This window comes from Pseudophryne corroboree, chromosome 2 (assembly GCF_028390025.1).
Source record: "Pseudophryne corroboree isolate aPseCor3 chromosome 2, aPseCor3.hap2, whole genome shotgun sequence".
NCBI classification, from domain to species: domain Eukaryota; kingdom Metazoa; phylum Chordata; class Amphibia; order Anura; family Myobatrachidae; genus Pseudophryne; species Pseudophryne corroboree.
The window spans coordinates 608385328-608457416 of NC_086445.1; the positions used below are offsets into that span (position 1 = coordinate 608385328).

Consider the following 72089-nt stretch of genomic DNA (forward strand, 5'->3'; position numbering starts at 1 on the left):
TCACGCAGGATGGCCCTTCAAAAAAATACTCCCCAAACAGCACATGACGCAAAGAAAAATTAAAGAAAAAAGAGGTGCAAGATGGAATTGTCCTTGGGCCCTCCCACCCACCCTTATGTTGTATAAACAGGACATGCACACTTTAACCAACCCATCATTTCAGTGACAGGGTCTGCCACACGACTGTGACTGAAATGACGGGTTGGTTTGGACCCCCACCAAAAAAGAAGCAATTAATCTCTCCTTGCACAAACTGGCTCTACAGAGGCAAGATGTCCACCTCATCATCATCCTCCGATATATCACCGTGTACATCCCCCTCCTCACAGATTATCAATTCGTCCCCACTGGAATCCACCATCTCAGCTCCCTGTGTACTTTGTGGAGGCAATTGCTGCTGGTCAATGTCTCCACGGAGGAATTGATTATAATTCATTTTAATGAACATCATCTTTTCCACATTTTCTGGAAGTAACCTCGTACGCCGATTGCTGACAAGGTGAGCGGCGGCACTAAACACTCTTTCGGAGTACACACTTGTGGGAGGGCAACTTAGGTAGAATAAAGCCAGTTTGTGCAAGGGCCTCCAAATTGCCTCTTTTTCCTGCCAGTATAAGTACGGACTGTCTGACGTGCCTACTTGGATGCGGTCACTCATATAATCCTCCACCATTCTTTCAATGGGGAGAGAATCATATGCAGTGACAGTAGACGACATGTCCGTAATCGTTGGCAGGTCCTTCAGTCCGGTCCAGATGTCAGCATCAGCAGTCGCTCCAGACTGCCCTGCATCACCGCCAGCGGGTGGGCTCGGAATTCTGAGCCTTTTCCTCGCACCCCCAGTTGCGGGAGAATGTGAAGGAGGAGATGTTGACAGGTCGCGTTCCGCTTGACTTGACAATTTTCTCACCAGCAGGTCTTTGAACCCCAGCAGACTTGTGTCTGCCGGAAAGAGAGATCCAAGGTAGGTTTTAAATCTAGGATCGAGCACGGTGGCCAAAATGTAGTGATCTGATTTCAACAGATTGACCACCCGTGAATCCTTGTTAAGCGAATTAAGGGCTCCATCCACAAGTCCCACATGCCTAGCGGAATCGCTCCGTGTTAGCTCCTCCTTTAATGTCTCCAGCTTCTTCTGCAAAAGCCTAATGAGGGGAATGACCTGACTCAGGCTGGCAGTGTCTGAACTGACTTCACGTGTGGCAAGTTCAAAGGGCAGCAGAACCTTGCACAACGTTGAAATCATTCTCCACTGCACTTGAGACAGGTGCATTCCACCTCCTATATCGTGCTCAATTGTATAGGCTTGAATGGCCTTTTGCTGCTCCTCCAACCTCTGAAGCATATATAGGGTTGAATTCCACCTCGTTACCACTTCTTGCTTCAGATGATGGCAGGGCAGGTTCAGGCGTTTTTGGTGGTGCTCCAGTCTTCTGTACGTGGTGCCTGTACGCCGAAAGTGTCCCGCAATTCTTCTGGCCACCGACAGCATCTCTTGCACGCCCCTCTCGTTTTTAAAAAAATTCTGCACCACCAAATTCAAGGTATGTGCAAAACATGGGACGTGCTGGAATTTGCCCATATTTAATGCACACACAATATTGCTGGCGTTGTCCGATGCCACAAATCCACAGGAGAGTCCAATTGTGGTAAGCCATTCCGCGATGATCTTCCTCAGTTGCCGTAAGAGGATTCCAGCTGTGTGGATATTCTGGAAACCGGTGATACAAAGCGTAGCCTGCCTAGGAAAGAGTTGGCGTTTGCAAGATGCTGCTACTGGTGCCGCCGCTGCTGTTCTTGCGACGGGAGTCCATACATCTACCCAGTGGGCTGTCACAGTCATATAGTCCTGACCCTGCCCTGCTCCACTTGTCCACATGTCCGTGGTTAAGTGGACATTGGGTACAGCTGCATTTTTTAGGACACTGGTGAGTCTTTTTCTGACGTCCGTGTACATTTTCGGTATCGCCTGCCTAGAGAAGTGGAACCTAGATGGTATTTGGTAACGGGGGCACACTACCTCAAGAAATTGTCTAGTTCCCTGTGAACTAACGGCGGATACCGGACGCACGTCTAACACCAACATAGTTGTCAAGGCCTCAGTTATCCGCTTTGCAACAGGATGACTGCTGTGATATTTCATCTTCCTCGCAAAGGACTGTTGGACAGTCAATTGCTTACTGGAAGTAGTACAAGTGGTCTTCCGACTTCCCCTCTGGGATGACCATCGACTCCCAGCAGCAACAACAGCAGCGCCAGCAGCAGTAGGCGTTACACGCAAGGATGCATCGGAGGAATCCCAGGCAGGATAGGACTCGTCAGAATTGCCAGTGACATGGCCTGCAGGACTATTGGCATTCCTGGGGAAGGAGGAAATTGACACTGAGGGAGTTGGTGGGGTGGTTTGCGTGAGCTTGGTTACAAGAGGATGGGATTTACTGGTCAGTGGACTGCTTCCGCAGTCGCCCAAAGTTTTTGAAATTGTCACTGACTTATTATGAATGCGCTGCAGGTGACGTATAAGGGAGGATGTTCCGAGGTGGTTAACGTCCTTACCCCTACTTATTACAGCTTGACAAAGGCAACACACGGCTTGACAAATGTTGTCCGCATTTCTGTTGAAATACTTCCACACCGAAGAGCTGATTTTTTTGGTATTTTGACCAGGCATGTCAATGGCCATATTCCTCCCACGGACAACAGGTGTCTCCCCGGGTGCCTGACTTAAACAAACCACCTCACCATCAGAATCCTCCTTGTCAATTTCCTCCCCAGCGCCAGCAACACCCATATCCTCCTCATCCTGGTGTACTTCAACACTGACATCTTCAATCTGACTATCAGGAACTGGACTGCGGGTGCTCCTTCCAGCACTTGCAGGGGGCGTGCAAATGGTGGAAGGCGCATGCTCTTCACGTCCAGTGTTGGGAAGGTCAGGCATCGCAACCGACACAATTGGACTCTCCTTGTGGATTTGGGATTTCGAAGAACGCACAGTTCTTTGCTGTGCTTTTGCCAGCTTGAGTCTTTTCATTTTTCTAGCGAGAGGCTGAGTGCTTCCATCCTCATGTGAAGCTGAACCACTAGCCATGAACATAGGCCAGGGCCTCAGCCGTTCCTTGCCACTCAGTGTGGTAAATGGCATATTGGCAAGTTTACGCTTCTCCTCCGACAATTTTATTTTAGATTTTTGAGTCCTTTTTTTACTGATATTTGGTGTTTTGGATTTTACATGCTCTGTACTATGACATTGGGCATCGGCCTTGGCAGACGACGTTGCTGGCATTTCATCGTCTCGGCCATGACTAGTGGCAGCAGCTTCAGCACGAGGTGGAAGTCGATCTTGATCTTTCCCTATTTTTGGAACCTCAACATTTTTGTTCTCCATATTTTAATAGGCACTACTAAAAGGCACCTCAGGTAAACAATGGAGATGGATGGATACTAGTATACTTATGGATGGACGAGCGACTGCCGACACAGAGGTAGCTACAGCCGTGGACTACCGTACTGTGTCTGCTGCTAATATAGACTGGATGATAATGAGATAAAATTAAAATATATATATATATATCACACTAGTACTGCAGCCGGACAGGTATATATTATGTAATGACGGACCTGCTGGACACTGTCTGTCAGCACTGCAGACTCCTAAAGTAAGCTACTAGTATCAAGAAGATAGAAAAAAAAACACGGGTAGGTGGTATACAATTATGGATGGACCAGCGACTGGTGCCGACACAGAGGTAGCTACAGCCGTGGACTACCGTACTGTGTCTGCTGCTAATATAGACTGGATGATAATGAGATAAAAATAAAATATATATATATACACATGTATTTATATCATATGTGTGTGTGTTTATATGTATGTATGTATGTATATATACATGTGTATATATGTATGCACAAATTGCACATGGATATATATGTACTATAATTAAAATAAAGTAAACTTTTATTAAGCACTTACAAGTGCCATCAGGAAGAAAGCAGGCTGTAGAGGACGCTAGACAGCCATTAATAATACTCTTGCAGCAACAAAAAAAATATATATATATATATATATATATTTTTTTTGGTGGAGGGGGGTTTCTGGGTGCTCGGAAACCCCCCCCTGGGTGTGCCACTGGAACTGCATGCTGCCCCTGGCATGGAACTCTCTGCAGCCCCATTAAGGCATCATCCCTCTGACTTGTATAACGGTGCAGTCTTCCTGATCACTACTGTTGCTGCCTGGAGCCAGGAGGGTGACGGGGATCCAGGAGGAGATAATACTGGACTCTGGAGGGTAAGATTTCCCCCTCACTACACGTCAGAGTAGCTGAGTGAGTCAGGCTGGAGGCTGCTCTCCAGATCCCTTCCCAACTATTTCCACAGACACAGGGCTGGCAGTGTACCCCCTCCATTAAACACCCTGCACCCCCAGTCTGTCAAAGGCCCCTCTCAACTCTATGGCCAGTAACCTCAGGCCCCTCCCTAGCCCTGTAATCCCAAGAGACCTGGCATCCTACTCACATACTCTTCTGCTTCAAGTACATGGAACCCCACTCCCCCCTCCCTCCCACACACACACACACACACACACACACACACACACACACACACACACACACACACACACACTCTGTGTGACACAATCCCTGTGGACTCCTATTTTCTAGAGATGAGCGCCTGAAATTTTTCGGGTTTTGTGTTTTGGTTTTGGGTTCGGTTCCGCGGCCGTGTTTTGGGTTCGAACGCGTTTTGGCAAAACCTCACCGAATTTTTTTTGTCGGATTCGGGTGTGTTTTGGATTCGGGTGTTTTTTTCAAAAAACACTAAAAAACAGCTTAAATCATAGAATTTGGGGGTCATTTTGATCCCAAAGTATTATTAACCTCAAAAACCATAATTTACACTCATTTTCAGTCTATTCTGAATACCTCACACCTCACAATATTATTTTTAGTCCTAAAATTTGCACCGAGGTCGCTGTGTGAGTAAGATAAGCGACCCTAGTGGCCGACACAAACACCGGGCCCATCTAGGAGTGGCACTGCAGTGTCACGCAGGATGTCCCTTCCAAAAAACCCTCCCCAAACAGCACATGACGCAAAGAAAAAAAGAGGCGCAATGAGGTAGCTGTGTGAGTAAGATTAGCGACCCTAGTGGCCGACACAAACACCGGGCCCATCTAGGAGTGGCACTGCAGTGTCACGCAGGATGTCCCTTCCAAAAAACCCTCCCCAAACAGCACATGACGCAAAGAAAAAAAGAGGCGCAATGAGGTAGCTGTGTGAGTAAGATTAGCGACCCTAGTGGCCGACACAAACACCGGGCCCATCTAGGAGTGGCACTGCAGTGTCACGCAGGATGTCCCTTCCAAAAAACCCTCCCCAAACAGCACATGACGCAAAGAAAAAAAGAGGCGCAATGAGGTAGCTGTGTGAGTAAGATTAGCGACCCTAGTGGCCGACACAAACACCGGGCCCATCTAGGAGTGGCACTGCAGTGTCACGCAGGATGTCCCTTCCAAAAAACCCTCCCCAAACAGCACATGACGCAAAGAAAAAAAGAGGCGCAATGAGGTAGCTGACTGTGTGAGTAAGATTAGCGACCCTAGTGGCCGACACAAACACCGGGCCCATCTAGGAGTGGCACTGCAGTGTCACGCAGGATGTCCCTTCCAAAAAACCCTCCCCAATCAGCACATGATGCAAAGAAAAAGAAAAAAGAGGTGCAAGATGGAATTGTCCTTGAGCCCTCCCACCCACCCTTATGTTGTATAAACAAAACAGGACATGCACACTTTAACCAACCCATCATTTCAGTGACAGGGTCTGCCACACGACTGTGACTGATATGACGGGTTGGTTTGGACCCCCCCCAAAAAAGAAGCAATTAATCTCTCCTTGCACAAACTGGCTCTACAGAGGCAAGATGTCCACCTCATCTTCACCCTCCGATATATCACCGTGTACATCCCCCTCCTCACAGATTATCAATTCGTCCCCACTGGAATCCACCATCTCAGCTCCCTGTGTACTTTGTGGAGGCAATTGCTGCTGGTCAATGTCTCCGCGGAGGAATTGATTATAATTCATTTTAATGAACATCATCTTCTCCACATTTTCTGGATGTAACCTCGTACGCCGATTGCTGACAAGGTGAGCGGCGGCACTAAACACTCTTTCGGAGTACACACTTGTGGGAGGGCAACTTAGGTAGAATAAAGCCAGTTTGCGCAAGGGCCTCCAAATTGCCTCTTTTTCCTGCCAGTATAAGTACGGACTGTGTGACGTGCCTACTTGGATGCGGTCACTCATATAATCCTCCACCATTCTATCAATGTTGAGAGAATCATATGCAGTGACAGTAGACGACATGTCCGTAATCGTTGTCAGGTCCTTCAGTCCGGACCAGATGTCAGCATCAGCAGTCGCTCCAGACTGCCCTGCATCACCGCCAGCGGGTGGGCTCGGAATTCTGAGCCTTTTCCTCGCACCCCCAGTTGCGGGAGAATGTGAAGGAGGAGATGTTGACAGGTCGCGTTCCGCTTGACTTGACAATTTTGTCACCAGCAGGTCTTTCAACCCCAGCAGACCTGTGTCTGCCGGAAAGAGAGATCCAAGGTAGGCTTTAAATCTAGGATCGAGCACGGTGGCCAAAATGTAGTGCTCTGATTTCAACAGATTGACCACCCGTGAATCCTTGTTAAGCGAATTAAGGGCTGCATCCACAAGTCCCACATGCCTAGCGGAATCGCTCCCTTTTAGCTCCTTCTTCAATGCCTCCAGCTTCTTCTGCAAAAGCCTGATGAGGGGAATGACCTGACTCAGGCTGGCAGTGTCTGAACTGACTTCACGTGTGGCAAGTTCAAAGGGCATCAGAACCTTGCACAACGTTGAAATCATTCTCCACTGCACTTGAGACAGGTGCATTCCACCTACTATATCGTGCTCAATTGTATAGGCTTGAATGGCCTTTTGCTGCTCCTCCAACCTCTGAAGCATATAGAGGGTTGAATTCCACCTCGTTACCACTTCTTGCTTCAGATGATGGCAGGGCAGGTTCAGTAGTTTTTGGTGGTGCTCCAGTCTTCTGTACGTGGTGCCTGTACGCCGAAAGTGTCCCGCAATTTTTCTGGCCACCGACAGCATCTCTTGCACGCCCCTGTCGTTTTTTAAAAAATTCTGCACCACCAAATTCAAGGTATGTGCAAAACATGGGACGTGCTGGAATTTGCCCATATTTAATGCACACACAATATTGCTGGCGTTGTCCGATGCCACAAATCCACAGGAGAGTCCAATTGGGGTAAGCCATTCCGCGATGATCTTCCTCAGTTGCCGTAAGAGGTTTTCAGCTGTGTGCGTATTCTGGAAAGCGGTGATACAAAGCGTAGCCTGCCTAGGAAAGAGTTGGCGTTTGCGAGATGCTGCTACTGGTGCCGCCGCTGCTGTTCTTGCGGCGGGAGTCCATACATCTACCCAGTGGGCTGTCACAGTCATATAGTCCTGACCCTGCCCTGCTCCACTTGTCCACATGTCCGTGGTTAAGTGGACATTGGGTACAACTGCATTTTTTTGGACACTGGTGAGTCTTTTTCTGACGTCCGTGTACATTCTCGGTATCGCCTGCCTAGAGAAGTGGAACCTAGATGGTATTTGGTAACGGGGGCACACTGCCTCAATAAATTGTCTAGTTCCCTGTGAACTAACGGCGGATACCGGACGCACGTCTAACACCAACATAGTTGTCAAGGACTCAGTTATCCGCTTTGCAGTAGGATGACTGCTGTGATATTTCATCTTCCTCGCAAAGGACTGTTGAACAGTCAATTGCTTACTGGAAGTAGTACAAGTGGGCTTACGACTTCCCCTCTGGGATGACCATCGACTCCCAGCGGCAACAACAGCAGCGCCAGCAGCAGTAGGCGTTACACGCAAGGATGCATCGGAGGAATCCCAGGCAGGAGAGGACTCGTCAGAATTGCCAGTGACATGGCCTGCAGGACTATTGGCATTCCTGGGGAAGGAGGAAATTGACACTGAGGGAGTTGGTGGGGTGGTTTGCGTGAGCTTGGTTACAAGAGGAAGGGATTTACTGGTCAGTGGACTGCTTCCGCTGTCACCCAAAGTTTTTGAACTTGTCACTGACTTATTATGAATGCGCTGCAGGTGACGTATAAGGGAGGATGTTCCGAGGTGGTTAACGTCCTTACCCCTACTTATTACAGCTTGACAAAGGGAACACACGGCTTGACACCTGTTGTCCGCATTTCTGGTGAAATACCTCCACACCGAAGAGCTGATTTTTTTGGTATTTTCACCTGGCATGTCAACGGCCATATTCCTCCCACGGACAACAGGTGTCTCCCCGGGTGCCTGACTTAAACAAACCACCTCACCATCAGAATCCTCCTGGTCAATTTCCTCCCCAGCGCCAGCAACACCCATATCCTCCTCATCCTGGTGTACTTCAACACTGACATCTTCAATCTGACTATCAGGAACTGGACTGCGGGTGCTCCTTCCAGCACTTGCAGGGGGCGTGCAAATGGTGGAAGGCGCATGCTCTTCACGTCCAGTGTTGGGAAGGTCAGGCATCGCAACCGACACAATTGGACTCTCCTTGTGGATTTGGGATTTCGAAGAATGCACAGTTCTTTGCTGTGCTGCTTTTGCCAGCTTGAGTCTTTTCATTTTTCTAGCGAGAGGCTGAGTGCTTCCATCCTCATGTGAAGCTGAACCACTAGCCATGAACATAGGCCAGGGCCTCAGCCGTTCCTTGCCACTCCGTGTGGTAAATGGCATATTGGCAAGTTTACGCTTCTCCTCCGACAATTTTATTTTAGGTTTTGGAGTCCTTTTTTTACTGATATTTGGTGTTTTGGATTTGACATGCTCTGTACTATGACATTGGGCATCGGCCTTGGCAGACGACGTTGCTGGCATTTCATCGTCTCGGCCATGACTAGTGGCAGCAGCTTCAGCACGAGGTGGAAGTGGATCTTGATCTTTCCCTAATTTTGGAACCTCAACATTTTTGTTCTCCATATTTTAATAGGCACAACTAAAAGGCACCTCAGGTAAACAATGGAGATGGATGGATTGGATACTAGTATACAATTATGGACGGGCTGCCGAGTGCCGACACAGAGGTAGCCACAGCCGTGAACTACCGCACTGTACTGTGTCTGCTGCTAATATATAGACTGGTTGATAAAGAGATAGTATACTCGTAACTAGTATGTATGTATAAAGAAAGAAAAAAAAACCACGGTTAGGTGGTATATACAATTATGGACGGGCTGCCGAGTCCCGACACAGAGGTAGCCACAGCCGTGAACTACCGCACTGTACTGTGTCTGCTGCTAATATAGACTGGTTGATAAAGAGATAGTATACTCGTAACTAGTATGTATGTATAAAGAAAGAAAAAAAAACCACGGTTAGGTGGTATATACAATTATGGACGGGCTGCCGAGTGCCGACACAGAGGTAGCCACAGCCGTGAACTACCGCACTGTACTGTGTCTGCTGCTAATATATAGACTGGTTGATAAAGAGATAGTATACTCGTAACTAGTATGTATGTATAAAGAAAGAAAAAAAAACCACGGTTAGGTGGTATATACAATTATGGACGGGCTGCCGAGTGCCGACACAGAGGTAGCCACAGCCGTGAACTACCGCACTGTACTGTGTCTGCTGCTAATATAGACTGGTTGATAAAGAGATAGTATACTCGTAACTAGTATGTATGTATAAAGAAAGAAAAAAAAACCACGGTTAGGTGGTATATACAATTATGGACGGGCTGCCGAGTGCCGACACAGAGGTAGCCACAGCCGTGAACTACCGCACTGTACTGTGTCTGCTGCTAATATATAGACTGGTTGATAAAGAGATAGTATACTCGTAACTAGTATGTATGTATAAAGAAAGAAAAAAAAACCACGGTTAGGTGGTATATACAATTATGGACGGGCTGCCGAGTGCCGACACAGAGGTAGCCACAGCCGTGAACTACCGCACTGTACTGTGTCTGCTGCTAATATATAGACTGGTTGATAAAGAGATAGTATACTCGTAACTAGTATGTATGTATGTATAAAGAAAGAAAAAAAAACCACGGTTAGGTGGTATATACAATTATGGACGGGCTGCCGAGTGCCGACACAGAGGTAGCCACAGCCGTGAACTACCGCACTGTACTGTGTCTGCTGCTAATATATAGACTGGTTGATAAAGAGATAGTATACTCGTAACTAGTATGTATGTATAAAGAAAGAAAAAAAAACCACGGTTAGGTGGTATATACAATTATGGACGGGCTGCCGAGTGCCGACACAGAGGTAGCCACAGCCGTGAACTACCGCACTGTACTGTGTCTGCTGCTAATATAGACTGGTTGATAAAGAAATAGTATACTCGTAACTAGTATGTATGTATAAAGAAAGAAAAAAAAACCACGGTTAGGTGGTATATACAATTATGGACGGGCTGCCGAGTGCCGACACAGAGGTAGCCACAGCCGTGAACTACCGCACTGTACTGTGTCTGCTGCTAATATATAGACTGGTTGATAAAGAGATAGTATACTCGTTACTAGTATGTATGTATAAAGAAAGAAAAAAAAACCACGGTTAGGTGGTATATACAATTATGGACGGGCTGCCGAGTGCCGACACAGAGGTAGCCACAGCCGTGAACTACCGCACTGTACTGTGTCTGCTGCTAATATATAGACTGGTTGATAAAGAGATAGTATACTCGTAACTAGTATGTATGTATAAAGAAAGAAAAAAAAACCACGGTTAGGTGGTATATACAATTATGGACGGGCTGCCGAGTGCCGACACAGAGGTAGCCACAGCCGTGAACTACCGCACTGTACTGTGTCTGCTGCTAATATATAGACTGGTTGATAAAGAGATAGTATACTCGTAACTAGTATGTATGTATAAAGAAAGAAAAAAAAACCACGGTTAGGTGGTATATACAATTATGGACGGGCTGCCGAGTGCCGACACAGAGGTAGCCACAGCCGTGAACTACCGCACTGTACTGTGTCTGCTGCTAATATATAGACTGGTTGATAAAGAGATAGTATACTCGTAACTAGTATGTATGTATAAAGAAAGAAAAAAAAACCACGGTTAGGTGGTAATACAATTATGGACGGGCTGCCGAGTGCCGACACAGAGGTAGCCACAGCCGTGAACTACCGCACTGTACTGTGTCTGCTGCTAATATAGACTGGTTGATAAAGAGATAGTATACTACTAATATTATATATACTGGTGGTCAGGTCACTGGTCACTAGTCACACTGGCAGTGGCACTCCTGCAGCAAAAGTGTGCACTGTTTAATTTTAATATAATATTATGTACTCCTGGCTCCTGCTATAACCTATAACTGGCACTGCAGTAGTGCTCCCCAGTCTCCCCCACAATTATAAGCTGTGTGAGCTGAGCAGTCAGACAGATATATAATATATATAGATGATGCAGCACACTGGCCTGAGCCTGAGCAGTGCACACAGATATGGTATGTGACTGACTGAGTCACTGTGTGTATCGCTTTTTTCAGGCAGAGAACGGATATATTAAATAAACTGCACTGTGTGTCTGGTGGTCACTCACTATATAATATATTATGTACTCCTGGCTCCTGCTATAACCTATAACTGGCACTGCAGTAGTGCTCCCCAGTCTCCCCCACAATTATAAGCTGTGTGAGCTGAGCAGTCAGACAGATATATATAATATTATATATAGATAATAGATGATGCAGCACACTGGCCTGAGCCTGAGCAGTGCACACAGATATGGTATGTGACTGAGTCACTGTGTGCTGTGTATCGCTTTTTTCAGGCAGAGAACGGATTATAAATAAAACTGGTGGTCACTGGTCACTATCAGCAAAACTCTGCACTGTACTGAGTACTCCTAATGCTCCCCAAAATTAGTAAATCAAGTGTCTCTCTAATCTATTCTAAACGGAGAGGACGCCAGCCACGTCCTCTCCCTATCAATCTCAATGCACGTGTGAAAATGGCGGCGACGCGCGGCTCCTTATATAGAATCCGAGTCTCGCGATAGAATCCGAGCCTCGCGAGAATCCGACAGCGTCATGATGACGTTCGGGCGCGCTCGGGTTAACCGAGCAAGGCGGGAAGATCCGAGTCGCTCGGACCCGTGAAAAAAAACATGAAGTTCTGGCGGGTTCGGATTCAGAGAAACCGAACCCGCTCATCTCTACTATTTTCCCCTACATGAATCCCTGAGAAGCTCCCAGCGCTACCCCTCCAGTACATGCAGCCAGTGCCGATCTGACCCCCTCTCCCCTCACACCACGCAATTTACCCGGGTCGGTTGAGGACATCCCCAAAGCTGAGCAGGCAGCAAGTTCTCCAGCTCTGCCTAATGGGGCAGATGCCTGGAGAAGTGATAAAGCAGTGATAAGTGCAAGGTGATAACGCACCAGCCAATCAGCTCCAATATGTAAATTTACAGTTAGGAACTGATTGGCTGGTGTGTTACCACCTTGCACTTATCACTGCTTTATCACTTCTCAAGGCTTAAAACATCTGCCCCAATGTCTGGCGGCTGCTAGCAGGGCCGAGTTAACAATGGGGTGGGTGGAGCTGCAGCTCCAGGCTACCCATAAAAATAGGCCCAGGCGGGGCTAGTAGACTTTGGTGACAAGAAAAATAATATATATTTTTTTGTCACCATCAGTGGCAGCTGAAAACCCCACCCACTCACTCCCTCAACCCTCCAACCCACCTTGCACTCATACACTGTGACCTTACTAGTGCAGCGCAGTGGTGCGCACTCCCTGCGCCTCTGTGCGGATGCAGTGCTAAGAGGCTGGCTGCTGGTCAAGGCGGTCCAGCCCCTCCACTCCACTCCACTCCACTCCACTCCACTCCACTCACAGTTCCTCCCCTTCCTCTCACTGCCTTCCCTCAGGATGCTGCTGTTGTAGGGGGTCAATGGCATGAAATCCAAATGATGGGGACCCCGCTGATGACATATCTAAAGACGGGGACCCACTGATGCTGAAGCTAATGACTGGGACCTGCTGCTGCCAGCGCTAATGATGGGGACCCACTGCTGAGGAAGGTACAAAGTGCCGCCTGTCCTGGGGGGGGAGAGGAGATACATGCCACATGTATGTGGGGGAGGGGATTTAGGGGATGGCTGTCTCAATCCTTTCACTGTCTACCCCCTTTTCTCTCTCTTTCTCTCTCTCTCTGTCTCCCCCCTTCTTTCTCTCTCTCTCTTATCTCACTCCTCTTGCTCTCTCTCCCTTTTCTCTCCCCGGTCTCTCTCTGTCTCCCCCTCCTCTCTCTGTCGCTCCCCCTTCTCTCTCTCTCACCCCCTTCTCCCTCTCTCTGTCTCTCTCTCTCTGTCGCTCCCCTTTCTCTCTCTTTCTGTCTCTCCCCCTTCTCTCTCTCTCTCTGTCTCTGCCGCTCCCCCTTCTCTCTCTCTCCGTTTCCCCCATATCTCTCTCTCTCTCAGGTCAATTCAATTCTGTGCGGATTGAATAGCACCGGGAATTAATTCCCGGGCTATTCAGTGTGCAGTGACAACCGACAATGGGATTTCTTCTTACACCCCTTTGGGGATGTAAAAAGAAATCCGAAAAAAGTGCAGCATGATTTCTGTCATTAGCGCAGTGGAAATAGCATCTGGCCGGGCACTTATGTCAGAGAATGCTGGTTCTCGTGACAAAACACCATGTTTAGACTTATCATCGTGCTGAACTGAATAGCCCTGGGAGCTATTTCCCGGCAGTAATCAATCCCCGCAGAATTGAATTGACCCCTCTGTGTCTTCCACCTTCTCTCTCTATGTGTTTTCCCCTTCTTGCTCTGTCTCCCACCCTTCTCTCTTTTGCTCTCTCCCCCTTCTCACGCTCTCTCTGTCTCCCACCCTTCCCTCAATCTCTCTCCCTCTCTCTGCCCCCTCCACCCTTCACTCTCTGTGTGTGTTTCCCCTTTATCTCCCTGCCTTCTCTCTCTCTCTCTCTGTGCCACCCACCATTCTTTCTCTCTCCCCCTTCTCTCTCTTGCTTTCTCCCCTTTGTCTCTCTCTCCTCCACTTTTCCTCTCCTCTCCCTATCTCCCCCCCCTCTCCTCTCCCTCCCCCTCTCTCTGTCTCCGCCCGCTTCTTTCTCTGCCCCCTTTTCCCCTTTCTCTTCTCTCTCTTCCCATTCTCTCCCCCTTTCTCTCTCTCTCTCTCTCCCACCCCCTCTCTCTCTCTCTTTCCTCTTTATGACTCTCTCCTCTATGACCTCTCCCCGTTCTCTCTCTGGCTCTCCCTTCTCTATCTATCTCTCTCTCTCTCTCTCTCTCCAACTTTCTTCTCTCTCCCTCTTCTTTCTGTCTCTATCTCTCTCTCCTCTCTGACCTCTCCCCCTTCTCTCTCTTCCCTATATAAGTATGCAGTTAGGGTTAGGCTGCAGGAGGGGAGGATAGGGTTAGGCACTAGCGTGAAGGTTAGTGTTAAGCTGCAGGAAGGGAGGTTAGAACTAGGTTGTTGGAGGGGAGGGTTAGGCTGTGGGAAGGTTAGGGAAAGGGCAAGGGATAGGGTTACTTTACTTACCAAAAGTGTCAGTATTCTGACCACCAACATCCTTATTGTCGGGATCCTGTACCCAACCCATAGAGGGGCACATGCAGACATAGCGGAGCACATGCAGACATAGCAGAGCACATACAGACATAGGCACATACAGACAGAGGAGTACAGTGTACATACAGATAAAGACCCATACGGACATAGAGGAACACATACGGACATAGAGGAGCACATACAGTCATAGGCACATACAGACATAGAGGAGACAGTGTACATACAGATAAAAACACATACGGGCATAGAGGAACACATACGGACATAGAGGAGCACATACAGACACAGGCACATATGGACATAGAGGAGCACATACAGACACAGGCACATATGGACATAGAGGAGCACATACAGACATAGGCACATATGGACATAGAGGAGCACATACAGACACAGGCACATATGGACATAGAGGAGCACATACAGACATAGGCACATATGGACATAGAGGAGCACATACAGACACAGGCACATATGGACATAGAGGAGCACATACAGACACAGGCACATATGGACATAGTGGAGCACATACAGACACAGGCACATATGGACATAGAGGAGCACATACAGACATAGGCACATATGGACATAGAGGAGCACACAGTGGCGTAAGTTCGTCCCAGTCGCCCGGAGGCATGATACATTTTGGTGCCCCCCTACACATACACACACATACCATATGTAGCTATCCCGCACCCAGGGTGAACAGTAGAAGGGTGCTCAGGTACCTTTCCCAATAGTAATATAGATACACATAGAAAGTGGACGCACTCCAAGTCAGTCATTACAATAAAACAGACACCAGCATACCATTATAGTACACCTACAGTGCTCCCTCACCCACCAGGTCTCCATGGAGATGCTTTGGCGCAGCGGTGTGCCAATATAATTAGTGTTCACTGTAGTATTTTTTTTTAGGGCAGGGTGCTGATCACGGGGAGGGCACATTTTTCATTCGTGAGGGTAAATTTTTAAGTTAAATGGGCAAACTTAGGTACATACTATAATGCTTGGTGCTCCCATTCCTATGGGCAAAACATCTAGGGGCGTTGTTTCGTGGGGAAGGGGCGTGGCCACATAATAGTGTCAATTCACATTACACCACACGGTAGTGCCCCTAATACACATTGCACCAGTTAGAACCTCCTATACACACTGCGCCAGGTAGAGGCTAGAGCACGTTATACATATTGCGCCAGATAGAGCACATTATACACATTGCGCCAGATAGAGCACATTATACACATTGCGCCAGATAGAGCACATTATACACATTGCGCCAGATAGAGCACATTATACACATTGCGTCAGGTAGAGAGCACTGAGGAACACTGCACCAGGTAGAGAGCACTGAGGCACACTGCACCAGGTAGAGAGCACTGAGGCACACTGCACCAGGTAGAGAGCACTGAGGCACACTGCACCAGGTAGAGAGCACTGAGGCACACTGCACCAGGTAGAGAGCACTGAGGCACACTGCACCAGGTAGAGAGCACTGAGGCACACTGCACCAGGTAGGGAGCACTCAGGCACACTGCACCAGGTAGGGAGCACTCAGGCACACTGCACCAGGTAGGGAGCACTCAGGCACACTGCACCAGGTAGGGAGCACTCAGGCACACTGCACCAGGTAGGGAGCACTCAGGCACACTGCACCAGGTAGGGAGCACTAATGGCACACTGCACCAGGTAGGGAGCACTAATGGCACACTGCACCAGGTAGGGAGCACTGAGGCACACTGCACCAGGTAGAGCACTGAGGCACACTGCACCAGGTAGAGAGCACTGAGGCACACTGCACCAGGTAGAAAGCACTGAGATTAATGTTTACAGCTGCAAAATACTTACAAGGTTAATTTAGCCCAGGGGGACTCTCATGTACGTACCGGGTCCGGCGGCGCACGGCTGGATCCGGCGACGTGGCGGGGTCCGGCAGGCAGCAAACGGCGGGGCGGCAGGGCGCACAAAAACGGGCAGGGCGGGATTCAGCTGTCTAAAAAAGGGGCAGACACCTAGCGTGAACACTAGATATATATTAAAAAAAAGACAAACGCCTCATTCACTTAAACACACGTCTCACTTAAACACACACGCCTCTCACTTACATACACCTCTCACTTACACACACCTCTCACACACGTACCTCTCACTTACACACACCTCTCACATACACATGCCTCTCACATACACATGCCTCTCACATACACATGCCTCTCACATACACATGCCTCTCACTTACATACACATGCCTCTCACTTATAGGCCCTACACACATAGCGATTTCACTGCACGATATGAACGATCTTGTTCATTAATGAACGAGATATCGTTCATATCGTGCAGTGTGGAGTCCCCAGCGATGAACGATGCGCGACCCCGCGCTCGTTCATCGCTGGGGCCATGTCGGCTGTGCATGCCGGCCAATATGGACGAGATCGTCCATATTTGCCTGCAAGTCTACGGAGCCGGGTGACGGGGGGAGTGAAGAAACTTCACTCCCCCCGTCACTGCCCCCCCGCCGCTGGGTCGCTCGTCGGCCGTCGGGCACCTCGGCGGCGCATCGCCGAGTGTGTAGGGCCCCTTACATACACATGCCTCTCACACACACACACATGCCTCTCACTTACATACACATGCCTCCCACTTACATACACATGCCTCTCACACACATACACACACACACACACATGCCTCTCACTTACATACACATGCCTCCCACTTACATACACATACATGCCTCTCACACACATGCCACTCTCACACACATCACACACACACATGCCTCTTTTACTTGAATGTACAACTTTCCTTAAAAACACACACACCTCACTTAAAAACAAGCACACACAAAACACAGTACTTCCCCTCAAATACACCTCTCCCCCACCCCCCACACAGTGCCTACCTTTGGCTATCATCCAGAGCATGGAGGAGCAGAGAGTTCTGAGCTTCCCTCGGCTGGCTTACTAAGGGCCCGGGAGGAGCTGTGCTCTGGAGCTCCCCCTAGCTGCAGCCAGTGCCATCTCTCTCTACAAGAGGCAGCTTCCGTGTCATTGACACAGCTCCTCCATCTGCAATAGCAGCGCAGTCCTCAGGCTGCAGGAGACAGTGGAGGAGATGCGCCCCCTTGTGGCCAGGAGCCCGGCGGCAGCCGACTCCACTGCCTCCCACAGTTCCGCCCCTGGGAGCACATACAGACACAGGCACATATGGACATAGAGGAGCACATACAGACACAGGCACATATGGACATAGAGGAGCACATACAGACACAGGCACATATGGACATAGTGGAGCACATACAGACACAGGCACATATGGACATAGAGGACCACATACAGACACAGGCACATATGGACATAGAGGAGCACATACAGACATAGGCACATATGGACATAGAGGAGCACATACAGACATAGGCACATATGGACATAGAGGAGCACATACAGACACAGGCACATATGGACATAGTGGAGCACATACAGACACAGGCACATATGGACATAGAGGAGCACATACAGACACAGGCACATAAAGACACAATTGATGTCGGCTCAATTTGAGGCCAAATCCAACAGGTTTTGGCCATTTTTGGACAATGTCAATCCGACTTTTTTTAAAGTCAGATTGACATTGTCGAAAACAGACCAAAAACCTAAATCTGACAAAACATGTGGAACCGTAGCTAATCCGCTGCACCATGTGTTTTGCGACAAGTTTTAAAAACGGCAGCCTCATTGAATAGGTCGAATCATGATTTCCGACTAGACAGCAGTTCCAACTTCAATTGAATAGACCCCATAGAGGAGGCACATAAAGACATAGAGGAGCACAAACAAACATTGGCATACAAAGACATAGAGGAGCACATATATGCATACTTTAGGCACATACGGACCACATTAAGCTCCAAATTCTAACATGCCACTGGAATGACTTTACTCCCCTGGATGCCGCCCCACAGCACAGGTCACACCCCCACAGCACAGGACACACCCACACATCACAAGTCACACCACCGCAGCACTGGTCACACCGCTGTGGTTGCACACAATAGGCCCTTCAATAATTTCAGCTCAAGGCCCTTGTGGACCTTAATCTGGCACTGGAACCTAGTGGCAGGGGCAGGCCAGGGAGGGAGCAGGACAGCAATGAAGCTGGGACAGTGGGATTCGGCAATGACATCTCCAGACACAGGGCAGTCAGCTGTGCGGCAGCCACTGTTCACGGAACAGCTGAGCCACTGAGGAGAACCGGAGTGCAGGCAGCAAAATGCTGATCAGCACTCCATAACTGTGGTGACTGTGTGGGGACCCCGGACGATTGCCCTTGCCACCCGTCCTTTAATCTGGCCCTGCCTACACTCATATCTTGTGAGACTATAATATCTAGAATAAACCTGTTAAACCAAGTTTGTCATCATGGTATTCACATTTAGCAGATTCTTTTCCTTAGAAAACAAGATAGTCATTGGTATTTGATTGCCCTCATGTCTTATGCACATAATAGAGCCTTATTCAGTACTGCAGTGCCACTCTTAACCTCTGGAGTGCCTACCCATGCTCCAATACACCTTCACCCAGTATTAATCCACTGCTCTCAATGCTCCTATATGTAAGGTATAAAGGAGTGGTGTCTACATTAAAATCACTGATCCTCTGCACTCATCCTATACATTAAACCCATTACAACATGTATTATTTATACTTTATAAACAAGCAGAATGTTAGTTTTCTCACGAGTGTGCGGTTAATATACCACCTGTCGGAATCCCAGCATTCAGGATCCCAATACCGGAATCCTGACAGGCGGCTAAATGCCGGCGGACGGAATCCCGACGACAGCCCCGTATTCCCACTTGGGTGGTGGGTCCATGCCACCACCTGAGTGTGAATATAATCTGTGGTGATCAAAGCTCGCCATCGCGCCTAATGAGTGGCGAAGGAAGCGAGCCCGCGAGGGGACTCACTGCGCTTTCTGCCAGGATACACAACCGGTATATCACACAGTATGTATTCCCTTCTCATGCGTCCCAGTGCTACCACACATAATGAAACCTACTTTATGTCAATTGCTTTCCTAGATGAAACTAAAGCAGCACGCACACTAGATGATTTTTACTGAAGATATGCTTGATAGCAATGATTTTGAAGGATATATCGTTCAAGTCGTCTAGTGTGTATGCACCGAACGATGGACGAAGCGCGCACCCACGCTCATTAATAGCAGGTTGCAGGTTGACCATGCATGCAGCTCAATATGAGCAATCACACTTGTGACATCGCTCATCTTGGCATGTGTGTACGGAGCCGCGATGTGCACAATGTGAGAGAGATGGTCCTCCCCAGACCAGTGGTGCAAGTAGAAAAAATGTCTTACAGGTACTGTGTGTGGGCACCAAAAAGTGGGTGTGGCCAAATGACACATGGGGTGTGGCCAATGAAAATGGGGGCGTGATACACATATGGGGGGCCAGATACACATGTGACCTCAATAGTGCCAGATACACATATGCCCCCACAGTGCCAGATACGCCCCCACCATGTCAGATATGCGCCTACAGTGCCAGATGCACAAATGCCCCACAGTGCCAGATGCACAAATGCCCCACGGTGCCAGATTCACAAATGCCCCCACAGTGCCAGATATGCTCTACAGTGCCAGATATGCCCCCACAGTGCCAGATACACATATGCCCCCACAGTGCCAGACATGCCCCCATATTGCCAGATATGCACAAGAATAAATGTAAGAAAGATGGATGAGGGGGGAAGGGGGGGACATGACTTTTAGAAGACAGATGGTCACATCCTCACCTCAGTAATGTCAGTGGGAATTTCCCACTGTTATGTGGGCCACTGTCTGATCCTGCGGAACTCTGTCAGCAGTCAGCCACAGAACACTTCAAGTTCTGTGTGTGGGTTGGCGGACCGTGGGCGTGAGGACAGAACAGTGCAGGATGGGCGGGCATGAGGGAGCACGGTGTGATGTCAGCACGTCACACTGCAGCCAGGAGCACAGCGCCGGGTGGGCAGGAGGGAGTGCAGTGTGATGTCAGCATGTCACATCGCGAGCCGACCGGTGCTGGATGGTGCTGTGTCTCGGCAGCGCAACAATCCATTACCCCCAGGAATTTAATTTTTACCCCATTTGGGGTAATTTACCCCTGTTCCCTGACCACTGTGCTAACACATTTGCTGCTATTATAAACTCTGAATTAGGCACTAAGGAGGTAATTCCGAGCTGATCGCTCGCTAGCAATTTTTTCTGTGCTGCGATCAGATAGTCACCGCCTATGGGGTAGTTTATTTTCGCTTTGCAAGTGTGCAAACGCTTTTGCAGCCGACGGCACAAAAACGTTTTTTGTAGTTTCTGAGTAGCTCTGGCCTTACTCAGCCGCTGCGATCACTTCAGTCTTTTTGGTCCCGTAATTGACGTCAGACATCCGCCCTGCAAACGCTTGGACACGCCTGCGTTTTTCCAAACGCTAACAGAAAATGGTCAGTTGACACCCACAAACGCCCTCTTTCTGTCAATCACCTTGCAATCGGCTGTGCTGATGGATTCTTTGTTAAATCCATCACCCAGCACCGATCATCTTTGTATCCGTACAACGCGCCTGTGCATTACGGTGCATACGCATGTGCAGTTTTGCCGAGATTTAACCTGATCGCAGCACTGCAAAAAGTTGCTAGCGAGCGATCAACTCGGAATGACCCCCTAAGTTTCCACTTTATTATATCTCTTAGGGATGTAACGATATAAACTGTTGTGGGACTATATATTTGAATGCAAATAATAAAATTGTAACCATTGTAATCTGTTTCATACTAATAGTAAGATTGTAATGAAGCCACCAACCTTATAATTATAATTACTTTCATGTGTTTTAGTTTGATTACATACTGCTTGTTTGCAACAAATGGCTTGTCCATAAGAACAGCATGAAATTACACAGATGCATTGAATATCCAATTAATAACCATTTGGTCCAGTTCGGTTTATAAGGTGATCAAGTTGATACCACTGACATCCTCTGACAAAACCGCTACATTGTATTCGCGGAGAAACACGTAAGGAGACTTATCCGAACCCTGAACTCCTTCTCCAGCATTTATTGATTTACATTTTATCCAGCAGCAGCTAACTTGGAGCCATTAGCAATACACGCCGGCCAGCACATATGAAAAATGGAGCTATCTGCCCCCACTCCCTCCACATCTGATGGCTGGAAAAGCACTTTGCGGGCATCCTAAAACACCAATAGCTGCAGAAGGTTGTGCAAGGTAAAACAGAGAGGTAACCTTGGCCACTTTATTCACACACCCGCTGTGGTTAACAACAAACAGGGCAGTCTATCAGGAGAAGTTATTGGACAGAGGTGGAGTGTAACACTGTAGCTACAACTGGACAAAACACAGCATCCTCCCTCTGCCACTCCGTTCATACTGCCCATTCATAATATTGGAGGTGAGCATGCTTCAATGAGATTACAGGCTCCACTGATTATTTAGCTGATTACTTTCTAATTACAAGTGCTATTTAACCATTAAGGGACATTGGGGGTAATTCCAAGTTGATCGCAGCAGGAAAATTTTTAGCAGTTGGGCAAAACCATGTGCACTGCAGGGGGGGCAGATATAACATTTGCAGAGAGAGTTAGATTTGGGTGGGCTATTTTGTTTCCGTGCAGGGTAAATACTGGCTGCTTTATTTTTACACTGCAATTTAGATTGCAGATTGAACTCACCACACCCAAATCTATCTCTCTGCACATGTTATATCTGCCTCCCCTGCAGTGCACATGGTTTTGCCCAACTGCTAAAAAGGTTCCTGCTGCGATCAACTTGGAATTACCCCCATTGGCTGATGGCTGAATTCTTTATATTACACTTAGGGAGACCACTTCCGTGCCATTTATTCAATCCCAGGTATCGGGACTAAAAAATTGTCAATCCTGGGATTCCCGGGATACCCAAGATTGGCTTTTCCCTCTGTGGCCGCCCCCTCACCCCGCCCTTCCTGCCCTGCACACACAACTCACCATACACCGGGGGGGGAATCAGCTTCTTTCTCCCGGCGGCGTGTGTGACGGCGCAGCGTGACCTCTCACTGCACATCACGCTGCACTGGTGTGCCGGGAGGAGGAAGTCAGGCAACGTCTGAGCGTCCTGAGGACGCTCAATGCTGATCCCTCAATCCCCAGGATTGGAAGCTCCAATCCCGGGATTGAATCCCGCCCGTTTTGGGGCCTAAATCCCAGGATCCCACCAATCCAGATCCCGGGATTGGCCTCCCTAAATACACCCTACTGGATTTTAAGCATTTGCTTCAGATGAAATAAATCCTGGAGGAAAGGGGTTAAGGTGTTATCAGATGTTACTATGATATTTTTTATTGCCTTATTTTCTAGTTATTTTATCTTTGATGTCACAGTATATTCAAGTTGGGAGCTGCTAGATTATTAATCTAATTGTTGCTCAAGTTTGGTGGCCTTCAAGCGCTAGGGATATCTATATGTTTGTTTTTTAATATCTAAATAACATTAATATGAACATTGTACTAACGTTTCACAATAGTGATATCACAGTAGATTTTTTTTCACCTGACCATAGTATATATGGAGAATAACCAATTGTAAATCAAGAATTTTTTAAAAAGTACAGATTGTAACTCTTTTATAGACTACACAAGTAACCACAATTATAACTGGCTTAAGAGCATCCCAAACAGCAAATTCCAGAGAATTAGACAAAATTGTACGGATACAGACATGTATAATATTAATATACAAGCAAAAAGTCTAAAAACACAATTTATCTGTAAGGGTTATGACACTCAGATTGTTGAGAGTGCAAGAATGAAAGATGGCAATCAGGACAGAATGGAAATGATTTACAAAAATAAGGAAAATAAACCTAAACCCAGAGTTTTGAGAACCCATTTATAACACAATATAATGATCAGTAAAAACAGATATATGGTATAATTAACAAACATTGGAATACTCTTATTAATGATCCTTTGCTGAGAGACCAAGTGGATAAACATCCCCAAGATAATGTAGTACGGAGTGTTACCTCAATACCCACCTCTTGGAGTAATATGAAATCTCAGGGTTTTTTATATGTGTGGTACGTGTAGTATGTGCTGAGTATGCAAACAAAAAGAAAGGTCACTCAGTAAACATCCACTCAAACGAAAAAAAATTACGAAATAAGAGACTATGGGCCGGATTCAAATGTGTTCTCCTCCCACCCGGCCGCGATCGTGCCCGCCGGCATTATTCTAATGTTACTGTCGATGGGCTCTATAAGTTAATTTCAGCTCGCTGCCCCTGGAGGTAGCAAGCCGAAATGCACGTAAAGAGACCCGTTTGGGCGCCCATTAGTTTAGTCAGGTGGTGGGACAGCAGCACAGAGTATATCAGGAGACAGCATAACTCCAGAATGCCTGGACCATTTGACACCACACTTGGTACACATATGACTTACAATCTGGGAACAAACAATGTGGTGGTATAACACCCCTAGCACCCCTAGGGTTGTGGCAGCAGCACAGAGTATTTCAGTAGACAGCTTAACACTGGAATGGCTAGAGCAAATTATACCAAACTTGGTACACATATGACTTACAATCTGGGAACAAACATTGTGGGGGTAAGACACCCCTAGCACCCCTAGGCGTTGTACATTGAGTATTTCCGGAAACAGCATAACTCCGGAATGCCTGGACCAATTTGCATCAAACTTGTTGCTACACATATGACTTACAATCAGAGAACAAACACTGTGTGGGGTAAGATACCCATAGCACTCCTCGGGGTAAGGCAGCAGCACAAAGTATTTCAGCAGACAGCATAACTCTGGAATGCCTGGTGCAATTTACACCAAACTTGCTACACATATGACTTACAAGCTGGGAACAAACACTGTGGGGGGAACACACCTCTAGATCCCCTAGGGGTGGGCCAGCAGCACAGACTATATCAGGACATGCATGATATGTCAGTGACGACAGGGCTTCATGTGACAAGGGCAGTGACATGATGTGAGGAGGAGAATGGAGGTAGCAGGAAGCCACACGCTGAGAGTCATATAGTGGGAGAAACAGGGTCCCCAGCAGCACAGAGTAAATAAGGAGATGCGTGATATGTCAGGCAGGACAGGGCTGTAAGTGACAGGAGCAGTGACATGATAAGAGGAGGGGAATGGAAGTAGGACGAACCCACACACTGAGAGTTATATAGTAGAGATGAGCGCCTGAAATTTTTCGGGTTTTGTGTTTTGGTTTTGGGTTCGGTTCCGCGGCCGTGCTTTCGGTTCGAACGCGTTTTGGCAAAACCTCACCGAAATTTTTTTGTCGGATTCGGGTGTGTTTTGGATTCGGGTGTTTTTTTCAAAAAACACTAAAAAACAGCTTAAATCATAGAATTTGGGGTTCATTTTGATCCCAAAGTATTATTAACCTCAATAACCATAATTTCCACTCATTTTCAGTCTATTCTGAACACCTCACACCTCACAATATTATTTTTAGTCCTAAAATTTGCACCGAGGTCGCTGGATGGCTAAGCTAAGCGACCCAAGTGGCCGACACAAACACCTGGCCCATCTAGGAGTGGCACTGCAGTGTCACGCAGGATGGCCCTTCCAAAAAACACTCCCCAAACAGCACATGACGCAAAGAAAAAAAGAGGCGCAATGAGGTAGCTGTGTGAGTAAGCTAAGCGATCCCAGTGGCCGACACAAACACCTGGCCCATCTAGGAGTGGCACTGCAGTGTCACGCAGGATGGCCCTTCCAAAAAACACTCCCCAAACAGCACATGACGCAAAGAAAAAAAGAGGCGCAATGAGGTAGCTGTGTGAGTAAGCTAAGCGACCCTAGTGGCCGACACAAACACCTGGCCCATCTAGGAGTGGCACTGCAGTGTCACGCAGGATGGCCCTTCCAAAAAACACTCCCCGAACAGCACATGACGCAAAGAAAAAAAGAGGCGCAATGAGGTAGCTGTGTGAGTAAGCTAAGCGACCCTAGTGGCCGACACAAACACCTGGCCCATCTAGGAGTGGCACTGCAGTGTCACGCAGGATGGCCCTTCCAAAAAACACTCCCCAAACAGCACATGACGCAAAGAAAAAAAAGAGGCGCAATGAGGTAGCTGTGTGAGTAAGCTAAGCGACCCTAGTGGCCGACACAAACACCTGGCCCATCTAGGAGTGGCTCTGCAGTGTCACGCAGGATGGCCCTTCCAAAAAACACTCCCCAAACAGCAGCACATGACGCAAAGAAGAAAAAAAGAGGCGCAATGAGGTAGCTGTGTGAGTAAGCTAAGCGACCCTAGTGGCCGACACAAACACCTGGCCCATCTAGGAGTGGCACTGCAGTGTGACGCAGGATGGCCCTTCCAAAAAACACCCCCCAAACACAGCACATGACGCAAAGAAAAATGAAAGAAAAAAGAGGTGCAAGATGGAATTGTCCTTGGGCCCTCCCACCCACCCTTATGTTGTATAAACAGGACATGCACACTTTAACCAACCCATCATTTCAGTGACAGGGTCTGCCACACGACTGTGACTGAAATGACGGGTTGGTTTGGACCCCCACCAAAAAAGAAGCAATTAATCTCTCCTTGCACAAACTGGCTCTACAGAGGCAAGATGTCCACCTCATCATCATCCTCCGATATATCACCGTGTACATCCCCCTCCTCACAGATTATCAATTCGTCCCCACTGGAATCCACCATCTCAGCTCCCTGTGTACTTTGTGGAGGCAATTGCTGCTGGTCAATGTCTCCACGGAGGAATTGATTATAATTCATTTTAATGAACATCATCTTCTCCACATTTTCTGGATGTAACCTCGTACGCCGATTGCTGACAAGGTGAGCGGCGGCACTAAACACTCTTTCGGAGTACACACTTGTGGGAGCGCAACTTAGGTAGAATAAAGCCAGTTTGTGCAAGGGCCTCCAAATTGCCTCTTTTTCCTGCCAGTATAAGTACGGACTGTCTGACGTGCCTACTTGGATGCGGTCACTCATATAATCCTCCACCATTCTTTCAATGGGGAGAGAATCATATGCAGTGACAGTAGACGACATGTCCGTAATCGTTGTCAGGTCCTTCAGTCCGGACCTGATGTCAGCATCAGCAGTCGCTCCAGACTGCCCTGCATCACCGCCAGCGGGTGGGCTCGGAATTCTGAGCCTTTTCCTCGCACCCACAGTTGCGGGAGAATGTGAAGGAGGAGATGTTGACAGGTCGCGTTCCGCTTGACTTGACAATTTTGTCACCAGCAGTTCTTTGAACCCCAGCAGACTTGTGTCTGCCGGAAAGAGAGATCCAAGGTAGGTTTTAAATCTAGGATCGAGCACGGTGGCCAAAATGTAGTGCTCTGATTTCAACAGATTGACCACCCGTGAATCCTTGTTAAGCGAATTAAGGGCTCCATCCACAAGTCCCACATGCCTAGCGGAATCGCTCTGTGTTAGCTCCTCCTTCAATGTCTTCAGCTTCTTCTGCAAAAGCCTGATGAGGGGAATGACCTGACTCAGGCTGGCAGTGTCTGAACTGACTTCACGTGTGGCAAGTTCAAAAGGTTGCAGAACCTTGCACAACGTTGAAATCATTCTCCACTGCGTTTGAGACAGGTGCATTCCACCTCCTATATCGTGCTCAATTGTATAGGCTTGAATGGCCTTTTGCTGCTCCTCCAACCTCTGAAGCATATAGAGGGTTGAATTCCACCTCGTTACCACTTCTTGCTTCAGATGATGGCAGGGCAGGTTCAGGCGTTTTTGGTGGTGCTCCAGTCTTCTGTACGTGGTGCCTGTACGCCGAAAGTGTCCCGCAATTCTTCTGGCCACCAACAGCATCTCTTGCACGCCCCTCTCGTTTTTTAAATAATTCTGCACCACCAAATTCAAGGTATGTGCAAAACATGGGACGTGCTGGAATTTGCCCATATTTAATGCACACACAATATTGCTGGCGTTGTCCGATGCTACAAATCCACAGGAGAGTCCAATTGGGGTAAGCCATTCTGCGATGATCTTCCTCAGTTGCCGTAAGAGGTTTTTAGCTGTGTGCGTATTCTGGAAAGCGGTGATACAAAGCGTAGCCTGCCTAGGAAAGAGTTTGCGTTTGCGAGATGCTGCTACTGGTGCCGCCGCTGCTGTACTTGCGGCGGGAGTCCATACATCTACCCAGTGGGCTGTCACAGTCATAGTCCTGAGCCTGCCCTGCTCCACTTTTCCACATGTCCGTGGTTAAGTGGACATTGGGTACAACTGCATTTTTTAGGACACTGGTGAGTCTTTTTCTGAGGTCTGTGTACATTTTCGGCATCGCCTGCCTAGAGAAATGGAACCTAGATGGTATTTGGTACCGGGGACACAGTACCTCCAACAAGTCTCTAGTTGCCTCTGCAGTAATGATGGATACCGGAACCACGTTTCTCACCGCCCAGGATGCCAAGGCCTCAGTTATCCGCTTTGCAGCAGGATGAGTGCTGTGATATTTCATCTTCCTCGCAAAGGACTGTTGGACAGTCAATTGCTTGGTGGAAGTAGTAAAAGTGGTCTTACGAGTACGACTTCCCCTCTGGGATGACCATCGACTCCCAGCAGCAACAACAGCAGCGCCAGCAGCAGTAGGCGTTACACGCAAGGATGCATCGGAGGAATCCCAGGCAGGAGAGGACTCGTCAGAATTGCCAGTGACATGGCCTGCAGGACTATTGGCATTCCTGGGGAAGGAGGAAATTGACACTGAGGGAGTTGGTGGGGTGGTTTGCGTGAGCTTGGTTACAAGAGGAAGGGATTTACTGGTCAGTGGACTGCTTCCGCTGTCGCCCAAAGTTTTTGAACTTGTCACTGACTTATGATGAATGCGCTGCAGGTGACGTATAAGGGAGGATGTTCCGAGGTGGTTAATGTCCTTACCCCTACTTATTACAGCTTGACAAAGGCAATACACGGCTTGACAAATGTTGTCCGCATTTCTGTTGAAATACTTCCACACCGAAGAGCTGATTTTTTTGGTATTTTCACCAGGCATGTCAATGGCCCTATTCCTCCCACGGACAACAGGTGTCTCCCCGGGTGCCTGACTTAAACAAACCACCTCACCATCAGAATCCTCCTGGTCAATTTCCTCCCCAGCGCCAACAACACCCATATCCTCCTCATCCTGGTGTACTTCAACACTGGCATCTTCAATCTGACTATCAGGAACTGGACTGCGGGTGCTCCTTCCAGCACTTGCAGGGGGCGTGCAAATGGTGGAAGGCGCATGCTCTTCACGTCCAGTGTTGGGAAGGTCAGGCATCGCAAACGACACAATTGGACTCTCCTTGTGGATTTGTGATTTCGAAGAACGCACAGTTCTTTGCTGTGCTTTTGCCAGCTTGAGTCTTTTCATTTTTCTAGCGAGAGGCTGAGTGCTTCCATCCTCATGTGAAGCTGAACCACTAGCCATGAACATAGGCCAGGGCCTCAGCCGTTCCTTGCCACTCCGTGTGGTAAATGGCATATTGGCAAGTTTACGCTTCTCCTCTGACAATTTTATTTTAGATTTTTGAGTCCTTTTTTTACTGATATTTGGTGTTTTGGATTTTACATGCTCTGCACTATGACATTGGGCATCGGCCTTGGCAGACGACGTTGCTGGCATTTCATCGTCTCGGCCATGACTAGTGGCAGCAGCTTCAGCACGAGGTGGAAGTTGATCTTGATCTTTCCCTATTTTTGGAACCTCAACATTTTTGTTCTCAATATTTTAATAGGCACAACTAAAAGGCACCTCAGGTAAACAATGGAGATGGATGGATACTAGTATACTTATGGATGGACGAGCGACTGCCGACACAGAGGTAGCTACAGCCGTGGACTACCGTACTGCGTCTGCTGCTAATATAGACTGGATGATAATGATATAAAAAATATATATATATATCACTACTGCAGCCGGACAGGTATATATTATATAATGACAGACCTGCTGGACACTGTCAGCAGCACTGCAGACTCCTAAAGTAAGCTACTAGTAGTATCAAGAAGATAGAAAAAAAAAAAACACCACAGGTAGGTGGTATACAATTATGGATGGACGAGCGACTGCCGACACAGAGGTAGCTACAGCCGTGGACTACCGTACTGCGTCTGCTGCTTATATAGACTGGATGATAATGATATAAAAAATATATATATATCACTACTGCAGCCGGACGGGTATATATTATATAATGACGGACCTGCTGGACACTGTCAGCAGCACTGCAGACTCCTAAAGTAAGCTACTAGTAGTATCAAGAAGATAGAAAAAAAAACACCACAGGTAGGTGGTATACAATTATGGATGGACGAGCGACTGCCGACACAGAGGTAGCTACAGCCGTGGACTACCGTACTGCGTCTGCTGCTATATAGACTGGATGATAATGATATAAAAAATATATATATATCACTACTGCAGCCGGACAGGTATATATTATATAATGACGGACCTGCTGGACACTGTCAGCAACACTGCAGACTCCTAAAGTAAGCTACTAGTAGTATAAAGAAGATAGAAAAAAAAAAAAACACCACAGGTAGGTGGTATACAATTATGGATGGACGAGCGACTGCCGACACAGAGGTAGCTACAGCCGTGGACTACCGTACTGCGTCTGCTGCTAATATAGACTGGATGATAATGATATAAAAAATATATATATATCACTACTGCAGCCGGACAGGTATATATTATATCATTAATGACGGACCTGCTGGACACTGTCAGCAGAATGCGTTTATAGAATAAAAACACCACACGACGAGTGTTTAACTTTTTCAGGCAGACAATCACAATATACTGGTGGTCAGACAGTGGTCACTGGTCAGTCACACTGGCAGTGGCACTCTGGCAGCAAAAGTGTGCACTGTTAAATAATATGTACTCCTGCTACTGCTCCCCAGTCTCCCCCACAATTAAGCTGTGTGAGCACTGAGCACTCAGCACAGTCAGATATACATAGATGATGCAGCACACTGAGGCTGAGCACAGATATGGTATACTGTTACTGTGTCACTGTGTATCGTTTTTTTTCAGGCAGAGAACGGATTATATTAAATAATAATATAATAAAAAAACTGCACTGGTGGTCACTGGTCAGTCACTAGTAAACTCTGCACTCTCTGAGTACTCCTAAGCTCCAGTAAATCAAGTGTCTCACTCTCTCTCTTCTAATCTAAATGGAGAGGACGCCAGCCACGTCCTCTCCCTATGAATATCAATGCACGTGTGAAAATGGCGGCGACGCGCGGCTCCTTATATAGAATCAGAGTCTCGCGATAGAATACGAGCCTCGCGAGAATCCGACAGCGGGATGATGACGTTCGGGCGCGCTCGGGTTAGCCGAGCAAGGCGGGAAGATCCGAGTCTGCCTCGGATCCGTGTAAAAAGGCTGAAGTTCGGGGGGGTTCGGATTCCGAGGAACCGAACCCGCTCATCACTAATATAAAAGCGATCTACTTAATGTAATATTTATTTCTAAATTTCTCAATAAGATATTTTTGGCCTAGGGGTGCCGTGAAAAAAATTCTGATATTCTAGGGCGCCATGATTCAAAAAAACACTGCATTAGAGAATCCGTGCTGTACTGTATGAGAAGAAACACAAGAGCACATGTTTGCACTTTTCAGCTCTTCATTTACATACTGTATTGTACTGTGTTGTCAATTTTTTGTTGTAAACTGACCTCCTTTCCTGTCTGGGAAATGAGCAGGCTCCCAGGGGGAAAGGGGGAATGGGAGTGGGGGTGGGGGGGGGGGGGGGGGTTTGGCTAAATACTGTGTTATGTAGAAATTATTCATTCTTTGGTCTGCAGAAATTATTCATTCATTCACCCAAAAAAGTTAACCAATAAATAAATAAATCAATTATAATAGTGTATACATATGCAAGCGAACGTGTGAAACAAAGGCTCTTATCATGTAAGTGGTCTGTGAGTTTATAATTCCCGTAGGATGAGCGATTAATATAAATTGTGTATGCAGACGCAAATCATGTTAGAGCCAAAGCTATAGAACATGTTAAAACTATGGTCTATTGACGTTAGGGATATACTGTACTACTCTATATTGTTCAGTATGAGCGTCCAAGTCCCGTAGCCCAGCCACAATCACAAACCAATGGGAAGGGATCATTGCTTACATTTACTAATGAGCTGATGCATATGTCATGAGGCATCATAGCCAAGTGGTGAAGTTTCCAGCTTCCCATGCTTAGAGACATGGGTTCAATTCCCAAAGGGTGATTGCGTGTTTATTTTTTCTGAATTTTTGTTCAGTTGTCTATTGTAATATACCTTCACATTCAATAGAAACATGCACACAGATTTGACATAAATCAGGGCAAAGCTTTATAAGCATCTCATTCTGCTATCTAAAATACACAGCGGCTATGAGGGCCCGTAGACATATCAATAAATATAAAATAGTGTATGCAGACGCAACTAACTGTTTGAACAATACTATAGTTCATTGACGTTAGAGAATCTGTGCTGCACTATATGAGAAGAAACACAAAAGCTCATGTCTGCACTTATCAGCTCATCATTTACATACTGTATAGTACTCTGTTGTCAATTTATTGTAACCTGACCTTCCTCCCTATCTGTGAAATGAGCAGTCTCCCAGGGGAAGGGGAAGGGGAAAGGGGTAAGGGGTAGCGGGGGGTAGGTTGCTAAGTACTGTGTTCAAAGACAATACAGTATTTGCAGTGTCTTTGAACCACCTCCCAATTTCCCCTTCTCCCTAAATGTAAGCAGTGATCCCTTGCCATTGGTTTTAGATTACACCCTAATGGCTACGGGATTTGGCCGCTCACATACTGTACTGTACTGTATCCCTAACTTCAGTGGACCATACTGTAGCTTGAACTCATTGTTTTGCATCTGTATGCAATATACTTATTAATTGCTCATTCTATGGGACCTCATTGCCCTGTATATTTTAGCTAGGGTATTGAGACGCTCCTACTGCATTGTCCTGTAACTTGCAAAACCTATGCCATTGCTGGCTCCATAGCTGACGGCTTCCACAAGGCAAGAGGTCACGGGCGGCAGACACTTTGACAACTTGCTATGTGATCGAGTCTGGTGTATTGTACTGTGCATAGAGCTTGCTCGCTTATATCTATCACCCCTGTGTATTTTAGCTAGGGTATTGAGATGCTCCATCAGCATTGCCCTGACTTTGGCAAAATATATGCCATCACTCACTCCATAGCTGAAGGCTTCCAAGAGGTGCAGGGTCACGGGCGGCAGACATTTTGTCAACTTGCTACTGTATGTGATTGAGTCTGGTGTATCAAAATGTGCATAAAGCTTGCTCGCTTATCCCTATCACCCCTGTTTTTTTTAGCTAGGGTATTGAGATGCTCCTTCAGCATTGTCCTGTAGCTTGCAAAACCTATGCTGTCGCTGGCTCATTAGCTGAGGGTTTCCATGAGGCAAGGAGTCACAGGCGGCAGCCATTTTATCAACTTGCTATGCGATCGAGTCTGGTGTATTGTAATGTGCATAGAGCTTGCTCGCTTATCCCTATCACCCTTGTGTATTTTAGCTAGAGTATTGAGATGCTCCTTCAGCATTGCCCTGACTTTTGCAAAATACATGCCATTGTTCGCTCCATAGCTGAAGGCTTCAAAGAGGTGCAGGGTCACGGGCGGCAGCCATTTTGTCAACTTGCCACTGTATATGATCAAGTCTGGTGTATCGAAATGTGCATAGAGCTCGCTCACTTATCCCTATCACCCCTGTGTATTTTAGCTAGGGTATTGAGACACTCCTTCAGCATTGCCCCGACACTTGCAAAATATATGCCGTCACTCTCTCCATAGCTGAGGGCTTCCAAGAGGCGCAGGGTCATGGGTGGTAGCCATGTCAATCGAGTCTGGCCTGCTACAGTATTGTATGTGTACCGTACTGTGCATAGAGCTCACTTATTCTCATAGCCGCTGTGTATTTTAGATATGCTCCAGCAGCTTTGCCCTGCTTTATGTAAAACCTTTGTGCACTCTTCTATTGAATGTGAAGGTATAGTAAATAGATACAAAAATAAAAAAATAATAGTGTCAGGAAAAAATTAACATGCATTTGCACTTTGGGAATCAAACCCAGGACTCTAAGCATGGGAAGCAGCACACTTCACCACTCGGACACGTCACCGCATGACAGATGCATAAGCCCATTAGTTTTGCTTATGCCATAATGGCTACGGGATTTGGATGCTCACATATTCCTAACATCAATAGAACATACCTGTAACATGCTCGTTTGCATCTGTATACACTACTATTTTTATTTGTTGATTTGTCTGCGGGACTTGGATGCTCACATATTCCTAACATCAATGGACTATACTGTGGCTTTATCATGTTCGTTTGCATCTGTATGTACTGTACTATTTGTGTTTGTACTGTATATACTGTAATATACTGTATGACATACTGTAACATACTATAGCATAATGAGACGCACCAGTAAAGTAGTTCTTATGCTGTAGATCAGTATTGTATTTTAATGGAGACCACACGCATGCGCAATGGGGATTTTAAAAACCGACATCTGGTGGATGATCGCAGGTATTACACTCAAAAGTAATGCCAAATGCTCTGTGAGCTTCCCTACGACTAGGCAAGCCCCCAATGCGCCTAGGCACGCTGCATATGCCTGATCGTGACTAACGCCTCAGCCAGCAAAGATAACGGAAGATCCATCTGTACAGTATGTTCCTGAGTTTTAGTTCATTGCTTTTTCTGACGGTGTATGTATCCATGTTTGGCTGCCATGTTTGCCAGCAGCCAAACATGAAGATTACACAGATCTGTTTAGGCTTTTCTGTGTAATGTGTTTAAATTGTAAACACATCTCACAAGCATACCCAGCCACGGGCTTTTTCAGGTAGTCCTGTTTTTAAAAATACAGAGGAAAAAATGCATAAGCTCCCGCTGTGTTTTAAGAACCAGCACCGGGCTCTTGGACTGGTCCTGGTTTCAAAAATATGGGGAAAAAATATATAGGGGTCCCCCATATTTTTGGAACCAGCACCGGGCTCTATACTAGTCAGGTAGGTTATGCCACAGCTAGAGTATACGCTTATATTGGCCCCCTGGCCATAACATTAACCCCCTAAATAGGCAGCCCTGGTTGGGTATTTCCTGGGGAGTGGGGACCACACCAGTAAAGGGATCCTTGCCTCCAGGCTCCCAAGGCCAGGTCTAAAGCCTGGAACTATCCCCAGCACCCCTGGATGGTGTGTGCTGAGTTGATCCATTACATCTGGTAATATGTAATGGATCAACATCTTAAATCTTAACCCTATACATCTGGTACATAATTAATGAAATAGTTGATATATCCGTACAATGCAAGGTGACTAGTGAGAGGTGATTCTCCCATGAGTTACGTCGCTCTTTATAAGACATGTCAGCCCTTATGTTATTTCTTCATTTGTGGCCATATCCCCCTCTGAGTGTACTTTGGCCCTCATTCCGAGTTGATCGGTCGCAAGGCGAATTTAGCAGAGTTACACACGCTAAGCCGCCGCCTACTGGGAGTGAATCTTAGCTTCTTAAAATTGCGACCGATGTATGCGCAATATTGCGATTACTAACTACTTAGCAGTTTCAGAGTAGCTTCAGACTTACTCTGCCTGTGCGATCAGTTCAGTGCTTGTCGTTCCTGGTTGACGTCACAAACACACCCAGCGTTCGCCCAGGCACTCCCACCGTTTCTCCAGCCACTCCTGCGTTTTTTCCGGAAACGGTAGCGTTTTCAGCCACACGCCCCTGAAACGCCGTGTTTCCGCCCAGTAACACCCATTTCCTGTCAATCACATTACGATCGCCGGAGCGAAGAAAAAGCCGTGAGTAAAAATACTTTCTTCATAGTAAAGTTACTTGGCGCAGTCGCAGTGCGAACTTTGCGCATGCGTACTAAGCGGATTTTCACTGCGATGCGATGAAAAATACCGAGCGAACAACTCGGAATGAGGGCCCTTGTGCCAGTTCAGACGGGTGGTGTATCTCTCTCGATGGAGCTGTAAATTTCCTTAACAAGCTTTTCAATTAGAACCGCTAGTGTGTTCCTTTAAATAACTGATACATCTTGCATCTGACTTTTTCTGTATATATGGCATGTTCATATTATATTGTTTTTAATTCATAGTTATTTTATATTGTAAGTAGTGAGATTTTTTCTGATGCTGATGTTCCTCATGTTTTGTTAGTTTATCTATCGTGCACTCAGCAAATGCTCAGTGGCGTAGATGGTTAAGGCACTTGATCATGGTATAGCAAGGTCCCGAGTTCGTATCCAGGAACGATAGTATACTCTCCTTAGATCTTGTTCTTCTGGTTTTCCTCTTTTGAACATACATATTAACCATAATGAATATAGGTTATCTGCTACTAAATTACGGTCATCCTTTCTATTTCAACTAGAATGTTATTTATACACATTGTGTGCGTCTGGCTAACTGCTTTATGAGTAATCAATTAATCAAGAGAATATACTCCTATAGAATGTTAGCACTTCAGGTTATGCATATGGCTGAATGCTGTTGTACACATTGGAACTCCTCCCCTTTTCCATTACCGATAATATTGGTTTCATTTAAATGTTTATTTTTATATTTATATATATACACTTTTTTTTACATTCCTTTTTTTTATAGTTTTTTTCCCCATGTGTATAGCAGCAGCCAGCTAAAATTACAAGTCAGTTTTTGCCATCATCTCTGTTTTTCTATACTTTGTATACTTTGTGTCTATATAGATTTTTTATATGCATTTCTATATGAGAGCCGACTGTTTGTGATTGTTTTACATATGAGACCAAAAGCACATGAGTTGCTCTAATTAAATATTGATTGAGTACATCTGTCTGATTGTTAATTGATCAGACCATAAATACGGATCCTTTGGGAGGCAGGACTACATCTTTGAAAAAGTCACATGGTATGTGACGAAACGCGTCAGACCCCGCCTTCTTACACACCTTGCTCAGGTAATCAACCAGGTGTTGCTTGCACTGACTAGATTGGATCTCTATCTGGCTGCAAAATCTACTGAGAGCGACCGCTGGACGTCATGCCTCTACAGTCAGCTATTCCTTCTAGTGACCTTCATCCCTCCCCGCTGCTGTGTGGACGTGGGCATTGCAGGACTGACAGTCGGGGACGCCCGACTCTCGACCAGCCCACAGGAGAGGTAAAACCATCCGCATATCATATTCAACCGCTACAAGCACCCTGATATTTGGAGCTGTCTGTGCTTAGTGCACCTGCTTAAAATACAAGCTATGGCTGCTTAGCCTATGGAAAACGGACATTTACCAATATTTTGTCCTCCGTTTGCAAATAACGCATTTTAGGAGACCATTCATATCCTGAGATAACAAGGTGTGCTCATTCCTATGTGATTGGCTCATATATGTCTTATTCATTGTTTTTTAATTTTATTAAATACTATAAACCATTTTTATGTCGGCTCTCTTTCTATACATCATCTCCTGACACACAGCGCAGCCGTTTTTTCTTGTTCTTTTGTCTCTGCTCACTTCACATAGTGTTCTCGGCACTCGCAGTATTTCAGGAGCTGTTCCTAATTAGGAATTTTAACTGTTTATCTGCCATATCCGATAGGCGCTGTTTTAGCAGTTAAGTGTTGTGGTCTGGTTCTCAATTTTTTAAAAAATTAGAGCACAATTGAATATGCCCCATAGTGTCAATTACTTGCACACTTCATAGAACTGATGAGCTCGGCTGAGATAATAGATTCAATTCATATTGAAACATTATAGAGAGTATAGCCCCAATGTTTTAAACAGAAGATTATTTCTTTATAGAGTTGGTGAATTTAATGAGCTAATATATATAAGTGATATTGACAAAAAATAGAAGGCATATCCTCAGTGACTTAAACTATAGGAACAGTGATGGGCAAAAATTCTCTTGCAAAAATTCTCAAAACTACAACCAGCTTCTCTAACATGTGGAGGGCTGCCCAGCACAGGGCTAGGATGCCCCGCATGCTGGGTCCTGCACCCTTGCTAACATGCAAGCGCATCGTTAGACAGCAATGCGCTTGCATGACTAAGGTTGCCCCCTGCCTACCAGACTAACGTCGAAGGCAGTCAGAGGGCATCCATCTTTTGGGCATCCATCTTTTGGGTCCCAGTGGCTGCATGTGGGCCTACACTGCAAATAGTCCAGACATGCCTGCATTGTCTGGACCATGCACCCCAAACGGCGCATCAACGCCCACAAAACTCCATGTCGGTACCCCATCACTGCCCCCCATCCCTTCTGCTCTTAAACTGTGAATGCATGCGATCGCAGTTTAAGGCCGTGCACGCATGCGCAGAAGTGTGGAAAATGGCAAATAGCAATTTCCGCACTTCTGCAAGGCTTACTGAATTAGCCCCATAGTTCCTTCTCATAAAGTCAACAGCACTTTACCCCAGGAGGGACTAAGGGAAACTAGCCCCAGGTAGTTGACTAGACCCAGATCAGGGGCACGGAATCTTACTCTGTCAATGGTCTTACACAGGGAACCCCACAAGGGGAATGGGTTTTGCTACACCTGATGGACAGGTCGCGTCCTTCTGTCTGGGTTACCTGGGCAAGCACTAGAAGGGAATGGAGCTGAGGGATCCAGCAGAGGATTGTCTGATATTGTAGCACCAATGGCTGAAGATAGCAGACTTGCACCTATCGTTAAGGAGTATCAGACTTGCACCAATGGTCGAGGAATATCAGACTTGCACCGATTATCTAAGAGTATTGCACTAATGAAGTTACTGAATGGGACTGAAGTGCTGACTGGGCTGGATCCAGAATAATGACACTGGATGATTGCAGACAAGACATATAGGGGGGTTTCAAACGTTATCGCACCCCCAATCTCCCATCTTAAGTGACAGGAGATCGAGGGGCGATATTTAAATGTCCACAGTTATTGCGCTGATCGCACCAATTACACTTGGGTTTAGGAGTGCAATGCAACTAAACCTGACTAACGTAATGGGCATGAGTGTGAAAAGACCCATTTGGGCGCCCCTGGGGTAGAAATCTGAAATTAACTTGTAGCGCCCGTCGGCAGAAACATTAGAATAGCTGGCAGTGGACGCAATCATGGGTGGGAGGGCAGGGGGACACATTTGAATCCAGCCCAAACAAACTCAGAGAACGTAGGTACTGTGCAGTAACTGAATACCTAGAGGAGAGCAGCTTCAAATCTCACACAAAGAGCTGCGTGACTTCTGGCACTGGCAACCTGAATACTGAGAAGCAGGAGGATTAAACCCCTCGGTGACACAGGAGTGGCTGGAAGTGTCAGCTGATACTCCAGCTGCAAGGAAGAAGACAGAGACTGGTCAACTGACAATAAGCAATATGGCATCGTCGATGCTGCCAGGAGCATCACACACAGAGTACCCAGCCCCAACCACTGTGACTACTGCGGTCATGTGAACAGCATACAAACAGACTGCCAGAGCATGCTGGACGCTCACAAGTGGCCTAACAAGTTGGAAATGGGGACTGCCCGTAAAAGCATTCCCTGGCGCTGTGATAGTATGTAGCCATTTAACTACCTAAATCAATCAAGAGATCTAACTAATAATATAGGCTAAACAAGCGTGTTGTAATTTTGTTTTCAGATACTTTTACTATATACATGTGTGAATAATACCAACTTTCAATCTCTACATACTGTATGTGAAACTTATGAAAATTAACATTGTACCTAATTATAGATAGTCTAAACTCACATTCATAAAAATATTTCTAATTTTGAAATAGCTTTCAGCCACTTTAGTTGACATAAACATTAGATAACTATTACAAGAAGACCCAATAAAGCACACAGCTGGACATAGAGGCACATAGTTGCTACTGCTTTTATTATTTGCAATGCAGTAATTGATTTGAAAATTAAGGAATAAAAGTTACTTTTTATTTAGTTCTAGTGCACCAGATACAGATTCCTTTTCTTCTGTTCTTTTAATTGTCTTCATTAATCTGTGGCAGCACCCCTTAATATACTAGGTAATAATAAAGCGATGACTTAGGATTTTGAATCCTTTGAGGTACTGTACACAGAATGCAAGTTTTGCAAATTCCTCATCATATCTTCTTGGTGACTTACCAATATTTGGCCTAGCATATTACCTTTTCTGTGGTTGAACCCCCCTTTTTAACTAGTTTAGGTGTATCTCTAGCAACAATCATTGCCAGTGAAACTTTTTTTGCTGGTTATGTCAAAGTCCAGACTTTCTGTTTCTTGTACTGCCTATTTATATACAACATTCCTTGACTTGACAAGTTTTTTGAATAAGGATTCCACAACCTGTAGCTTTTACTTTTATAACAATAGCCAAGTATATGCACCTGATGTTGAATCCAACTTGCATCTTCTCTCTTTTGGTACAGTATATAGACTTAAGCAGTACTTCCAAATGTTCATAGATGTTTAACACTTTGTTTTCTCTCTGACCATGCTTTAATAGGTGTTATGTCTTTTAGGACTACTGTTGGAGAATGTTCTTTAAGTAAACTGCTGTGGACATGGCTGCTGCCTAAAATTGTTACTCCAGCTCTGCATCCTTCATCACACATCTTCCTTGTCTTTTAGTGTATGGTTTGCTTGTTCACTAACACTGTTTTGATCAAGAAGATAAGCAATGATGAATTGATGCTCTATTCCATATTTCCCAAGAATTGTCCCATCTCTACCATTATCAGATCTCAGAACTTTGAATATACTGTTTGGTTCCCTATATGTCTTTTTTAGTCTGCAATTTTCTTTGTTACTTCAGATTTCTCCTTTATGAAGTACATGTGTGTCATTCTCATGAAATAATCTATAAATGTTACAAAGTATTAATATCCACTAGCAGACTTTACTTCCATTGGACCACAAACATTTGAGTGTACTGTCTCAAGTGGTGCAGCAGCTTTGTTTGTTGACTTACTGTAGGTAACAGAGTTCCAAATATGCAGCTTTCACACATGCAGTTTTCTGTGTTAGTCACTAACATTCCTATAACCATATGCAGGGAAGAAGGGAATGGGAAGAAGGTGATATTATGGAAACAGCAGATGTCAGTTCTCTTTATTCTATTATAGAACATGAAGCAGAAGTAGATGCTGTGCAAAATTTCCTCAAGTTAGGAGGAATGGAGACAGAGTGGCATTTTTCAAAGAGGCAATCACCTTCATATCAGAAAATAACTTTTTTTATTTAACAACAGGTTATACAAATAAACTATGGGCACAACCATGGGCATGCATTTTGCCCTGATATACACAAATATGTTTATGAGTCATTGGTAACAGAATTACTTCTGGACAGCTGATCACTGCAATAAAAATATAAGAGATGGGTAAGTTTTATTGATGGTATCTTCATTTGACTGGAGGAGAAGAAACATTAAAGGAACTATGTGACAATCTAAAGAGAAATCCTCTGAATATAGCTCTAACCTATGAAACCAGTAAGGTGGAGGTACAATTCCTGGATTTATGCATCTATATTAATAATAACTAGTTACAAAGAACTATTCAATGCCTACGGACAGCAACTCTTGTATTCCAACAATAAGTAAACACCATCCAGTATGGTCAAGAAGCATACCAAAGAGCCAAATACAGAGAGTGCAGAGAAATTGCTCAAAAATCAAGATATTTAATGCTCAAGTGAAAGAATTGGAAAATAAATTCCGGGAGAAAGGTTATGATGAACAGACGGTGGAAGCTAAGGTATCAGAAATGAAACAGAGAGATCGGAATTACCCAAATACAGAAATAAAACTACACAAAAGACTGGAAAACAAAGAATCACTATCATTACAAAATTCAACAGTCAGTATGAAGAACTAGAAAAAGTGATCAATAAACATTGGAATATTCTAACCAGAGACCCACTACTGAAAACATAATCTCTAATAAGCCGCAATTCGTATACAGAAGATCCGATAATCTTAAAAATCATCTAGTCAAAAGCCTCCTTTCGGACCAGAGACTGAATCGATTCAGAACCACTGTTTTTTTTTTTACAGTGTGATGTGCAAAGCAAAAAAACACTCCAAAAAAGTGGAAGAATTTGTATCCACGTCAAATGGTCACATTTTTAAAATTTGTGAATATATGGCATGTAATATGAAAATGTTTACCATTTTAAGTGCGAATGTAAGCTACAATAAATAGGGAGGATGTCACGTGAACGATGAGCAGAGCATTTACAAAATATCAAAAAGGGGAGTTCAAAAAACACAACCTCTCTGACCACTTTAGAACAACAAAGAAGAGGGTCTTAACAGTGCTCACAAATGAGAGTTGTTGCCAGTGATATCACAATGGAGCCTCCACCGGAAACCCCTAAGTGCATAAATTAAACAATAAGAGTGAAATCACATGGTGTTACCATAAATCAAACAACTCTATTATGTATGAACAAGCTTACACAGCAAATAGAGATTCTCTTGCAAGAGATATGGAATCCTTAACAATTCAGTTTCTGAAATTTAGAAATAAAACAATAGTGCAGTATGAAGAGACAGAATGAAGGTCCAAGATTTTTTATTGGTTCCACTCACATCAGGACAAAAAGGACATCGCATATCGCCCTCATGGAGTTAATGATACTCAAATATAGAATGATATTCTTATACAAGAAAAATCTATACAGGCGCTTCAGTATTTATAAACCATACTAATAAATTAAATTATAATGTTTGCAGTTCTCATGAGGTATTCTGATATACCTAAATACACTGGTAATATAATATCGAATCAACAATATAAGACAGCGCAGGTATAAAAAGATTTATTATTATATTAAAACTATAAATGATTTATTCTAAAAGTTACACTGTAACAGAACCACATACACAGTTTAAAAACTATAAAGTATCAAATTAAGTAGTCTGAGCACAATACAATGCAGATTGCCATAGAGTCCCAATTTAGATATAATGGAATGAGTGCAAATGATCCTATGTGGACAAAAGATGTAACAAGTCCTGAAACAATGAATCACTCAAATATCCATAATGATTGGAAATAAGACTGAAAGATGAATATGATACCTTAATGGATGTATAAAGCTCCTTGGAGGTGCATCAGAAATGAGTGCCAGTGATGTGCTCAGAGTTCCACTTGGGAGTTAAATACTTGTAGCTCCTAGTCAGCATGTTGCTGCTGCGCCCCCCCCCCCCCCCCGCCGTCCATATGGAATGTATCTCACCGCAGGTGTGGTTTGTGGCTGCCGTGTCCTATAGCACAAGGACGACGCGGCAGTTGCGGGAGCAGATGGATTATGTGCTGCCATGCCCTATAGCACAAGGGCAATGCGGCCAGGGCGTGAGCGGCGGTAAGTTGATGGTAAGTCCTGACAAGGAAAGCCGGATGCTTGGTGCCTTTCCTTGTCGGGACTCACCATCAACTTACTGCCGCTCCCGCCTTAGAAGCATGGGATAATTTGACACCAAGTTCCTCTTTTATACCCAGAGCACTCATTCCCAAAAGCAGAGTCTCCTGTGTTATTAGACTGGTCTAACAATCAACCTATTTCTTAGACCAGTCTGATTATTTGAGTGATTTAAAATGGTTTCTGATAGAGAGTAAGAAATGTATTCTCAATAATAATGACTTTATATTTAATGGAACCTATTATTTACAATGTGCATAAACTGCAATGTGCACCAGGTTCGCACTCAGCTATGCCAATTTATTTATGTCCTACAGGGAAGATCATACAGTATGGCAGAATGGCGAGCTGAGGGTGGGCCTGTTGCTCCTGGTGTTGTTATATTGATGACTTGCTCTTTACATGGAATAGAAGTATGGATGAATTACATTCCTTTTGTGACTCTCTTGGTCTAAATGATTTTCTCTAACGTCCTTGAGGATGCTGGGACTCCGTAAGGACCATGGGGAATAGATGGGCTCCGCAGGAGATAGGGCACTTTAAGAAAGCTTTGGATGCTGGGTGTGCACTGGCTCCTCCCTCTATGCCCCTCCTCCAGACCTCAGTTTTACACTGTGCCCAGAGCGAGATGGGTGCACTGCAGGGAGCTCCCTGAGTTCTCTGCCTAGAAAGTATTTTTGTTTGGATTTTTTCTAAATTTTTACAGGGAGCACTCCTGGCAACATTCTCCCTGCATCGAGGGACTGAGGAGAGAGGGGCAGACCTTCTTGTCTAAGATAGGCTCTGCTTCCTCGGCTACTGGACACCATTAGCTCCAGAAGGGGTGAACACAGGTTCTTACTGGGCGTCCACCCCCAGAGCTGCGCCGCCGTTCTCCTCACAGAGCCAGAAGAAACGAAGTCAGAAGACGTCTCAGGCGGCAGAAGCCTTCAGAGCTTCACTGAGGTAACGCACAGCACTGCAGCTGTGCGTCATTGCTCCCAAACACCTCACATACTCCGGTCACTGTAAGGGTGCAGGGCGCAGGGGGGGCGCCCTGGGCAGCGATATAACACCTCTCTTATGGCAAAAAGTATATATACATGTACAGGTGGGCACTATACATGTTTATAAAAGAGCCCCCGCCATATTTTAGTAAGTTTGAGAGGGACAGAAGCCCGCCGCCGAGGGGGCGGGGCTTCTCCCTCAGCACTCACCAGCGCCATTTTCTCTTCACAGCACCGCTGAGAGGAAGCTCCCCGGACTCTCCCCTGCTTGACACACGGTGAAGAGGGTTTTAAAGTAGAGGGGGGGGGGGCACATATTTGGCGATTATACATTACAGCAGGGCTACTGGGTAAACATTCTGTTTTTTCCTGGGTTATATAGTGCTGGGGTGTGTGCTGGCATTCTCTCTCTCTGTCTCTCCAAAGGGCCTAGGGGGGAACCTATCTTCAGATAAGAGATTCCCTGTGTGTGGAGTGTGTCGGTACGTGTGTCGACATGTCTGCGGTAAAAGGCTCTCCTTTGGAAGAGATGGAGCAAATCTGTGTGGATGCGTGGTGTCTCCGTCGACAACGCCAACACCTGATTGGATATGTGACATTAAGTGCTAAGATGATCTTATTACAAAAGATTAGAGAACAGACAGGGAATCTACCCATGTCTGCCCCTATGTCACAGAGACCTACAGAGTCTCACAACGCTCACTATCCAAAATAATAGACACTGTTATCGACACGGAGTCTGACTCCAGTGTCGACTACGTTAATGCAAAGTACAGCCCAGACTGGCAGAAAATTATTCAATATATGATTATTGTAAGAAAAGATGTTTTGCATATCACTGATGACTCATCTGTCCCTGACACAAGGGTACACATGTTTAAGAGGAAGAAAGCTGAGGTAAATTTCCCTCCTCTCATGAAGGAAAAGAGCGGGAATCTCCAGACGAGAAGCTGCAGCTTCCCAAAAAGAATTCTCAGGGAGTATCCTTTCCCTAATGGGGCCAGGATAAGATGGGAATCTTCCCCTAGGGTGTACAAGGCATTGACACGTTTACCCAAAAAGGTAGCACTGATTTAACAGCTATCCTCAGGGATCCTGCAGATAGCATGCAGTTAAAGTACTTTGAAGTCCATTTACACACATTCTGGTACACTACTCAGACCGGCGATTGTGTCGGCATGGGGTTATAGCACTGTAGCAGCGTAGTCAGATACCTTATCAGCGGAGGTTGAAACCCTAGATAAGGATGCCATGTTATTGTCCCTAGTATATATATATATATAAAAGATATGCCCAAAGAGACGTTAGTCTACTGGGTTCTAGAGTCAACGCTATGTTGATTTCTGCTAGACTTGTCCTGTGGAACATGCAATGGACAGGTGATGCCGACTGAAGGAGGCATATGGAGGGTTTACCTCACAAGGCTGAGGAATTGTGTGGAGAAGGGCTCTCGGACCTGGTCTCCACAGCTATAGCTGGTAATTCTGATCTTTTGCCTTATATTCCCTCACAGACTAAGAAATCCCGACATTATCAAATGCAGTCCTTTCAGTCGCAGAATAACAAGAAAGTATGAGGAGCGTCCTTTCTTACCAGAGGTAGGGCACGGGGCACAGCTAGTTCCCAGGAACAGAAGTCCTCCCTGGCCTCTACTACATCCACGTCCCAGGGGGAGCACGTCTTCGACTCTTCAGCCACATCTGAGTTCACTCACAGGTGGATCCCGGGGCAATAAAAATTGTTCTCAGGGTTACAAAGGAATTCGAAAGGTGCCTCCTCGCCGGTTTTTCCTTATCGGACCTACCGGCTTCTCCCCCAGAAGGGGAGTTATATTAAATACAATTCACACATTGTATCTCCAACAGGTGGTGCTCAAGGTTCTCCTCCTGCAATAAGGAAGGGGCTATTACTCAACCTTGGCTGTAGTCCCGAATACGTACGGTTCGGTCAGACCTATTTAAAATTAAAACCTCTGAACCTATACTAGAAAAGGTTCAAAATTAAAGTGGAATCGCTCAGAGCGATCATGGCCAGCCTGGAAAGGGGAGATTTGATGGTGTATCTAGACATAAAGGCTGCATACCTTCATGTTCCCATTTATCCACCCCATCAGGCGTACCTGAGAATTGCGGTACAGTATTGTCATTACCAATTTCAGGGTAATTGGCGGAAATGATGGTGCTCCGACGCAAGCAAGGAGTCACAGTTATCCCATACTTGGACGATCTCCTATAGGGCGAGATCAAAAGAACAGTTGTTGAACAGTGTGTCACTTTCGCTGAAGGTGTCACAGCAACACTGCTAGTTTCTCAATATCCCGAAGTCACAGTTGGTTCCTATGACTAGTCTGCCCTTCTTGGGTATGATTCTGGATACGGACCAGAAAGGGGTTTACCTTCAGATAGAGAAGGCCTAGGAACACATTACTCTGGTCAGGAACTTTTTGAAACCAAGACAGATGTCGGCATCGCTGCACCCGAGTCCGGGGAAAATCATTCCCTTCGGCAGGTTCCATGTGAGGTCTTTCAAATGGGACCTACTGGACAAGTGGTCCGGGTCACATCTACAGATTCATCAGTTGATCACCCTCTCCCCCAGGGCCAGGGTATCTCTCCTGTGGTGGCTGCAGGATGCTCACCTTCTATAGGGCCGCAGGTTCGGCATTCAGGACTGAATCCTGGTGACCACGGACGCGAGCCTCTGAGGTTGGGGAGCAGTCACACAGGGAAAAATAAAATGTCCAAGGTCTTTGGTCAAGTCAAGAGACTTGTCTTCACTTCTTGGAACTAAGGGCCATATACAACGCCCTACGTCAGGCGGAGACCCTACTTCGCGACCAACCGGTTCTGATCCAGTCAGACAACGTCACCCCAGTAGCTCATGTAAACCGCCAAGGCAGCACAAGGAGCAGAGTGGCAATGGCGGAAGCCACCAGAATTCTTTGCTGGGCGGAAAATCATGTAAGCGCACTGTCAGCAGTGTTCATTCCGGGAGTGGATGACTGGGAAGCAGACTTCCTCAGCAGACACGACCTACGTCCTGGAGAGTGGGGACTTCATCAGGAAGTCTTAGCACAGATTGCAATTCGGTGGAGACTGCCACTGATAGACATGATGGCGTCCCGCCTCAACACAAAGCCGCAGAGTTATTGCGCCAGGTCAGGAGACCCTCAGGCAGTAAGCTGTGGACGCCCTAGTGACACCGTGGGTGTTCCGGTCGGTATCTGTGTTTACTCCTCTTCCTCTCATACCCATGGTGTTGAGGATAATAAGAAAAAGAGGAGTGAGACCAATTCTCATTGTTCCAGATTGGACACGGAGGACCTGGTATCCAGATCTGCAGGAAATGCTCACAGAGAATCCGTGGTCTCTTCCTCTAAGACAGGACCTGCTGCAGCAGGGGCCCTGTCTGTTCCCAGACTTACTGCGGCTGCGTTTGACGGCATGGCGGTTCAACGCAGGATCCTAGCGGTAATGGGTATTCCGGAGGAGGTCATTCCTACCCTAATTAAGGCTAGGAAGGAAGTGACATTGAAACATTATCACCGAATATGGCGAAAATATGTTTCCTGATGTGAGGCCAGGAATGCTCATACGGAGGAATTCCTTTTGGGCCGTCTGCTTCACTTCCTTCAAACTGGAGTGAACTTGGGCCTGAAATTAGGATCGATAAAGGTTCAAATTTCGGCCTTATCCATTTTCTTCCAAAAAGAATTGGCTTCTCTTCCTGAAGTACAAACGTTTGTGTAGGGAGTACTGCATTTTTAGCCTCCTTTTGTACCGCCGGTGGCGCCTTGGGACCTTAACGTGGTGTTACGGTTCCTTAAGTCTCATTGGTTTGAACCACTTAAGTCAGTGGTGTTGAAATATTTTACCTGGAAGGGGGTCATGTTGTTAGCCTTGGCTTCAGCTAGGCGAGTTTCGGAATTGGAGGCTTTTATCACTAAAAGCCCTATCTGATTGTCCATATGGATAGAGCGAAATTGCGGACCCGTCCTCAATTCCTGCCAAAGGTGGTCTCATCCTTTCATATGATCCAACCTGTTGTCGTGCCTGTGGCTACGCGTGACTTGGAGGATTCCAAGTCCCTTGATGTGGTCAGGGTTTTGAAAATTTACGTGGCCAGAACGGCTAGGATCTGCAAAACAGAAGCACTGTTTGTCCTGTATACAGCCAACAAGGTTGGCGGCCCTGCTTCAAAGCAGACTATTGCTCGCTGGATCTGAAACACTATTCAGCTGGCGCATTCTACGGCAGGATTGCCGTTACCTAAATCGGTTTAGGCCCATTCCACTAGGAAGGTGGGCTCTTCTTGGGCGGCTGCCCGAGGGGTCTCGGCACTACAGCTGTTCCGAGCTGCTACTTGGTCGGGGTCAAATACCTTTGCAAAGTTCTGTAAGTTTGATACCCTGGCTGAGGAGGACCTCCTGTTTGCTCAATTCGGTGCTGCAGAGTCATCCGCACTCTCCCGCCCGTTTGGGAGCTTTGGTATAATACCCATGGTCCTTACGGAGTCCCAGCATCCTCAAGGACGTTAGAGAAAATAAGATTTTACTTACCGGTAAATCTATTTCTCGTAGTCCGTAGAGGATGCTGGGCGCCCGTCCCAAGTGCGGACTTCTTCTGCAAGACTTGTATATAGTTATTGCTTACATAAGGGTTATGTTATAGTTTATCGGTTGAACCGAGGCTATGTTGTTGTTCATACTGTTAACTGGGTAGTTTATCACAAGATATACGGTGTGATTGGTGTGGCTGGTATGGATCTCGCCCTTAGATTTACAAAAATCCTTCCTCGTACTGTCCATCTTCTCTGGGCACAGTTTCCCTAACTGAGGTCTGGAGGAAGGGCATAGAGGAAGGAGCCAGTGCACACCCAGCATCCAAAGCTTTCTTAAAGTGCCCTATCTCCTGCGGAGCCCGTCTATTCCCCATGGTCCTTACGGAGTCCCAGCATCCTCTACGGACTACGAGAAATAGATTTACCGGTAAGTAAAATCTTATTTTAATATTAGTCTTACTTTTACTAAAAACTACAATGAGATTTTTTTTGGGATATGTGTATGTATTTTAAGGAGAATATTGTACAAACCCGATTATATTGGAAACCCACAGATTCCAACAGTTTCATTGAGAAAATTAGTCAACGCTGTTCAAACTGGCTTGATAGTATTCTGTACAGCCAGTTCGTATATCTACAGAAAGTGAGATATATAATTCTGAGGGTGTTAGTAAAATAAAGGACTTTACATGAAAAACATCAAGTATGACATGAAGGACTTCATAACTTGTAACTCAAAAAATTTAATATATGGCATTGAGTGTCAGTCAGAGCCGGATTAGGGGGGGAGGGCCCAGGGGGTACGTACCCCGGGCCCCACAGTTTTAGGGCCCCCCCCGGCTGGAGTAGCTCTGTCCCAGCTCTGAAGCTCCTCCGTCCTGCCAGCAACAGCAGCAGCATTGTGCTACAGTCAACACACGCTGCTGCGTGTTGGCAGGTCTGTGGTGTTGCTTTCTTCTGCCTGTGCGGGTGTGTAGGGGGGAGCGACCACCCCCTCTGGATTTACTCCTAGCTGAGGGCCCAAAATCCCAATAAAAAAAAAAAAAACAATTCCCAGAATTTGCATAAGGGGACATGGCCACGTGTCCCGCGATTAGGCCACGCCCCCGAAACCGCAGCAGGCACAGCAGTGAGATAGGGCCCCCCTGTCTCAAGTGCCCTGGGCCCCCTGGACTCATAATCCGCCCCTGGTGTCAGTGTGGACTTGTATATGTGGGTAAGACCACCTAATGCTTCAAGATTTAGGCTTTCTGAACATCTTTATAATATCAAACAAGTGTTGGAATCACACTCACTGTCAGCCCATTTTAAACAGGCCCATGGTTGCAGTCCTTCTGGGGCATTCAGTCAATAATCCCCACTTGGCGCAATAAAGATGTTGATATACATTTAGCTAAATCAGAAATGCGCTGGATTTACAAATTAGGTACCCTGATACCACATGAACTGAACAACGACTTCGAACTTAAATGGTTCTTATCATTTTATTTATTTAAATTGTTCTTGAGCCTCTTCTATTTTTATCTCAATGATCCTGTAAAAAAAATTTTTATCGGTTTGTATCTGTTTTTTGTGATTTGTAGATGTGTGATTATGCTTACTGTGTTTTTATCTTTTTTTTTGCATTTCTACTGGAGAATCCCCCAGCAAAAGAAACAGGATCCGCGGGTAATAGAACGCAAACAGGAAGTCATTTGTCGTATTTGGAATGCATGCATGTCATACACACATGAAACACAGGAGACTCTGCTTTTGAGGATGATTGCTCTGGGTATAAAAGAGGGACTTGGTGTCACATTACCCCATGCTTCTGAGGAAGGACTACTGTGCCCGAAAAAGCATTTAAGCAGCGGGATATATCCCACCCCTGGATCCTTCAGCGGTGAAACTGCAGGTGTCCATAGAAATTAGGTGTTACCTTCCTAAGTTCCGGAGCTGTGGAGGGACCCTTTGCCTTACCATCAGGCTACCTTGGACAAAACTTTTTTTCCAGTGTGGATCATCCAGTTTGGTGATATACAGTATGTCTGTTTTGTTTTATTTCCTGTGAGTGCAATTGTTTATTAAATATATGTTTTATAAAAGGCTGTATTGCACTATATGTTACATCTTCTCAAGTCCTAGCTTCAAAGAAGATATATCAGTACTGAAGATCATTAACCCTATAAGGGCGATATTGGATGACCTTTTTGTCCTGATGTGAGTGGAACCAATAAAAAATCTTGGACCTTCATTCTGTTCTTTATATTGCACTATTGTTTTATTTCTGAGTTTCAGAAACTGAATTGTTAAGGATTCCATATATCTTGCAAGAAAATCTCTATTTGCTGTGTAAGCTTATTCATACATAATAGAGTTGTTTGACTTATGGTAGTGCTGTGAGACGTCACTCTTGTTGTTTAATTTATCCACTTTAGAACAACCCATACATGCTCGCTGGACTCAGAAGGTCATAGGGATCAAGAAAATAACGGGAAACTGGAAAAAGAAAGGGACAGACATCATCCTAGCTAAAAGTGAAATGAAGTTAATTTATGATGTGCAGATCTTGGTACCGCACAGACTAAGGCCCTCATTCCGAGTTGATCGGTCGCAAGGCGAATTTAGCAGAGTTACACACGCTTAGTCTACGCCTACTGGGAGAGTATCTTAGCATCTTAAAAGTGCGAACGAAGTTTACGCAATATTGCGAACAAAAAAAACTTAGCAGTTTTAGAGTAGCTCCAGACTTACTCTGCCTGTGCGATCAGTTCAGTGCTTGTCGTTCCTGGTTTGACGTCACAAACACTCCCAGCGTTCGCCCAGACACTCCCCCGTTTCTCCGGCCACTCCTGCGTTTTTTCCGGAAACGGTAGCGTTTTCAGCCACACGCCCATAAAACGCCGTGTTTCCGCCCAGTAACACCCATTTCCTGTCAATCACACTACGTTCGCCGGTGCGAACAAAAAGCCGTGAGTAAAAATCCTTTCTTCATAGCAGAATTACTTAGCGCTGTCGCAGTGCGAACATTGCGCATGCGCTCTAAGCTGATTTTCACTGCGATGCGAAAAAAAAGAACGAGCGAACGACTCGGAATGAGGGCCTAAATGCGGACTTTGAAATCAAGTGGTTCCTGTAGAAAGAACACACCCCCTACCCCTAATACATGGCCTTCCAATAAATATTCCCTGTTATATATTCCCTGTTTAAAAACCATGAAAAATATCCAAACCATCCCTATAATAAAATATTTCATCCTCCTACTATAGAATAAATATCCCATAAGCTATACACATGAAATATTTTTAAATATCAATTATTTTTAGTGTATGTGAATCGATATTGAAATGTATTCTGGACTGGAGAGGTTTTATAATAATTACTTCCGGGATCCGGACCCATGGAATGCACCAAAATAGCGCAGTGGAATGCACACATGACCTAACACTAGAGGCCAACATGTGAAACTAGCGTTTTGTACAGACAGCAGTGGAACGCACGCAGGAAGCTCAATTGACTTCTTAAGGAACATTTCCACACCACTGGGGCAGTCAGTTATTGGCAGATGAGTCCCGTTACAATAGTAACGTGGAGGGATGAGGAAACCGGAAATAAACCCTTTATATGGGTAAAAAATAGATTAAATGAGGGGCAAGACTATGAGGAGAACAAAAACCCCTTCTTGGAGAGAGTCAGCACTGGTTTTAGAAAGACTGGCTGAAACACGTTGGTGTAGTGCTGAGAACATTTTATTGACCATTCCTTTACTTAGAAACCAATCTGAAGGCATCCACTGGTGAGACTTAGCCAGGTTTATTTTCAAACATCTATGCCCAGTGTTTTTGCCAAGAGATGTGGTTACCCATGTAATGGTGATATACTGTTATTGTGGATTTTACTATTGTGTTCGTTTAGAATAAAATCTGTGCATTTGTATGAGATATTGGAAAATTAAAGATACCGTTATATGAGAAGAAAGCACCGGTTTTATGTAAGCATACATGTAAGCGATACTAGCATGCGCGCAGAAAGGAAGCAATACGAATGATAAAGAAACATTTTAGGTCACATAAAATCTGAGTATAAGTAAGAATTAGTGTAATTCGTGTAAGAATTTAACTTTTGTGAAAGCTACTTCAACACAGGGTGACCGAAATACTGTTAATCGACACCCATATGATAAAAGGGACGTAAATTGTATAAGAAACCTTTGTGACATAAATCATACTATACTATGAGATTCTTTGGGGGAGATTTAAATGTTTGAAAAGTCAGTTGGGAGTCTGTTTTTTCTATCTAATAGACAGGAAAAAACAGACACCCAACCGACTTTTCAAACTTTTGAATTCCACCCTCTATGTCTGGATTTTGTCTTTCATATATGCATCTGGGAGGAATATCCAAAAGGAGTACGGACAACATCAAGAGGAATATTATCGGACTAATCTAGTATAAAGTAAAGGTTTATATAGTGCTAGATACTGACAGTTGAGCTCTTAATTCATATTGTCTGTACTATATGTATTATTCCTGTAACCAGATTATTCTGTAGTTTTTGAACACTGTCATATCCACGATGACCAAATTTACTACAACAGAGTTCAACCTCACTAAGGGTGCATGTAGTAGCATTGACTGTACCCTTTTTATCCACATCCGAAGGACCCCATTTTTCCTTTGGTATCCAGGTATTAACTGTTGTGTGACTTTTGTGCCCATTCCCCTGCTGAATGCAGCTCTAGCTGGACAAAATAAAACTTACAGCAGAGAAAGATCTAACTGCCGGTGGTGACAGTTGGCAGTTGGTTGACGGCCATCTTAGGAGGACAGGGAGAGCTGTGAAGCTGCAAACTGACACCAGCACCTGGGCCTGGATGTCAATGGTTCCCAGCAGAGACAGAGTGATATGCAGGCCTTTCCCTGACATACAGCCAGGGGTGGTGATGTAGTCTCCACCCATACAGCCAGTGGCGTCATAAGGGGGGTGCTGGGGTGACACCAAAATGAGCTGCACACACGCACCCCCATCCCAACCACTGAATTGTCCGTGGCAGCACCCACTCCTCCCCAACACCAATCTCCCGCACCCCGACGACTCATGTAATTCAGTACTCCGTAATTCAGACACCCGCCTGCCTGTACGCCGCGGCGCCGCCGCCAGGTCTGTACTGCCGCAATCTCCCTGGAAACGATGCTGGGTGCTCAGTGCTGTACGTCACTCCTTGTGACGTCATCATGCACGCCGGCACCACATGCCATTCTGGGAGGGACAAATGGGGGAGACTTCAGTGCTGCTTCGTATTGTTATCAGAGGAAGAACCTGGCTGTACTACAGCAAAGTGCGCACCTCAGGTGTCACCAAGTGCTGCACTAATTTCTGCACTCTACCCCCTCAGATGACAGGATGCACTCCCGCCGCACCCCTACACGCCCGCCCTTCGCCCACTACGCTATCACAGAGCTAGCTACTGCCTCTGCCTAACGACCAGCGCAGGCTCAGTGACTGTCCACACTGGCAGTAGATGGGGAGGGTCGCGGGATTGGTAGTGAAGCCAGGCCAATGCCTCCACCCACCCACAATGTTATGCTGCTGCCACGGCCGATACAAGCAGCATTGCCGGGCACCCGCTATAAAACTTGTATGTTTATAATGTAGCAGAACACAGCCCTGGTCTCGGCTGTCCCTGGCTCCCTGCATCTCTATGTCCCCGGCTGGAGCTACATCCAGCACTGTGCTGCCTGAAGCAACCTGTTGCGTTCCTTGAAGAACTGCCCCAAGCTACAGCCAACTAAAGGTACATTAAAAACTGTGCGGCAGGGTAGGATAGATAAGGGGTAGATGTGCATTCATTATATAAGGGGATGGTGGAGCGTCTGATGTGCTAAAAGTATATATCTGGTGGGGGCGGATGGGCATAAAATATATTAGGGGTGTGTTATAAAAGTGGAGGGTGATATGGGATTTATGTGTGACACTACTGTTGGCGTTATGTGTAAGGGACACTACTAGTGTGAGCATTATGTATGGCACTACTACTGTGGGTGTTATTTTCTAAGGAACACTAGTACCATGGGCAGGCCCGGCGGCAGGGGGGACAAAGGGGACACCCATACCAGACCTTGAGTCCCCGGAGGAGTCCTGAGGATCAGGGGAACAATAAATGGGGACACAGCACTTAAGTGTGCTTTTTAAAGGCTGCCTACAAATTAATTAAAATAAAGTTACATCAGTGTATGTGGCCCCATGATTTCTGTTGCCAGCCCTGACTGTGGGTATTATGTGTATAAGGGACCCAACTGTGGGTATTGTGTTTAAGGGGCACTACTGTGTTTTGTAACATGTGGTGCAATATGAATCATGGACACTACGTGCAGTGTAATGTGAATAAAACTCTGCTACTGTGTGTCGTAATTTGAATTGGGGGTACGGTCAGTGGTCACACTCCTACCTTGTTATACCACACTCCTTTTTTGCAGCAAGTGCCTGTGACATGCACTGTCCCTTTATTGCATATGGAGGGAGGGCGCAAATTTGTCATTTGCAGGGGGCACCGAACACCCTAGCACTGGCCCCTGCTCTCAGGGTTTCTGTATGGACTGATACGAGAGTAGGTCCATGGTGGGTGGGGGGTGACACCACGAGTTACAACACCGGGTGACACCAACCCTAGTGACACCACTGCATACAGCTAAAGTGAATGGCAAGGGGAGGGGTAAAGAAGGTGTCCAGTCTTCTGATAGAAGCATTTGTTGGTACAAAATAATGAATCACCCTTTTGGACTCCAGCTTCTAGTGACAGGTGAACGCTAGTGCTGTGTACAAGGCTGGTGGATATGCATGTTCATTCACCCACATCACATATTTACCCTAGAGAAGGAGAGATCACGCCAGAGACAGAGGTACCATTTGCAAGGCAAACTGCAACTCTGGCTTTTATGCTACAGGGAAAAACAACTTTAAACTTATTAGTTTTCCAAGAGGCTAAAGTTCTGCAAAATGAACCAGACGCCCTTTTATAAGCAGGGAAGTAGAGAGCTTGGCTGGGCTCAGGAACTTTTCAGGGGATGTGGCCTAATCACAGGAGGCATGGCCATGCATAATCTGCTGAAAATGTATGTACAGTTAGTTTTAGCAGACTTACATGTACACACCAGCAGATTGCAAGATGACCCAAGAACCCCCTTCACTATTGGTCCCATGTCACCATAAATAAGTAAAAGTAGAAAGGTATCCTGTGGAAAATAGAAAATCCAATACATATGATTTATGTGGATATATGGACAGCTGGTCATCATCCCACTTTATATGTGGACAACTGGGGCTTTAGTCTTATACATTCCATTATTAGTCCAGCCTTGATTAAGAAGTTGACATAATAAAGTTTAAAATACAACCATGCTCGTATTTCCTTTAATAACAGGGGCCCTCATTCCGAGTTGATCGCAGAGAGTCATCGCATCGCAAATGTGCAAAAACTAACTAACTGCGCATGCGCAAAAGCGTAAATACGCATGCGCGAGCACAGCCGTACGACACTGGTGCAAAAATACAAAAAAAAAACCCACACGTTACTCACAAACGAAAATGAGGAGTGGCGGAGGCGTGGCGGAGGCGAGACTTCGCAATGGTCCGACATGGGCGTGAAAGTGGGCGTACAGTGTGGGAGTATGCAACTCGCAATGGGCGTGTTTTTCGCAATAAAACATTGTCGCTGTTAAAACTAACATAGGAATCCGTAGCAATCTTCACGCAGCAGCCGAGTAGGTCTGCAGTTACTCTGCATTTGCGAAGTACTGTTACAAGTGTGTATGCACTAATTAGCAGTTAATTGGAGAGCACATTCATGTGTTGCCCAATTACTTGTTAAATACTGCTCAGATGAAAGTTAGCAAACAACAATTGTCAAAACCCACATTACATGTTTATTCTAATCACATATAAATCTCACACACTGCCAAATAAGGTTGTTATTTGTGTTCAAGTTGGTGTGTAAACATTTTTGTAAAGGGCAGGTTTTAATGTGTGTAAGAGTACCAAATGCAAACAAGTGAAATTAACCAAAATGTAAATAAAAAGCAGCAACATTTAACCTAAATAAACACAGACCCACATAATGCAGCATACACTTAATTTTGGCCAGAAAGGATAGTTTAATATTTGTTTTTAATATCTGACAATGTTTTAAATTATGTCCTGTTGCCCATAGCAAAAAAAAAAAAGTGTTGTGTCATTTTAATTAATATGGACATTAAAGTGTGGTGCAAGGCATACCTGTAGTATTTTTGAAGATGCAATTGTTTTTATAAATTGCAGATTGTTCCCTCGTTCCACAAGTGTCTATATGCTTACCTAATCTTCCTGAAACTAAGATTTACCTAATGCATTACCTTGAATAAAGTACTCAATTTTTGTTAAAGTATTAATTTTTTATTACTGTAGTAATATATTTTTTAATCCAAACAACATGGCTACACGTGAGTCTCACAGGCAGAGATGGACCAAGCAGCAAGCAGATGCCACTGACACAAATGATATAGCAGAACTCAGTACTCTGCAAAATTCAGCTTCTGACAAAATGATAATTTGAAGTAAAAATAAAAGATATTACACACCCTGCCACACAAAAATATTGACCCAACTGAGAAAGAATTAGGATCCACCACACAAACACATCAATACATAGCACACTAGTAAGAGGAAGATGGCTCTGGTGTTTCAGAAAAAAAGCTCACAGGCTACAATACCTCCAAACATTAATAATAAATTTCACTAAGAGGGAGTTATCCATTCTGGCCACACAAGCCAACTCCAAAATAACATAGAGGCAACATGAAAAACATGGGTGCTGCCCATCTGGAGAGACATCGCTTTCTTTTTTTTCTCCCCGCCTGAGGCTGTTCTTCTTGGCTTGGTCTGCGGAGCGACCTTCGTTGGGCCTGCCCAGTGGGCTGTTCTTCCTGGGCAGGGGCAGGGGAGGGAGCCGATGTGGGTTGCTCTCTGCCACTGTGGGCAAGGGAGACAGCGATGGCCTGGAGCCCTTGCAAGATGTTAGTTGCAAGGCTTTGGAATGAGGAGGCAATTTGTTCTTGTCCCTGCCTGATCTCTGCCAGACCTTGGCAGAGTTGAGCAACACCTTGCTCAACACTGGTTCGGTGCTCACTGAGCCGGACAGCTATCTGGCTTACCTCCCGGATGACCCCGTCTTGAAACGCATTTAGGCTCTCACCATACCTAGCTATTTCAAGCAGGATCTCCGGGATAGCAGAGGGTTGGGTGGGGGGGCCAGTAGGAACCTGCAGAGGTGGGATTTGTGGGCCCACACTGCCAGACCCACTAGGTCCCTCCACCTCAGCCTCAGCCACATAACCTTCCTGTGACTCAAACTGATCACCCCCCTGTGCTGTGTTTTGTGGCAAGCAAATAGAAGAATGTGTGGGAAAAGAGTACAATAAAGAATTAGTTATTATTTTATAAATACAGTTTAAATTGCAGACAAATAAGTATGTAAACTTACCTGGCAAGTCATGTTCCATCAGGATCTCAGGCAGGTCCGTGTCCATATTAGACACCCCTTGGGCCTCCTCATAACTGACACAGGGCATCGCCATCTCCTCCAAGTCTGTAAACTCCACAGCGACAGATGGTCCTCCACCTGTAGCCCTTGAGGCATTCCACTCCGCAGACCTCTTTGCCTTCAGGCGGGATTTGAATTCGGCCCAACTACATATGTTTGGGGAAATAGTGGCAAAGTATAGTATTATTATTTCTGGAAATAAATATATTGGACACATGTTCTGCTTTTGTTTGCTATACATAACATCACATGTAACTACATTTTTAAGACTACTTAGCACAGAGAATGGACTGGCAAGATGCACTTACCGTCGTCTAACTTCCTGTGCTGTTCTGACGACAGAGCCAACTTCATTCACAGAATGTGTGATGTCCCTCCAGATGCGATCTTTCATAGCAGCACCCATGTTTTTGTGTCCTCTATGTATTTTGGACATGGCCTGCGTGACCAAAACACGCAACTCCCTCTTAGTGAATGCTGGCTGTCTTTTTTTACCTCTGGAGGTAGCCTGTGAGCTTTCCTCCTGTTGCTCCTCACCATCTTCCTCGTCACTAGCAGCTTCTGTCTGTTGTGCTTGTGTGGCTAATGATGATTCTCCCTCAGTTTGGCCAGTATGTGTGTGTGGCAGGGTATCCCCACTTAATTGTTGGGTCTCAGAAGCTGACATTTCCCGAGTACTGGGTCCTGCCTCTTTCAAATCCGCAGAGGCGGATTCCATCATTCGTCTCTGGCACTCTATGCGTTTTTTTGCCAGTGCCATCTGCTGCTGCATAATGCGGTCCATCTCTGCTGCTAATTCCTCACGAGTAGCCATGTTGGAGATGTCTGTACGCCCAGGTGTGTGGCGATTTATACCTACGTGCGGCGCGTTCATTCACACAGGTGTACAGTATGCTAATATTGCTACTGATTGTACTGCTTATTTAAGGGCCTGGTTTGCACGCTGTGAGTGTGTTGGTGATGAATGGAGTTTCTGTGTCGTGCGAGAAGGTGCTCTTTTGTACTTTGCAGAGTGAGTAATTTTAGCATTGTCAAGCATACAGTTTTCCGTTTATTAGCTTTTAGCATATACACCGTATTGCGTATTTTTTGCGAAGTTCCGTTTGTGAGTAGTCCTGCAATCGTCTTGTTGTTAAATGCAAGTATGTTTGTTGGTGCAATGCAGGTGTTTTTCTGTTTTTGTTAGAATATCTGATTTTTGTTTTTTTTGTTTATTTTGTAAATATTTATTTTTGCATAACCTGTACTTTAGTGTTTCTGTTTTGTGAAATAATTTAAAAATGTTGCTCTTAGTCTCATTTTGTGTCTCTTGTAGGTTAATTTATCTGGAGAAGTAATCCGACTTTATTTTCTGGGCAACTTAGCCTTTATTATTTGGGCCAGTTTCTTTCAAAATTCAACAGTGTTGTTTTGTGGAGCAGGTAAGTCCCCTAGGCCTGTGTTTGTGTCTGTTTGTGCTAATGGTCTCTATGTGGTCTTAGTCTCATTTTGTGTCTCTTGTAGGTTAATTTATCTGGAGAAGTAATCCGACTTTATTTTCTGGGCAACTTAGCCTTTATTATTTGGGCCAGTTTCTTTCAAAATTTAACAGTGTTGTTTTGTGGAGCAGGTAAGTCCCCTAGGCCTGTGTTTGTGTCTGTTTGTGCTAATGGTCTCTATGTGGTCTTAGTCTCATTTTGTGTCTCTTGTAGGTTAATTTATCAGGAGAAGTAATCCGACTTTATTTTCTGGGCAACTTAGCCTTTATTATTTAGGCCAGTTTCTTTCAAAATTCAACAGTGTTGTTTTGTGGAGCAGGTAAGTCCCCTAGGCCTGTGTGTTGTGGAGTATGTGTGTGTTCAAAGTGTTTTGCTAATGTTTGTCATCAATAATTTTTTTTTTATTATTATTATTTTACCGGCTTGATCAGCAAAGTAGTGCTGTTCTTGCCTGTAATAGCTACTAAAGGACTCAATTTTGTGTAGAATGTAGTTTAGATTTATAACATCATTATCATTAGTTATACTTAGGTGTTCGAATTTTTTTTGATGCTCTTATTATATGTGTATGTTTGGTTGGTTTACACATTGATAATTTGTTTGGTTAACCTATGTTTGTTCATACCTTTTAATTTGTGCTTTCCCTTTTTTTACACAATTTATAATTGGTCCGTAATTGAATCCAGAAAAAATGTCGTATGCTCCTGCAGTAAGTTTACACCCAGACAATTTTATTTGGATTAAGGTTGTACATTTGAGTTTTTAAATTGTCTTATTCTCAATATTATTACCTTTATTTTAAGTTGGTGATGTCGGTATTTGTGGCTGCTGAAGCCCTCCCACCCCAACCCACGGAAGCACTCCCACCCCAACCGCCAGCCCGCCAACCACAACCGGCTCCTCATCAACCAAGGCAACGGAGGCGTGCTAGGCCACCAATTTTCCGCACCCGTGTCCTACTTTTTGGGATGCCAGATGATGTTGTTGTGCGTAGATACAGGCTGCCACCACATCTAATCCTAGACACTCTCTCCATAATAGAGAGTGATCTGGAGTCTTCAATTCGGTATCCTACAGCAATACCACCATTGACACAATTCCTTGCTGTGTTACATTTTGTGGCCACAGGGTCATTTCAGCATGTTGTTGGAGACCTGGTTGGCATGTCGCAGGGCCAGTTCAGTAAGGTCCTGCGGCGTGTCAGCCAGGCTTTCATAAAGCGTGTGAAGCAATTTATTGCTATGCCTTTGGATGATGGTGCCCTAGATGTGGTGAAGCGGCAATTTGAGGAAGGTGGTAGTCGCTTCCCACATGTTATTGGGGTTGTGGATGGCACACATGTAGCTATTGTGCCACCAAGACATAATGAAGAAATTTATAGAAACAGGAAACTGTTTCATTCTCTGAATGTAATGGTTGTTTGTGGGCCATCCCTCCAGATCCTTTCCTGGAAACTCGCATGATGCTTATGTCATTAGACAATCAGGGATATGGCAGAGATTAAGATCAAGTCAACGAGCAGACATGTGGTTATTGGGTGAGTTGGCCAACATAATTTCCTGCTAATTTTTTACAATTTTAAGAATATTCTCTTCCTAATTTTTTCTTATACTCAAACAGGAGACCGTGGATATCCTTGCACCCCCTGGCTCATGACTCCTTACCGTAATCCCAGGCCAGGACTACAGACGGCATTTAACTCCGCGCTTACTGCCACTAGACAGCTGGTGGAGCGCACAATTGGGGTCCTTAAAGGACGTTTTCGTGTGCTCCACCGCACTGGTGGCGACATCATGTATTCGCCGGAGATGGCAAGTAAAATAGTGGTCCTGTGCGCTATACTACATAACATCGCGGTAAGGAGTCGCGTAGAGCTTCCTCACACAGAGGAATTGCCAGATGAGGAGCCAGGGGTTGTCCGTAGATTCGGTGGGGGGAGTGTTTCACGGAGGGGAAGCCAAGTCAGGGCAAGCATTGTGGAAGAATATTTCAGGTATAGTGTTTTTTGTTTTACTTTTAGAAATTAAAAAAAAACACTGTATGCTTATGCTCATTTTGGTCCGATGTAATTTGGGTTGGTATTGTAAGGTCATTGTGTAATTATTAGGGTGTGTGGGAATATCTTATTATGTTTTTAATATACAACCTTAAACAGGTTAAGCTTACAATGTTTTTTATTTGAATCTAATAATGTGATGTTGCTAAATAGTGTCCTTATTTGTTTTCTTTCATCTAATCCTGTTTTTACTGAAATAAACACCAACAAATGAAACTAAATGTTGGCCACTTTGTGACTGTGCAGCTGAATTATCTCACAAAATGTGGTGAGTACACAGAGTTATGTGTTAATTTTTTTCAAAGTGTGTGTGTGTGTCCGTGTTTGTGTGGGTGTTTGCGTTGGGGGTTGTGTGAAAATGTTTTTAATTTTTTTCTCTTCCGCGACTGCGTATTTCCGCTCTAGCGAACTTACTACTCTGCTCTTCACAGCATTGCAAACATCAATAAAGTTTATTTAAATGACAGCATAGATTTTAGACCAATCACATGCTAACACACACTATAAATATATGCCCAAAAAAGGAAAACGCCATTGCCATGATGCGTGCAGCACCTTTCACCAGGCGGGAGCTCCGCTTCCTGGTTGCGGGGATGGACCGCCGCGTAGGCCGCGTAGGGCGATTTATCCCCAATCGGGTTAAGCGCGAGGCCTACGCGGAGGTCCACCACCTACTCAGGACTCGCGTCCGCAGCAGGCGGACCATCATCCAGCTGGAACGCAGATGGAGTGATCTGCGCAGGAGGACTCCGGAGCTTTTGGCGGTGATCCGCCAACTGCGTACACGCAGTAAATTACATTATTATCCAAAACTGTGCAAATTTACACTAAGTGGTAGTCTGTAATTGCAACACTGACTGAACTAGTTTTAAAAATATGACAGTGTGTGTGGTTAGGGCAAACAGTACTGACTGTAGTAAAGTTAGTCAAAACAAGTGCATGTTGTTCAAAATTGCTACACAGGCTGGAAACTGTACCACATAACTTGATCAGTGAGGTCAATATAATAAGGTGGCTTGAATAGTGATATGGTGATGTTGCCTATAACAATCATTATGAGTCAATGGAATAGATTCTGTAATGAGCATCACAAATTTAATGTAAAATCAGATTGTTTGCTATGGACAACATAAACAGATTAAAAAAAAAAAAAAAGTTAGCCCTGTGTCTTTTACATGGGACAGAACAGTGTAATTGACAAATGGTGTTTATCAAATTTGACATGCAACACAAAATATAATACATATATCATTCTAGGATGACCACAACGGCAAGCTGATGCAGGGAGGCAACATCATGGCCCTTCTCAGCCCCCCTCCCCTTCGCACTCCCCCTCCCCTTCTCAGTCCCCCTCCCCTTCCCAGTCCCCTTCCCTTCCCAGTCACCCTCAGCTTCCCAGTCCACCTCAGCTTCCCAGTCACCCTCAGCTTCCCAGTCACCCTCAGCTTCCCACTCCCCCTCAGCTTCCCACTCCCCTTCTCAGTCCACCTCTCCTTCTCCTTCTGTGCCCCCTTCTCCTCCTTACCAGTCCCCTTCTCCTTCTCCTTCCAAATCCCCTTCTCAGCCCCCCTCACCCTCGATTGGCCAAACATTCTCTCCACCCCCCTCGCCCTCACAATCAGACCCACCCTCAGAAAAAACACCCCTAATCCCTCCTCCTTCCCCCATCCCGCCTCCTTCCCCCATCCCGCCTCCTTCCCCCATCCAGCCTCCTTCCCCCATCCCGCCTCCTTCCCCCATCCAGCCTCCTTCCCCCATCCAGCCTCCTTCCCCCATCCAGCTGCCTTCACCACCCAGCGAATGGGCAGAAGAAGCCCCTGATGGGCTAAGTGAGAATGTTGCAGAGGAAAGTAAGTGGTTTAACATTTTTAAAATAATGATTAGCTACTTACACTTACAATGTCAAAACATGCCCTGTTGTACTGTTGGAAATGTGCTACCAAGAAAAAATATTTGAGGTATTATTCATGGTGTACATGTTGCATTGATTTTTTTGAGAGTGTCATTATATGTACTGTTTATGTGTGCAATGTTTTGTGTGTCCACTCTAGGTCGACACACATTAGTTCAACAGGGTTGCCAGGACAACATGGTTTATATGTGCTCAGTTTTCAGGCTAACATTTCTACCTGAGTGGAGTTCTCTTTAACATGGGATGTTGCCCATAGCAACCAATAAGATTATACTTGTAATTTGTAAGTCCACTTTTACAAGATAATATGTCTAATTTGATTGGTTGCTATGGTCAACGTCCCATCTTAAATCGAACTCCCGTAGTAGTAAATGTACCCCATGGTGTGGTACACTTTCTTGTAAAAATATTACAAAAAAGATTGCTGAGCAGGCTTGTGTGTTGTTCTGCTACTGATTTATCCTTAAAACAGCCATGATGTAGTCACTTAGGCATTAAAGCAGGCCTGTACAAACGGCGGCCCTCCAGCTGGTGAAAAACTACACATCCCAGCATGCCCTGACACAGCTTTGGCATTCTCTGACCCCAAAACTGTGTCAAGGCATGCTGGTCTATGTAGTTTCACAACAGCTGGAGGCCAGCAGTTTGGACATGCCTGCATTAAAGTGTGCTTTGTGCCTTGCTTGTATAATAAGTAATGTGAATAAGTTATTAATGTTTATGTTGCATCTTAATTTCAGATGTTGCAGTTGGAGATCCCAGAAGTTTTGTGGCCATTCTGGACAACATGCGGCAACACCTGCATGGCTTACTGAGCTGCATTGATGAGCTCCACAAATTTGCATAATTATATTTTGATTTCTTTTTTTTGTACTGATTAAAATATTTTAAAAATAAAAACAAGTTATTTCAAGTTAACCGGGTGTTGTGTTTATTAATGAAAAAAAGGATCAGCAGATTGCCTAGCAGAAATTGATTTCATTAAACATTTCACACATGTAACGTAAGATTTAAAAATTAAATTAAGAAACAGTTAGGAGGGTATTGTCTTAATAAACATGTAAACACCTTCATTCACAAACAACAACTTTACAAAAAAAAAAACATTTAAAACATCTATATTTAAAATTGAAACATTTAAATGTTGATGGCCAATTATGCCAACAAAGTGTTCTTCAGGTATTTTTTGTTGACTTAATTGGTTATGAACATTATCATTCATTACACTAATTGGATTCGTAATTGAGGTGGCCTTGTGGACTTTAAACTGAAAGGTGTAATTTAATTTAATAGCAAAAAAACACATTGTTGTGCGTTTGTCCGCAAAAGTGTGCACTTTTAAGGGAAAATGTGTAAATCTACTAAAACAGTGGTTCTCAAACTCGGTCCTCAGGACCCCACACAGTGCATGTTTTGCAGGTAACCCAGTAAGTGCACAGGTGTATTAATTACTCACGGACACATTTTAAAAGGTCCACAGGTGGAGCTAATTGTGTTACTTGTGATTCTGTGAGGAGACCTGCAAAACATGCACCGTGTGGGGTCCTGAGGACCGAGTTTGAGAACCTGTGTACTAAAACTTCGCATTTTTACGATGAAGTATGTGTTTTTGCAATGGTTTCGCATTGCTGCGATCTCATTTGGCGTACGCCCACTTTGTGTAATACTGCGTACGAAATAGCAAAAATACGTTGGGGGCGGATGTTCGCAATTTTACTACATTATCGCAACTTTGCGAATATGTTGTGCGAACGAAAAACTTAGCGACCAACTCGGAATGACCTCCAGTGTTAATTGAAAATAGTTACAGTCGGCATAAATTAGTTAATTTAGGTTGAGAAAGCAAGTCTCAATCTTTTACTCCTAGGCCAGTGGTTCCCAAATGCGGTCCTCAAGGCTATCTAATGGTCCAGTTTTTAAAAATAACCATGGCTGAGTGCAGTTGCTTAAATCAAAATGCCAGAGTTACTAATTAATTCACCTGTGCTCAATCATAGCTATCAAGTGTTTTGCAGCACCGTGCATATGACACACATTAGAACAGAACAGAACACAGAACTTAATGTCACAGTGTATTTTTATGCTCAGATAGGTGATGGATCTCTAGGATTATACCTGTTCACCTCCAGTTCACAAGTTCCAACTTCTTCCTTATGTACGACTTAGGCTATGAATCACTCATTCCTCAGTCAACAGGAGTGTTTACGCAGTGATTCGCACATCTAACTAAATAAACCTTTTCCGAATACAATTCACAGAATTGGTATTGCAACTACAGTAAACTGCAATAAAAAGAGTTTTATTTCACTGGAACAATTCGAACTCGTCTTCTTTCTTTTACCACCGTTAGTAGAACAACCTAAACCAAACGGTTAGCGTGACAACATATTTCATATTGTTTTACACACATTGTCTAACAAATAGTAATAATTAGAACAATACATATATAAGCAGTTAATGGTACCTTAAGGGAAGGGGTTCCCCTATTACTCTGGTATTCTAGTCTGAGTACTCTCACTACCTCGTTGGTGCACAAAAATGAGAATGTTGTGGTACCAGTGAGATGAGTCACTCCCAATTATGACGTCAAGTTAGATCCTCCGGCCTCTCCCTTAAATATTAACCTACGTGGGTCATTAACAGTGCCGCTTGAAACCAATCCCGAATCCCTATCTTTCCCAAAGTAACTTGTAAGGATTATCAGTGTCCTGCAATGTCGACGGTATAGCCGATTTGTAATCCTGTGTGATTTCTATTATCCGTCTAATAGCGTAATAGTGAGAGCATGCAGTTAGTAGCCATCTAGCTGACAACAAAGCAATTAGAGGAGCCTTTATGGACAGTGATGTAATTAGCGGGATGAAAGCATGCAGGAAAGCGTTCAGTAATATTTAAGCTGCCAAAGCTATTTCAATGAGCTTTCACAAATAGTCTAGTTAGTATAGCCTGCACTGTTTAGGGTTAACTGTTCTGGCACTGGGCACCACAAGCTTAAGTTCAATAAATGCTCATTGAAGTTAGTTGTCAGGACCTGGCTGACAGTAACAATGTATTGGAGTGAATATGTAACACTGTATCTGGTGCTTACTCACTGTGCTGGGTTATATCTCTGACAAAGACGCTGCTGCGGGAGCTAAATAAGAGATACTTTATAAGCCATTCCGTTCCCGCCTCTCGTAGCTACCCCTGGCTGTTATAACGTCCCTGAGGTGGGCTTGTTTTAATCTATGAGCCGGCCCATGGAGGCTTTCGGGTCCGTCTTCGATCCGCCCAGCAGGGCGTTATATTGCCGAGTCTCTACTAGTGTTGCCGCCCACGACCGCCTTGTGCCTCCCTCCGGACCGCCTCTTGCTGTCACTCACCGCTCCCCGGCCGTGTTCTGGGGTTGGCGCCGCCTCTGGTTTGCCCAGCGAGATGTGGCGCTGCCGAGGCCGCACCGATGTTACCGCCCACGGACACCTTGCGCGTCACTCCGGTCCGCCTCCTCCGCTCAGCGGGAAATCATGATGCCGCTCACTGCAGTTATCTGTCCTCCAGTCTCCATTTCACTGGGCTGCCGAGGGGCTCAATCAGTCACTCTCTCTGGGGCAAAACGATCACGGTACCGGGTGTGTCGCACTTTTTATTACCAGGTGAGCGGTGCGCAGTTCCTTTTCCCTTTCTCCAGTCCAGGTAACAACCAACGGTTTTTCGAGGTCCTCTATATATAACCCCCCTCCAGGGTGCCCGGATCAGTACCGCCAGGTATATCTGACACGAGCTGGTCTTTCCACCATAGCCTCGTGCCAGCACCCCTTTTAATGAGAGGCAGTGGAACAGTTTCTTACACCTGTATAGAGGTTTACAGTCTCAACTCCCCTCTGTGAGGGGGATCTTACTCAATCAAACTTTTTCTATGAAAACAATTTTAATAGTTATTCTAATATCCCTCTGTGAGGGCATTTGCATATAAATATTAACTTTTATTATTCATACTAGCACCACATGCATTTAATAATAACATAACTAAGCATTATATACAGATAATGCACGAAGGAGGCTTAGCAGGGTATTACATTAACATTAGAGAAACATAAAAATTAAGCAAGAGCACAGGTAACAAATAGCACCACAATTCTCTATAAACAATACAGCTGAGATATAAGGAAGCAAAGGAGTAATTGGCATACTACTAGGGGCGGGCAGATGTTGGAAGAGATGAATGGTCACCAGCAGGTGGAAATGCAGGTATAGATAGTCATTGAGTAGGAAAGAGCTATAATTGAAGTGCAAGAGAAGATGGCTGTGAGAACAGGAGGGAAAAGGGCCATGCTCCAAGGAGCTTAAATTAAATGGGGAGGGGGGAGACAGACAGGTGACATAAAGCACTTACAAGTAGGAGATAGCCTGATGACAGTAAGTAAATAAGGTAGAAATGGGTAAGGCATGAGGCAGGGGGTTAGGAGAGCAGTCGAGAGAGTAGGTTATGTGGAGGGGTAAGCTTTAATGAACAGGTGAGTTTTCAGTGCCCACTTGAGGCTTTGTAAGGTCGGGAAGAGTATAATAGAGTGAGGGAGCTCATCACAGTGAAGCAGGCAACGCGGGCAAGATCTTGGATTTGCAGCAACGAGGGTAGATGAGGAGGCGATGGTCATTGGCCAACCAGAGAGGACGGGAAGAAATATATGGGGAGATGAAGTTGGAGATGTAGGGAGCAGTGGAATCAAATCAAATCAAACAGCATTTGATTAGGTTTAATTGGGCTGTGCACTTTAATACACTGAAATGCACCTAAGCAAAAAGACCTGTGCTAAACGTATTTTAAGTACCTTTGTTTTAATGATGTAAACTTCAGAAGTGTTCTCGATCTAAATATTAATCCAGAATTCATATATGAAGCTGGATACTAATGCTCACAATTAACTCCCCAATTTGACCCTGTTGACCTAATCATGTCTACCATTAGTAGTCGACCTATTAACTGTAGACCTTTTTAGTGTAGATCTATAGACCAGATAACCAACTGACCTACTAAGAAAATTGACTGAAGGTAGTAATTTTCATCCAAAAAGGGCAGGAGAAGGCATACTTTATTCCCAGTTTTGTAGAAAGATATAAGTGACAAAAGAGAAATAAAAGAGGAGTAAACAGACAGAGGAGAAAGTGAAAGGTAGTAAAGATAGCAAGAAATGATTGGGTTTTAGAACCAATAATTATAAATTCCTATCACCGGTTATCACAGCATTAAGAAATTATGTATTTTTGGAATGTAAAGTGCATCCAGAAAGTATTCACAGCGCTTCACTTTTTCCACATTTTGTTATGTTACAGCTTTATTCCGAAATGGAATAAATTAATTTTTTCCCCTCAAAATTCTACACACAATACCCCATAATGACAATGTGAACATTTTTTTTAAGATTCTTGCAAATTTATTAAAAAGAAAAAACAACTAAGAAATCACATGTACATACTGTAAGTATTCACAGTCTTGCCATGAAGCTCAAAATTGAGCTCAGGTGCATCCTGTTTCCAATGATCATCCTTGAGATGTTCCTCAAGCTTAATTGGAGTCCACCTGTGGTAAATTCAGTTGATTGGACATGATTTGGAAAGGCACACACCTGTCTATATAAGGTCCCACACTTGACAGAGCATGTCTGAGCTCAAACCAAGCATGAAGTCAAAGAATTGTCTGTAGACCTCCGAGACAGGATTGTCTCGAGGCAAATATCTGGGGAAGGCTACAGAAACATATCTGCTGCTTTTAAGGTCCCAATGAGCACAGTGGCCTCCATCATCCATAAATGGAAGAAGTTTGGAACCACCAGGACTCTTCCTAGAGTTGGCCGGCATCTAAACTGAGCGATCGGGGGAGAAGGACCCTAGTCAGGGAGGTGACCAAGAACCCAATAGTCACTCTGTCAGAGCTACAGCATTCCTCTGTGGAGAGAGGAGAACCTTCCAGAAGGACAACCATCTCTGCAGCAATCCATCAAGCAGGCCTGTATGGTAGAGTGGCCAGACGGAAGCCACTCCTTAGTAAAAAGCACATGGTAAGGCCACCAGGATTTTGCCAAAATGCACCTGAAGGACTCTCAGACCATGAGAAACAAAATTATCTGGTCTGATGAGACAAAGATTGAACTCTTTGGTGTGAATGCCAGGCATCATGTTTGGAGGAAACCAGGCACCGCTCATCACCAGGCCAATACCATCCCTACAGTGAAGCATGGTGGTGGCAGCATCATGCTGTGAGGATGTTTTTCAGTGGCAGGAACCGGGAGACTAGTCAAGATAGAGGGAAAGATGAATGAAGCAATATACAGAGACATTCTGGATGAGAACCTGCTCTAGAACGCTCTTGACCTCAGACTGGCACGACGGCAGGCTTGGACTAGCCCACAGGGGTATAGGGGATACCACCGGTGGGCCCCTCTGCCTGGGGGGCCCCACCTCCTGCTCTAAGGATCAGGTTCCAGACTGTAAATTTGAATTATACATTATACATATGTTACTTTATACTGGACTATGGTGTATTTCTACAGTGCATTGTTGTTATAAATCTGTGATTAATCTGGTACATTATCATGCATGCAGCAGCTGAATTTACTGTATATATTTTTGAAGGGGCCCAGACGTTGCACTCTCTAATGGTTAGTCAAACCAATGAGGTGGCAGGCCACACCCTATCTGCAGACTGGCCACACCCCTAACAGGGGCCCCTACCACTGCATTCCCCCGGTGGGCCCTACATGCCCCAGTCCGACACTGCACGAAGGTTCAGCTTTCAGCAGGACAACAACCCTAAGCATTCAGCCAAGATATCAAAGGAGTGGCTTCAGGACAACTCTGTGAATGTCCTTGAGTGGCCCAGCCAGAGCCCAGACTTGAATCCGATTAAACATTTCTGGAGAGATCTGAAAATGGCTGTGCACCGACGCTTCCCATCCAAACTGATGGAGCTTGAGAGGAGCTGCAAAGAGGAATAAGCGAAATTGCCCAAAGATAGGTGTGCCAAGCTTGTGGCATCATACTTAAAAAGACTTGAGGCTGTGATTGCTGCCAAAGGTGCATGAACAAAGTATTGAACAAAGGCTATGAATACTTATGCACATGTAATTTCTTAGTTTTTTATTTTTAATAAATTAGCAAAAATCTTAAAAAAAAAAATGTCACGTTTTCATTATGAGGTATTGTGTATAGAATTTTGAGGGGAAAAAAATAATTTATTCCATTATGGAATAAGGCTGTAGCATAACAAAATGTGGAAAAAGTGAAGCGCTGTGAATACTTTCTGGATGCACTTTACATTCCAACAATACATAATTTCTTAATGCTGTGATGACCAAAAACAAATCCAGGGAGAGGTCGTCCAGTAGGAAACCATCCCTGCAATGTGTAAAAGTGAAATGATCACTAAAGCAATCACTTTACTTGCAGCTTTGATGGCCAGCTGCGCTGCTGCATATGCGCAATAATCAGACCATGCATGTTTTAATATCACAATGCACCAGAGCGTGGCATTGGCTTACTGGGTCCATCTATGTTGGTCTCTGAGACTGCAGCGAGTCTGTGGACGAGTGGTCCCCTGCCCCCGCTGTGGTGCGGCTGTGGTCTGTGGCTCTCCTTTCGGCTGCTTCCACTTTCTGTATCAGGTGGACGTGGCTCCCATAGGGACATGCACATGTCTCTACCTACAATTAAAAAGGACATCACATGGGCGCCAATTTTTAACTTTCCCTTATAAGAGGAAGTCAATGGACTTTCTCCTGTGCCACAGTATAGGCTCTGTTACCTTACTCCAGCATCCAGCATTGTGCTTTCCAGTGTAAAGTCTGTGTACTCCATTTCTTGTTCCTGCCTTTCCTGTGACCATTCTCGGTCCCTGCCTACCATGTACTCTATACTTGTTCTCTGCCATCCTAGTCTCTGTTCCATGGCTCCATATCTGACCTACCCAACCTACTCCATACCAGTCTGTGACCAGTGGTCACCATGTCTATACACCTGATGGTTGATTACCTAATCCAACTCCAGTGTATTCCAGCTTCAGTGTATACCAGCCCCGTATTTGGAATCCCAGTAAGAAGGCAGCGACCTGCATGTCGGGTGCGTAAAAGCCGAACCTCCTTGCAGGGGTCCCTGATGAACACCACTGGCACATCCACACCTCTGTACTGGGTCTCAGCCAACTCCATAGTTACCATCTATCTGTCCCATCCGGGAATTGTGTTAGTCCATTGCCAGGGGTGGGATTGCACAGATCTTTCTACCTCTACTGTTCAGTGCAGAAAGTAGCCCATAGGCAATAATGGCTAATACCATCTACCAGGGCTGGACTGCCCATCTGCAACCTCTGGCAAATGCCAGATGGTCCGATGGGCTGGTGGGCCAGTCCTGCCTTTCGGAGAGATGGGAAGGCTGTGGCTCTCTGTTG

At 45.3% G+C, this 72089-nt stretch overlaps 1 long non-coding RNA gene across 1 annotated transcript; it reads left to right on the forward strand.

Moving 5' to 3' along the window:
• The first annotated feature begins 21651 nt into the window (after positions 1-21651).
• LOC135051011 (uncharacterized) lies at positions 21652-50754 on the forward strand. Its single transcript, XR_010241990.1, has 2 exons — positions 21652-22105; positions 50308-50754. It is a non-coding gene; the product is annotated as an uncharacterized LOC135051011 (long non-coding RNA).
• The last annotated feature ends 21335 nt before the right edge of the window (positions 50755-72089 follow it).